The sequence below is a fragment of the Rattus rattus genome, chromosome 1 (assembly GCF_011064425.1).
Source record: "Rattus rattus isolate New Zealand chromosome 1, Rrattus_CSIRO_v1, whole genome shotgun sequence".
In the NCBI taxonomy this organism is placed as follows: domain Eukaryota; kingdom Metazoa; phylum Chordata; class Mammalia; order Rodentia; family Muridae; genus Rattus; species Rattus rattus.
The window spans coordinates 266,178,048-266,249,566 of record NC_046154.1 but is presented as its reverse complement, the minus strand read 5'-3'; the positions used below and the strand labels follow the sequence as shown (position 1 = coordinate 266,249,566).

General features: G+C 43.4%; 2 protein-coding genes across 3 annotated transcripts in view; both read left to right on the top strand.

The window, feature by feature from the left end:
• Positions 1-32,102, top strand: part of Yaf2 (YY1 associated factor 2) — a 54,248-nt gene extending 22,146 nt beyond the window's left edge. The window contains exons 3-4 of the mRNA XM_032885352.1: positions 30,011-30,163; positions 30,776-32,102. Of these exons, the coding sequence (XP_032741243.1) occupies positions 30,011-30,163; positions 30,776-31,013 (391 nt within the window). The 3' untranslated portion in view covers positions 31,014-32,102. The remainder of the gene's footprint in view (positions 1-30,010; positions 30,164-30,775) is intronic.
• Positions 32,103-41,821: 9,719 nt separating this feature from the next.
• On the top strand, positions 41,822-70,127 carry Gxylt1 (glucoside xylosyltransferase 1). Of its 2 annotated transcripts, XM_032885335.1 has the most exons (8): positions 41,822-42,086; positions 50,794-50,886; positions 55,272-55,443; positions 56,968-57,093; positions 61,650-61,901; positions 66,438-66,561; positions 66,877-67,049; positions 69,485-70,127. In XM_032885335.1, the coding sequence occupies exons 1-8, from the start codon at positions 41,881-41,883 to the stop codon at positions 69,644-69,646; spliced, it is 1,308 nt and encodes a 435-aa protein (XP_032741226.1). In that variant the 5' UTR covers positions 41,822-41,880; the 3' UTR covers positions 69,647-70,127. The 2 variants fall into 2 exon arrangements, with proteins under 2 accessions (XP_032741226.1, XP_032741233.1); XM_032885342.1 differs by lacking the exon at positions 50,794-50,886.
• The last annotated feature ends 1,392 nt before the right edge of the window (positions 70,128-71,519 follow it).

Genomic DNA, 71,519 nt, shown 5'->3' with positions numbered 1-71,519 from the left:
CAGAAGACAGAGGGCCTGAAAGAGGGGAAAGGGAAGGGGTTACAGCACACCTTTAACCCCAGCACACAGAGGCAGAGGCAGGTGGATCTCTGAGTTTGAGGCCAGCCTGGTCTACATGACAGTTTCCAGGGCTGTACAGTGAGACACTATCTCAAAACTTTGGAAAAGAGAATTGTAATTTCGAGAGTATTTATTACAATACTTTAACTTTAAGACCATGTGCAGTCTTTATAAATTAAGCTACAAAGGCAGTGTATTTCATTTTTGAGGTTTGTATGTCTTAGAGAATTAGTGCTTGATTGCATAAATGCTTACTCTTAAGAATACCTGTTCAATCTAGATGTAAATAAAATTTAATTTTAAGGACATTTAAAGTTTGAAATGTTCTTTGGCAGATTTGAGTGTCCGTACACGATCATGAGAAAACAAGTTCATATCTAGTCCTTAGGTGAGACAAGACAAGGAACAGTTGGTCAGAAGACTTGATGACGACTACAAGTGAGCTGCAGTGCACCTCTGTAAAGTGTTGGACCTCAGTGTGGCCCAGTGGCAGACAGTGACTGCTGACAGGACCTTCAGTCTCCAAAGACTTACATCTGGAACGTGAAGCGCCTTGCGTTCAGGGGCAGCTTCAGAAATTCTTGGATAGGATGTATGTCTGGGCCAGGGTGGGAAAGAAAGAGCAAAGAGAAAACAGTTCTTAATTTTGAATCCCAGTTTAAAAGGGATTACAGATTGAGCAGGCTTTACCTATTCTAACATGCTGGTGTCATGTTTGCTAAGAATTACATCAAGAAAGGGTCTTATCTGTGAGAGGTGCCACACACCTGTGATCCCATTGGAGGTAGGAGGCCAGCCCTTCCTGCATGAGGAGTTTGAGGCCAGCCTGGATTGACCCTGTCTGAAACAGCAACAAACAAAAAACTGAGTCTTGCTGGGCATCAGCTCACACCTGAAATTCTGAGTGCTTCTGTTGTAGACATGAGCCTCTACACCCAGATGCATGTAAATTTTAATGTGAAGACATGTCTGTGTTGTAGGAAAAACTCTTCAAATTAAATGTTACTTGGAAATAGACATGCAGTCATTGTATGTCAGCCTTTTGAATCATGGACTCAGGCTTGCACCTGGTAATTTCATTATGTTCCCCCTCCATCAAATAATATTATCAGTCCTTTTTTTTTTTTTAAAGATTTATTCATTTATTATATATAAGTACACTGTAGCTGTCTTCAGACACACCAGAAGAAGGCATCGGATCTCTTTACAGATGGTTGTGAGCCACCGTGTGGTTGCTGGGAATTGAACTCAGGACCTCTGGAAGAGTAGTCGGGTGCTCTTAACCGCTGAGCCATCTCTCCAGCCCAATAGTATCAATTCTATGTAGATAGTACCATGTCCTGTTTATTCATCCATTGACGGATATTTGGATTGTTTTCACTTTGTGCTTATTGGAAAAGTCCTGCTAGGAACATTGTATGCCAGGCTTTGTTCAAGGAGGCTGGAGAGAGAGAGAGAGAGAGAGAGAGAGAGAGAGAGAGAGAGAGAGAGAGAGAGAGAGAGGGGGGGGCAGACAGACAGACAGACACAGAGAGAGACAGAGACAGAAGACAGACAGACACGTGTTCTGCAGACTGATTAACTCCTTACCTCTTTACCCCGCTCCTTAGTGCTGAGATTTCGAGCATGTGCTACCACACCTGGCTTTGGGTTTGGGTTTTTATTTTGTTTGTCATCCCGTGGATCAAAACAGTCTGTTAGTAAGTGACATCTTGGACCTTGTATGTTAGTTTTTGAATGTTTATCTGAAACAGGATTGCTAGGCTGTTAACAGCTTCAGCTTTTTACCTTTGTGGAACTGCGAGACCATTTTCCAAAGGAGCAATTCCATTTTGCTTCCTACCACAGATGTGTGGAAACTAGTTGGTATGAAACAATATTGGAACAAATGAGGTTGTTGCTGTTTTCATTACCCAGCAGAGTGGGAATGCATTCGGTATTTTAAACCTATATTTTACACATGGGTTAAGGAATAATGAGGAAGAAAGTAAGACATTGAAAGCATGGCTGTGGCCTCCTGAGAGGGGCTTTACAGTGTTCAGATGATATTTGGTGAGCTTTGAAGCTCTTCTCTTCCAAGGGAACCAAAATGAGGAGCCCTAATAGGATCACTATTGATAAGGTTAAATAGTAGGTCACATGGCACCTATTTACTTTGTTTCCTTTCTCCATCTTCTCTTGGATTCCTCCTGCATCCTGCCAACTCATCTCAAATTCATGACCTCTTATTATCTATCACACACACACACACACACACACACACACACACACACACACCCCTACACCTTACACCTATAACAACACCCTGTTGAGTCTCTTTGTTACTGCTCATATGTGCATGTGTTTAATAGTGACCACTTGGGACAAAATAACCTATCAGGAGACTCTCCATGGAGATCTCTAATTCTTCCTCAGCTGCATTAATTGCTTGTAGCTCTTTATCTGAGGGAGGGTCAGAGGGTCAGGCCTTGTGCGATTTCCCGAGCCACATCAGCATGTCATTTTTCAGGTCTTGTTTAGGTAATCATCTTCCCTGTCCTAGAAGCCACTGTCTTCAGCAGGCATACTGGTACTCTGGCTCCGAGAGCCTCTTTGCTCCACTTCCCACTATACTCATGACCCTTGGGGAACTGCTGGGGAGGAGTGCTCCCCTGTCAGCTGTCCTGTATTTTGATCAGTTGTGGCTTTTTGTATGTCTTCATCTTCAGAAAGAAGCTGCTTTGATGAGGCAGGTGAGGTGAGGGCTGTGCTGATCTGCAGGTTAAGGAGTAAGGACTCAGAGTGCAGTTAGGAATGCCTCACAGGGAGTGGGCTAGTCTTACAGTCCCATGCATGAATAAGTTTGGTTTGTTTTGGTTGTTACTGTTTGTTTTAAGCAATATCTCACCATGTAGTCCTGGCTAGCATGGAACTCAGTATGTTGACCAGACTGGTGTCAAACTCAGAGACCTGCCTGCCTGCCTGCCTCTGCCTCCTGTGTGCTGAGATAAAGGCATGTGCTACCGTGCCTGGCTCTTAAAGACTAGCTCTCATGTTGGTGCTTGCGTTTTATGGAGTTCATCTTCGCAGGTACTTACTTCCACAGGACTGCTAGGTTTTGAAGAGAAGACCCTGGCTTGATCTTTTATATCGTTGGTTCGTTTGCAGTGAGATCTAGGCATGTGGTTGTTGTTAGTTCTGAGTCTGATATGGATGCAGCAGGTTGGGGCAGAAAAGAGAATGCACACACAAACTGGGTCTAGAGGCTGGAGATGGCTTGGGTGGAATGGATCAGGACGGCCGAGAGGACTGGGCTGGTGTACAGGATGTGCATGTTCCTGCTCTGTGCCTGGAGAGTGGGGTAGAAAGGCTGGAGGTGGTGTGGGGGAGTCCTGTGGTTTGGGGGATAGTTAGGGAGATCCTGGCCCAAGCCTAGAATTCCTTTTTGTTATAGTCTAGCCTGATGCACTGGTTGTGGAACCCAGGCTAGATCTCATGGGTTTGGGGAAAGGAGTGGCTGGGAGGGCAGAAGACCTTAACCTGCAGTGGCTGGAAGCTGAGCAGGTAGGACCTGTGGGTTGTTGCTTGACTGTGGTGCAGGTAGGGTGGTCTGACTGGGCACCAGGTCGGTACCCAGGTTAGACCCTAGAGGAAAACATGGGAAGTCTGGGTACTGAGTGAGATCAGTAATCAGTTACTTTAAAAGAGCAAAACTCAATGTTGGACAGATCAATCCAGAAAGAGTTTAAAAGGGGAAAGCAGCCTTTGGTTAATAAACTAAATGTTACCTTGAAACCCAAGCTAAAAGAATACACAAAAGGAAATGAATTATGTCCAAGCTCATTTATGGACACAGAAATGGAAATTCAAATGTAATAAGAATGTAAGGATAGTTTAACATTCGAAATTTACTTATTTAATTTTGCAAGTAAACGTAACAAAAATTCTAAGTTTAGTAAAAGCAAATTATAAAGATTTAATACTCTTTCATACCAAATATTAAACAAATTTAATGAATCTGTATTATATAACACAAAATTAATACAAATACTACCAATTACTTCAAAGAGGACTTGTTGATCAGTGTGACCAGAGGTATTAACACTGTGACTAGACCTCAGTTCCCCACAGGATTCTCTTATTTCATGATACGTTTTTTTCTGAGGAGACATAAAATTGGTAATAAAGGAAAGTAAATAATGTATTTCAAAGTTGAAAAAAAGGGATAACCTTTACAAAGGAGTGAACCTTTTTTGACATGAAACAAGTGCTTTTCCAAGTCTAACATGGATCATGAGTTATAGTGAAACCTTAAATTCACTATATTCAAAAGCATAACAAATATGTCTCTGTAGGTAATATAACAAAAAAGGGGGCAATAAAGTCCAACAGACTTGGAAAGAAGGAGAGGAAGAGAAATGAGATAAACATCTTTCTAGAAAATTTAATTTTCAAAAATATGTCATTAGTGTTAGTTTTGTCAACTAGAGTCATCTGAGAGGAAGGAGCCACAATTGAGAAAACGCTGGCAAGCCTGGGGACACGTTTTAAATTAGTGATGTGCAGGGGAGGGCCCAGCCCATTGTGGGTCCTGGGTTCTATGAGAAAGCAGCTGAGCAAGCCACATGGAGCAAGCCAGTAAGCAGCATCCCTCCATGGCTTCTACATCAGCTTCTGCCTCCAGGTTCCTGCCCTGTGTGAGTTCCTGTCCTGACTTCTTTCAGTGATGAACAGCAATGTGGAAGTGTGAGCTGACTAAACTCTGTTCTCCCCAGACTCCTTCGGTCATGGTGTTTCATTACAGCACAGTGACCCTGACTAAGACATGTGTGTCATGTATGAGTGTACCCTAACGTGCCGGAGTGTGAAGGTCAGAGGACAACTCCTGGGAAATCTTCTCCCTCTTCGTTTTAAATGGCTTGCCAGGCTTTCAAGGCAGTCGCCTTTATCCACTAAGCAGTCTTGCTGGGTCTCTCCAGAACCTGTTATTTGTATTAAAAAGAGAAATCAGTGTTCCTAGAAGGCCCATATTTAAGCTAGCAACATCCATTTAGAAAATGGGAATGTCTTCATTATAGAAACTTTATTAAGTTCCCAAAATTTTATTGAAGAATATAAAATTAGACAGGAATAAAAGAATATTCTACTTCTATGGATAGGAACTTTATTTAAGGTTCATATGAAAACAAATTTTATTGAAGTGACTTCTCTGAATTACATGCATATGTAGCATTAGACAGTAATCATGGGATTTTTTTTTTCTGGACATGTGTGTAGAATGACCTTGGTGTAAAAAATGTAAGGTACAAAAATGGTCATGGTAGTTCTGGAAATGAAGCAGGGCTGGCTTACAGTGCTAGTTTGCGTATGTTGTACCTGGTGCTGCGCTGTAATTCTAGCACCTAAGAGCTGCGGACAGCGGGAGCTTCAAGACTATTCTCAGGCCAACAAGGTAATGTGTCAAAACCAAAACTGTGGCTTTTAGGCTGAACTGCTACATAGCAATAGAAATAAATAATGCAGTGTGATGGATATTTTAGATAGTGTCGAATAAAAGAAGTAAGAATCAGAAGCACAAGTTGAATGGTTTTATTTATAGGAAGTTCATAGATGACACGAATGATACAATTTTCTAACAATACTTTTCTTGAAAACATGGTACTGATGAGGAAGGATCACCAGGGAGCCTTCTTGTATATTAGAAATGTCAATAGCTTGATCTGAAATAAGTCATATAGGTGTGTGTGTGTGTGTGTGTGTGTGTGTGTGTGTGTGTGTGTGTGTGTGTGTGTATACGCACGCGCGGGTCCTTGTGAGCTGACACAAGGAGGTCAGCTGACATCAAGCTCTAGTGTCTCTTTCTCAGGAGCTGACTACTTTTTTCTTCTACTTTGTCTCTCACTGGGACATAGGGATTTGCTGATAAGGCTAGACGAGCTGGCCACTGAGCTACAGGGAGCCACCTGTCTCTTCAGTGCAGGGGCTACAAGTGTGAACCACCATGCTTGGCTTTTATGTAAGTGTCAGGGCTTGAACTCAATGCTTATGCTTGTGTAGCGAATAATTTACTGATTTATTTTCCTACATTGAGCTACTAATGACTCATTCCTTCAAGAACTCAGTCACCCTGAGAGGAATCCCTGTGGAGGCTGATAGTCCCAATGATCTAATTACTTCCTACTAAATGCCCCCTCTTAAGTTCTAACCCTTCCCAAGGTGACCACATTATGGATAAGTTTCTAACACATGAATCTTAGGATGCACTATCTTTTCTTTTAGATGATTTTATGTATTCATACTGATCTTAAACTTTTTTCAATTTATTAATTTTAATTTTTTTGTTTTTGAGATAAGGTCTCATGTGTAGCCAGCCCTGGCTGAGTTCTATATATGGACCAGGCTGGTCTTGAACTCACAGACAACTGCCTACCTCTGCTCCATAAGTGCTGGTATTTTTTGTTTTAAATAAATAAAAGGCTTTAATTATGAAGATCACATGTAATTAAAATTCAATTTAATATGATAAATATACATTGAGTATATGGTAAGAATAAGGTTTCAAATGTATAAAAATTAAAGCATCCTACAAATCTTCAATTTTTATAAAAATTATGTATTTGAAAATTCTAGAAAAATTCTTCTGTATTTGAATGTCAATATAAATTGTAATTTTAACTCATAAAATATTAGAAAATTTAAAATAATTATCATGTTGATACTCAAATTGCTACTTGTTTTATCTAAATTTCAATTAACAGTAAATAATGAAATCTTAAATATCCATATAAAAATCTCAAGAAATCCTTTCTCCCTCCCTGGCCATCTTGGGTTGTTGCACACCTAAGGCAGGAAGATCGTGTCCGCAAAGAAGAGGAGGAAGTCCCTGGAGTCAATCAGCTCCAGGCTCCAGCTTGTTAAGAGAGTATAAAGTTCGTGCTTGGGCACAGACAGACTCTGAAGATGATCAGACAAGGCAAAGCCAAGTTGGTTATCCTTGCCAACAGCTGCCCAGCTTTGAGGACATCTGAAAACTGTTTATCACTATAGCGGCAATAATATTGAATTGGGCACACTGTGTGCAAAATACTAGAGTGTGCACACTGGCTATCATTGACCCAGATATTATCAGAAACATGCCAAACAAGCTGGTAAGAATTAACCCTTCTCAGAGCTCCTTTTGAAAAAAAATCTCAGAAAATTTTATTAAAATTCTGTATCAAACAAAAAATAGAATATCTGATTTCTAAGGTCATTTCTAAACACTAAAATTCTATGATTTCCACAAATCATATGTGTAGAATAAACTTGGGTTTTTATCGTGAGTCAGAAGATGTCTCGGGCACATGGTGCACACCAGCAGTTCTATTGCTGACTCGGTTTAGGCCGTTTGTACAGCACAGACACTTCATACTTCACCTTGCACTTGTTATCCTCAGTTGGGATTCAAGCATCACTTCTCTCTGGTCGTCCTGGGAGAAGATAATCCCTACTGCGGTCAACGGGTAAACAACTGTACAGTAAACTTCCCAGACATATGGCTTCACGCTTTCCACGTGGTAAAGCTGTTCTCTTTCCAAGGGTGTATTTTGGGCATAATGTGAGAATTTTCCAGTGCATACTATTGATGTTAATGTGAAATATTTTCAGCTATATCAATGAGGTCCTGTCCTGTATGGTTCAGACCCGCAGGTGTGAGAAGAATGCTGGTTTTAAAGGTGTGTGTCACCATGCAGAGCTTGGCCTCATTCTATGTCATTGAAGATGACTGAATTTTTGATCTTCTAGCCTTTACTTCTCAAATGCTAGCCTTACCTTCAGTTTCTGCTGACATTCTTCAGCCATATGAGCTACAACACTCAGAATCTAGCATTGTAAGAACAAAGTCGGAATACACCATCCGTACAGTTAGTCAGCAGCAGAGGTGAGACTCAGAACTGAGACTGAATGTCATTCTTCTGGCTCCAGGTTCACTCTGCATTACTGCCTTTCAGTGCTTACGATATGGAGAAGACTCTGAATGCAAAGAAAAGGGAAGCAGGCGATAATGTTGACTGTGATCTCATTCATGGTCTTTTGGTTCCAAACACCAAAGAATAAAGTCTTGTGCTTTCAGGATTCTTAGGTATCCAAGTGAATACTTCACTCTAAAGTTAACTAACATCACTGGCCAAAGTTCTTTTTAAATTCTTTGGATCATTTTCTGTTGCTTACCTTTCTTCTTTTGGTGGCCTAGACTAAGGTAGTTTTACTCAGAGTTCTATGTAAATCCCTAGCTTGTTTTGAGCCAAAACACTGACATGTAGTATTTTAGTCTGTAAGAATTTCTAGTTCTCAAAAATTCATTTAAATTTTGCCTTTCTGAGTTTGATCTGTTTTTATTTGTTTTTTTTTTTTTTTTTTTTTTTTTTTTTTTTTTTTTACATATTTCTGTGTAACAGCTCTTGCACTCACAGAAATACTCCTTCCTGCCTCTGCCTCCTGAGCACTGGGACTAAAGGTGTGCGCCACCATGCCTGGCCTCATTTTTGAGACAAGGTCTCTGTACATAGTTCTTGCTATCTTAGAATTCACTGTGTAGGACTGGAGAGATGGCTCAGGGGTTAAGAGCACTGGCTGCTCTTCTGGAGGTCCTGAGTTCAATTCCCAGCAACCACACGGTGGCTCACAACCATCTGTAATGGGATCTGATGCCCTCCTCTGGTGTGTCTGTGTCTGAAGACAGCTACAGTGTACTCATATAAATAAAATAAATAATTAAAAAAAAAAAAAGAATTCACTGTGTATACTAGGCTGACCTCAGATTTAGAAAAATCTTTCTGCCTCTTCTTCCCAGAGGCTGATCTTAATGCACCACCATGTTCAGCTGGATTTATTCTTTTAAAGTTAGTAGACTTATAATTTTGGGACAGTGGAATTGTTTTTCTCCTTGCTATGTGTCTACTGCCTTTGAATCAGCGTTACCTTCTAAAACTGCCTGTGCTGCTTTGCTAGTGAGATCATTCCTACAGACCACCTTCTTTTTAAGTTGTCAACAGACTAAGAACTATGCTCAGGTGATAGTAAGATTAATAATAGAAATTAAATGCCTTTCACATCTGTCATGGTGCGTTATAAAAATAATGCTGTTATTTCCTTTCTTCATAGGTAGGGGAGTGTATTTTTATGGGTGGTAAAGAAGAGCTAGAAGATGTAAAATCCTGAAAAGAGAAAAATTTTAAAGTTAAAAGCTAAGGAGGGATAAATTGAATAAATCCTAGTGGTGGTGCCCATCTCATTTTGTGAAGATTAGCCCTTAAGTTTCAATTGAGAAGCTCCCAACTAAAGCATAATGTGATGCTGGGCAGATGCATTTCAACTTGGCAGCCTGTTCCGTGTGTATAGTGCGTCTCTATTACTGTTGTTACCGCTGCTTACGTGCGTGCAGGAAGCAGCAGTTCACTTTGAATGCCTTCCTCTGTCAGTCCCCACTTCGGGTTTTAAGGATCTAACTGAATCAGCTGACTGACCTAGTTGGCCAGTGAGATGCAGAGGTCCTCCTGGCTGCCTTCCAGTGCTGCTTATGTGCACTTCACACGAGCTTTTCACACGGGTTCTAGGGATCAAATTCAGTTTTTCGTCTTATTCACTGAGCCATCTCCCGTCTGTTATTGTTGGTATGTTATTAGGGTTTTTATAAAGAATTATAAAATTTAATTACAGTTATCTTCATGAATAATTGAATATTCATGGAAGAACTTGATCTCACTACAAGCATTAATGAATAGGGCTATACCCCAGGTTTTTTCATTTTAAAAGATTCTACTGAAAATGGTAATAAGGGCCACAAGCATTAATTTTACTCTTGAGAGGTAGTGAAATCCTCGCATCGCCAGAGCATAGGGATTTATAGCTTCATTCTTCCATTGGACATGAGAGAAGAAGACTTTAATGAACCAGCCATGGTAAACCATCTTAACGCTCTTAAGTGGTTTTCCACATATTCAGGTTCAGGTGACAGTGTCCCATACCTATATCCCTTTGTCCTTCTTAATCACAAATTAATTGGAAAGTTCTTAGAATGTAACATAATTCTGGAATGAGGCCAGTGCATTCATTGTACAGAGTTTATTCCTTGAGAATTTTATATGTGGGTGCTAGGAACGAAACTCAGGTCCTCAAGAAGAAGGTTATATGCTCTTCACCACTGAGTCATCTTTCCAGCCCTAAGAGCCTATATTTTAATTGCTTGTGTATTTTTTCTCCTTTTCACAATAAATCTGCAGAGGCCCAAACCGTGTGTTGTGTTAAAAACCCCTGTTTGTGTACTGTTGCGCTAAGATCATTGTTAGAGGATCTTAGAGTCAGCACACACATGTAAAGGGCGACTGTAAGCACTCAGCGTTTTTGCTGGGCCATTCTTGAGACATTCTGCATGTAGCTGTCTTAAACTTAACATGTTCACAGGTCAACATGGATTCCTGACTACTTTCTGGATAGTCTCTCTTATCCTATATTTTCTATTCATCTGAAAATTGTATTTGCCATACCAGTATCTAAAGTGTTGTTGAAATCCCTCCACCTTAGTGCACACCACTGCTAACATCCTAGGATGACTGGTGATCATTTCTGCTGGCTTTGTGCCGTAAATGCTCTGCTAGTTTCTCTGATTTTATTCTGTTCCTCTCCCCATCTGTCTCCAGTTTAGAGCCAGGTAATTTTTTATTTTAATATCATGTTATTTTCCTGATTAGATCCCTTCCAATCCTCCTATTTTCTCATCCTAATTTGAATAAAATTGTAATTTTTTTCTGTCTGATTGAAAGACAATGTGTAATCTGACTCATTGCTGTCTCCTCAAATGACTTCCACCATTTTCTTTCACTCATTGCTCTTGAATTTACTTTAATGCTTCTTGAATACACCAGCTGTTTGCTGTAACTGCACGCAAATTTGTAACACGGACACACACACATACACGCACGCATGCACGCACGCTCCAGGGTGCAGATATGGTTTAATCTCTCCTTCCTCTGAAACTTAGGTTGTCAGGCTTGGTGGCAGACGGCCTGACACCTGAGCCATGTCTAGGCCTGCCAGGACTTTTGCCCTTGGCTTTTCCCTGCATGAGCGTCTAACATCCGTCCCTGTGTGGCTCCCCCTTCCTTCTCTGAAGAGGGTACTGAGCCTTGCTGAGAGGCTTTGGTTTCTCCTGATAGAAAACAGCATTTCCGAGAGGCGCTCTAGGCCCATCTCATCATATTCTGTTGTTTCTTCTGCTACAATTATATGCAATCTGTATGATATCTGTGCCTACAATTGTTTCCCTATGTTTACCAGAGTAAACACTCTAGGAGGAAACTGTGTGTACCTGTTCCAAGGGACTGGAAACACATAAGAGTTTAGTGAATGGATTTGAAGGACTGAGCGGACGCTAACATGAAAAGGTGTCGGTTTAACTCATTTAACTTTAAACTGCTTTAAAGTACTGTTGTGGACATAGATACATAGAAAGTTTAATTACACTTTGCATCATAATGGCCAGCTTTGTGAGACTAGAGGTGCTTTCCTGCCCGTGCTCACGCCTGTGCCCTCTGATGCTGTCCTGCTCTGTTGTTTATTTGCTTTTGGTACTGGGGTTTAATCGGGCTTCACATATGCAGGCTGTCATTTTCCACTGAGCAGTGTATCAATAAACAGTTACTGAAAGAATGAAGTTATAAATTAATAGAGAGGTATTTATTATAAAACTATGCACATGAGATGATGTTTTTTATAACTGAGATTGCTCCAGCATGCACGGGATACAGAGACAGACATGCAAAATAAAAGTCCATGTTGTGCTCTCTGTGAAAGTAAATTTGCATAGGACTAGCAGTACACACATAGCTCCCAAGATTTGGCTGGCAAGTGACTGTAGTTAAGCTGGTGGCATGGATTTCCATCTGGCCAGCATCACTGTTTGCCAGCGTACCTGTCACTGTCATCTCTTGCTTGGATTATCTTAGCAGTGTACCCTTTGACCTGCTCAGTTCTAGTATGTCATTCTCCACACAACACTTGGTGTGATGGACGTCATTTTCTTTCTCGGATGCACTTCAGTACTTGAGTCTTTAACGTGGCCCCACCTCATCTGCCATGCCTCTTCTCAGGCATCCTCTCTACGGTTCCTCCTCCCTCCATGCTCGCTGATTTCCTTCAGTTCTGTCACACACGTCTGTCTTTTGTACATATGGTACTTAGTTTCTGTTTGAAGTACTCTTTTTCCCATTCTTTCTTTGGGACAATTGTTTTTTGGTCATCGTTTTTTTGTTTTTGTTTTTTTTAAGACCGCATCTTTCTATAAAGCCTTTGCAGGCCGAGAACTGCTATATAGACCATGCTGACCTCAGACTCACAGAGATCTGCCTGCCTCCAAGATTCTGGGACTAAATGTGTGTATCACTCCATCTGGCATATTTGAATTTCAGTATGTCATATTTTGGACAAAATATGTGTCACCCTCATACCACTTCTGAAAAACCTCTTCTGCTGTTGAGTGGGACGGGGGACGAGCAGCACCATTCATGTTATGTTGCTGATGCCATGGGTACCATTCCATTCCTTCAAGCATGGTGTCTATCAAGTAATAAGTACTCCATATGTGTTTGCTTAATCTGTGCATTACTTGTATCATAGAAGAAGGAAAACAGAAGGAAAACGTGTGTAAGGAAAAATTAAAGAAAACATAAAAACCAGACCATATGTACTTGTTAAAACTAGCAATGCCCGCTATCAAGCTTAGCTATTAACCAAGATTTACCTGCCTCTGACCCCCCAGTTCTGAGGTTACTGTGCACCACTGGGCCTGGCACTTTCATATGGGTTCTGGGGGTGGAACAGGTCCTTCTGCTACTCGTTGACCTGCCTTCCCCGCCTGAGAAACAGTTTTTAAGCAATTGTACTCTGCAATAAGGTTTTAAGTCAGTAACAGTGCAACTCCTAGCAAGCAAACCACAATTCTTTTCTAAACTTAAAAACAATCTCAATTTCTGAAATTAGGATGACTCAGTGGGTGAAGGTGCTTGTTGCATAGACCTGACCACTGAGTTTGATCCCTGGACGATCCCACTGTGGAAAGAAAGAACCTACTACGGGAGTTATTCTCCAACCTCCATCCAGAAGCCATGGCACGTGTGCACCTGCACTTAGTGTGCACATGATATGCAGATGTTCCTCCCTCCAAGAAGAAATCCAAAACCGTTTTCCTAGGCCAGGAAGTACTTGATCTGATAGAGTGCTTGGCTAGGTTGAAAAGCTGGTCTCAGACTGCCATTCACAGGCAGACCACCTGAAATGAGTGAGTCAAGATGATCTGTGTTGGGAGTCAAACACAATTAAGGGAGACACAGTAAATATTCCTGAGACACCATCTCGAGCCAACGTGATTGGCTCAAGTAATGAACTAATGACATGTCTAGGTTAAAATTTCCCAAGCAGGCAGCTCAGTGTACTGTATGAACAGTGGAGTGTAGCTCCAGGTTATTTCTCCAGCATTGTGTAAGTGAGGTTACAAGGGTTGTCCCAAGACACAGAAGGATCCTGGGTCTTTTTCTGCTACCTAGCAAGCTAGGCCATACGAAGTCCATAAAACTTTGTTTCAGAGAAACAAACAAACCTAAAAAAAAAAAAATTCTTAGTTCAATGTTTTATTGCAAACTGGCAATTGTGGTTTGTCTAGGAAATCCAATAAAATTAAATACGCAAATACCACATAGGATATAGAATGACAAGATAAACCTAAGATGGGATAGAAAAAAACAATTAGTAAAGTTAACAGACAAATTAGAAAACAAAGTGTAGTTCAGTAAAACTAAAGCATTATTTTCATTACAAGAAATTAAGTGGGGCTGGTAATGGCTCCATCAGTAAAGTGTTTGCCACAAAAATATGAGGACCTGAGGTCAACTCTTAGTCCTCACACAAAAGCCCGGCGTGCGGCATTCTCGTGCATCCCTGTAATCCCCGGATGGAGAGACTCTAACCAACTGGTGAGTTCTCTCTCGGGTTTCTAAGAGACACTGTCTGAAGAAATGGAGGTTGACAGCGCCTGAGGCAGTAGCTGAGTTGACCTCCATCTTCCACACGCACACACATGCACATGCACACAATGCATATGTGCACAGCCTCACATGTTTCCTTAGCTAGAACTTGAAGGTACTCTAAGCAGAGTTAGGACTACAAAGGAGGAAGTGACATCAACACGAATGGTGCTGATGTTCCTCAGGCTCAGTCGGCATAGCTAGTAAATCAGAACTGGCAGCTCAGTGTGCTAGGCCTCACCTAGATGCCACGCCTCAGAAGGCTGGCTTAGGAACGCTGGTGAGTTCAGGGGCAGCCTGAGTCAGAAGACTGACTACCCTGTCGCCCAAAAGGAAGGGAGGCAGAGAATGGACTTTTGGTAGGAAAATATGTATTAATAAAAATGACCCTACAAGAGACTGAAACTTTCAACTTGCCAGGCCTAGGTGGTTTTGTGAGAGACTTTTTAAAGATTTTCACAGAATGATTTGGTAAATAATTAAGCTAAGAATAAAGACGAGGTTGAAATTTCCTACTCTTTTCTTAAAGCATTAAATTTCTGTAAGTCAGAGTTGTGGTGGAGACTAAACAAGTTGATAGAAACCTAGTACTCACAGGAAGAACTCAGGATTAGTGCCACAGGAATAATAGCAGCAGAGCGGGCCAGCAAAACATCTGACAGGGACGATGCACAGAGAACAGTGTGTTTAAGCTGTGCTCTGTCTAAGACTATTTGGGGACTGCCAACATACAGTAAAATGTTTTAAATATATTTTGTATATTAGTATGGGAAAAATTTTAGGTTTTGAAATGATTTAGTTAAGTTAAAAATTCATTCCAAAAAACAAAAGAAAGCAGTGTGTTAGCAAAATTAAATATGTACTTTCAAACCACAGTCAAGAGTGTGCTCATGGGTATATAGAGAGTAAATGAAAGAAAGGCTCTTACTCGATGATTTTAATGATGATGAATGTACTCAGCGTCACAGAAACCAGAGAAGTGTGACAGAGAAGAAAGCCTGATGCTGTGGTAAAACATCCAGGATGCTGGGGTGACATTGAGTAACTCATGTTCTAGAGTAACCTGCCTTGTTGAAGTTGTCCTCATTTTTGTAACTCCCATTTGGTGGGGTCGTGCAGCAGCCTCTTCAGTTTGTCAAATAGTGAAGCCAACACACGGCCACTGTGGTTGTGAGGGGTTAGGGAACTTTTTAAACGTTGCCTTACTTCCCCCTGCTTGCCAGGTACCCAGAATGCTCCAGGCTGCTTTAAAGGCTGCTGTGCTTGGTCTCTAGTTGTCCCTGTCAGTTTGTAGTTATGGTATACAAGAAATGCTTCATAAAACAACAAGCACTGCTAGGATGAGATGTTATTTTTGACAACTTTTATATTTTTACACATATACATGGAATACTTGTGTGTATGTATGTGTATTTGCATGTTGAAGGTGTACATGTCTGTGTGTGTGTAGAAGTTTGTACAAATACATATGGAGGCCTGAAGCTGGTGTCGAGTGTCTTCCTCAATTTCTCTCTGCTCTCTGAAGAGTGGGGCGGTGTGGTGGGGCGGTGCGGTGGGGCAGGATCCCTCATTGAACCAAGGACTCTGGCTTTCCTAGTCTAGCCAGCCAGCTTGTTGTGGGCATCCCTGCTCTCTGCCTCTGAAATGCTAGTTACAGGCCTTTGGCACGACTACATGGCTTTTGTGCGGGTTTCTGGGAATCTAAATTTTGTTGTTTATATTTTTATAGCAAGCACCTCACCTACGGAGCTCTGTCTCCCTCTATTAATTCTCTCAGATTGTGATAGACATTAAGTGTAAGCAGCTGAAGGGCTGAAGACACAGATACACTGAGAAGTGGTAACTGACAGCAAGACAGGAGACAGGAGAATTACCAGCTAGAATGACGCAGCCGTCTGGAAGTACTGTTTCAATGTGGGCAGATGGCCCAGAGCATCTTAATGAGTCCAGGGAGCCTTGCTGTGTGAGGTTCCAGACTGGTGCTTGGGAGTCATCAGAAGCACACAGTGCTGTGCGTGCGGAAGGATGGATGTTAGGACCCGGCAGACCTGGAGTTGATTGAGACTTGGGAAGTGACCATGACAGGTTCCTTCACTCAAAACAGAATTTAATATGAAGTGGATACAGGTGGAAAGTGTCATATAAGCTGTCGTATATGTCACTTAAGGAATCTTTAAGATTAATAACTTATGTGTAATTAAGAAAGTAACACATATAAGATTTAGTCACCTAGAGAATCAGTTTTATCTAAATTCTTCATTTATCTATTAACTAAAATCTCACTACATTAAATAAAAATAATCTATAGTGTTCTACATGGTCACTTCTGTGCAAGGATAGGATTTATTAGGAGTCCTTTCCCTGCATATTTTGCCCCCCATCTCCCACCCCAGCATTCGTTTCCTTTGTTTACCTGTGCATTTATGGTTTTAGTTATATTAAAATTCTAATTGTTAGTAAAAGCACACTATATAGAGTTAGATGATGTACTATTAAATGTATAGTTCTTACATGCAAAAATACCCTCACATAGTCCCCCTGCTCTGTACATAATGATGGTTGCTCTGTGGAATACAGTGAAATTTGTCTCAAATGTACTTTTCATATCCTGGCTGCCTAATTGTAATCTTTAGTCAAAGGGCTCAAGTTATCTAATGCCTGGTAGCTGGTTGGTTCATTGCTATTTCATGTTTAGACATTTGGTAGTTTAAACAAAGCATTTATAATTTAGCTCTCTGTGTTAAAATAATTTTGTTTAGCAGAATATAGATAGGAAGCAAGAAAGTCACTTAAAACCACAACTTCCTTTTTGTCATCTGATCTGAAAGTAGCTTAGCTTTATAAATGTCTTGGTGGTTTTTCACTGGCTTTACAAAGAGAAACCAGAGCTTGCTTGAACTGGGCACACACAGACATACAAACACACATTTATAAATAAAAATAGCTTTTACATCTGATATAAAAATGTTATATAGTCTATATAAATTTTATTATGTAATAATTTATAAGGGATCATGTTTAAATTATATGTAGATGCAGATAAACAGACTTTACTTCCTGATGCTTGACTTAACAATTTATTGACATGTCGTGGTTCATCTTCTGTGTAATCTGTGAGCACCTCTGTACACACATGGACATATGTGTCCAGCACCACACAGCCGTGATGGGACAGTTCTACTGTAGGGCAGCTGGTGTCAGGCACTTAAGAGTGCCTCACTTCTCACTTACCTCCAGTGTCCTTGCTTTGACAGGAGGGAGGAGTGGAACATTTATAAAACATTTAAAATGATATGTAAAATCTATTAATTAAAAATGTTAATACAGATGAAGTTTGTGAAAAATAACTCCAGAGTCCTTCAGAATCCAATCCTGGCTGCAGATCCTCACTCTGTCACATAAGCCTCCCACAGCCTGACCCCCCTAGCCTCTACAGCAGCCCTCTTGAAAAAGGTTGTCTGTTTCCCTCACCTCGCTGCTCACAGACTTTCCTGAAAGAGCTTTGGAGATTCGTCTGTCTTTGGACATGGCAGCTTTGCTCTCCATGCTCCCTCTGCTTTCACTGCCCTTCATTTCAGCTATGCCTGTTGGAACTGCCCCGGGACCAGCTTGGGAAGTCCTCTTCAAGAACAGTTCTCTTTGACTTTGCCGTGTCGAGGTGTTATTTATGTTTCTTGCCTTTCAGATTTACTCAGCAGCTACTTGGACATACACTATGTTAGATGTCTTTACTGGGTTCCTCCTGTTTCTTTCTACTAAATTGGATCTCATCAATGCTGGAGACCACACTACCTTCATTAGGCCGGCTGTCTTTAGTTCAGCATCATACTTTGTATGTAGAAGTCTTAAATCAACTCTGATCTCCACAGGTGAACCTCATTGTTTTCAGTAGATGATTGCATAATAAAATTAGACATGTGCCATGCTCTTAGTATCTACAAGTAAAATGTATTAAACACTCATAAACTAGGTGCAGTGGACAGCTCAGCAGGTGAGGGTGCTGGTCTCTGAGCTCTGCTAATGTGAGGTGGATCCCAGGATCTACATGGTGAAAGAGGAGAAGACTCTCCTACAGTTCTGACTTCCACAGGCTCCATGGCAAACACACACACACACACACACACACACACACACACACACACACACACACACACACACAAATAAATGTAGTAAAATGTTTATAAAATACTAAAGACAATTTCGAGAATTCAGAGATCTTAGAGCAGTGGTTCTCAGCCTTAATGCTGAGATCCTTTAATACAGTTCCTCATGTTGTGGTGACCCTCAATTATAAAATTATTTTCATTGCTACTTCATAACTAATTTTGCTACACAATTTTGTTATGAATCATAATGTAAATATCTGATATGAGACCCCATGGAAAGGTCGGTCCACAGCCAAGGGGGTCGGGAAGCCCAGGTTGAGAACTGCTGTCTTAGGGCCACAGAAACAGTTGCACATTGATAATCTTGAGCGCACTGGTTTCTTTTGCCCTTTCCGCACAGCTGCTGCCTCCCAGAGGGAGTGGCCTGTGCATTGACAAGCTGTTCTCCTGTTGCTTAGCTTTCCCGTCCTGCTGTGTCCCCTCTCCCACGCAGAAGTGACTGCATCTTTGTTCACATGCTTTTAGTAAACAGGTTCATAATCATATTTTTGCAACAAGTTGCCTTAGAACATTTATTTTATCTATTTTGGTAAGTCGTAAGTTTGCTTCAGGTTTTAGCGGATATTTCAGACTCTAGATTACTCTCAGGCTATAGTTAATATTTGCTGAGGCCTGCCATGGTGGTCCATGCCTATAGCCCAATTCCTCAGGAGCCCAAGACAGGAAGATTGCTAGTTCCAGGTGAGCCAGTTTAGTCAGACTCGGGGAGGAAGGATGGGCTAGGGAAGAAGATGCTAAGTGAGGCTGCACTTGTCTGAAGGCTTGACCTCTGGGTACCTCCTTCCAAAGATGGCTCAGACACACTGAGTGCTGTTGACAGGGTTGCCAAATCCCTTGCCATGTGCATCTCCATAGGGCTGCTGAAGTCCCTTAGAGCAGCCGGCTCCCCAGAGCAAGTGCTCCAAGTGGTAAGACAGAAGTTACAGAAGTCCCGCTTTGTCATTTCCTTAGTAGTTTGATCACTTGAGCTGTTTAACAGTTGGGGTGCTATACAATGGCGGATGCCATCAGGTGTGAAGCTCACTGGGTGCTGTCTTGGAGGGACAGAGAGAAGCGAGAAATAAAAGCAGCAGTGGAGGAAGCCAGGGTCCCATAAGGTGGAGAGAACAAACAGTTCTGTGGCTTTGTTGAGTTAGGACCTCAGAGTACAACACTACCACAATGTTCAAAGATGATAAAGTCTCAGGTAGTCATGCCTGACTCAGTTTTGGGCACTGCCTGTGTTTGCTCTCAAGCTTTTTATGGACTTAATTGTCTGGAAACCTAGGGTAGCATTCAAGAGCAAGTTCTTTAAAAGTTTATTAATGTGTATTCTAAGACAGTATGTTAAGTATTTTCTCATACTGTAATAATTTATTTAAAATTGTCATACAATATATTTTGGTCATGTCCCCTTCCCTAACTCTTAGATCCTTCCCACCTTTTTCTTTTTTTCGGAGCTGGGGACCGAACCCAGGGCCTTGCGCTTGCTAGGCAAGCGCTCTACCACTGAGCTAAATCCCCAACCCCCCTTCCCACCTTTTTATCTACTATCTTTTCTCTCTCTTGTTTAATACACACACACACACACACACACACCAAAACAAACAAGCAAACAAACAAAAAACAGAAAAAAAACCCCACCAAAATGAAAGAAAAAGGTGTTGTTTCCCTCAGCTCCCCTGGCCAGCTACTCCTGAACATAGGGTCTGATCTGGTGTGGTTGATGTACCCAGTGACACCCCATTGAGAAGAACTGGTTTCCTTTTTGCCAGCAGTAACAGTTATAAATAGCTTGGTTAGAAGTGGGATACTATGCCAGGTTTCCTCTTCTCAGTGTTGGAACCCGTCTGGCTTGAATCTCTGGGGGTCTGTTTAGGCCATACATCACAGTCTCTGTGATCTCACATTGTACATCAGTCCTGTTGTGTCTGCAAGACAGTGTTTCTTTGGTGCCATCCATTCCCTCTGACTCTAAAATCTTTCAGCTTCCAGTTCCCCACAGATCCCTGAGCCTTTGAGAGGAGGGGCTTGGTAAAGACACTTCTTTTAGGACTGGGTGCTACACAGTCTCTCACTCTGCACACTGCCCAGTTGTGGGACTGCATTTCCACCTACCGCCTGAAGACACTTCTCTGCTATGCGTTGGATGAGGCCTAATCTCGGGTATAACAGTATGTCATTAGGAGCCCTCTATTGCTACATTTCTTTAGTAGCATAATAGTAGTTTTCTGCTGTGTAAACTAGATTGGGGGCCGATTCACCATGTAGCTCACTCAGTCCAGCGCATTCTGTGCTAGGGTGATAAGCATGTGCTACCATACTTGTTTTGATTGTTTACTTTCTTATGTTTTTATTAGCTGGAATGATAACACATTGAACACATTAATTTTGTCTGTGATATTTCATTTTATAACAAGTACACTAATTTATTAATTACTTGTCTTGTAACAAATAGTTGAGAAAGGAAGTTTATTTCGTAATGACGTTCTTTCACTTTCTGAGCTAACTGTTTCCACCATTAAAAGACACTACTCTCAGTGGAGGTGAGGGAAGTTTGTGCTGCTGAACTTTAGGGGTAGGTTTCTGGGGCCTACTGGGAACAGGACTTCTAAAACAAGCAAGCATGTCTGGAAGGCTGTGGTGCAAGGCCATTTTTGCTGGCTACAAGCGAGGTCCCCAGAACTAAAGAGAGCACACGGCTCTTCTTAAAATTGAAGGCGTTTATGCTCGAGATAACTGAGTTCTACTTAGGCCAAAGGTGTGCTTATGTGTACAAAGCAAAAAACAATACAGTGACTCCTGGAGGCAAACCAAACAAAACCAGAGTGATCTGGGGAAAAGTAACTCAGGCCCACAGAAACATGGTTCGAGCCCAATTCCAAAGCAACCTTCCTGCAAAGGCCATTGGACACAGAATCTGTGTGATGTTGTATCCCTTCTGGATTTAAATGGAGAGTAAATAAATAAAAGTGGATTTGTGCTCTTGGGGGAAAAAGAATCTTCTCTCTCATTCAGCAGATGGCTCTTGTCAAAGGGAAGAGGGGACCCCCGTGCGCAGACAGTACGTGCATGGTGGAGCTGTACCTCTCTAGTCTATAAAGGATGGTGGTAAACTGTGTCCCCACAGCTGTTATTGAAGGAGTGTTAAAGCCCGTTCAGCCTCCAATGAGTAGTAGGGAATTTTGTTTCAGTTAATAAATGTATTCCTCTACACTTTTCTTTTCATTCAAAATTGAATAAGATTAAGTCATCTTAGAACTGTAGGGTAGAGTTACAGTCTTGAAATGAAGGGTAATCCTTGTCTTTAGAACAAGAATGAAACAGTGGAGTATTAGATAACACAGAAAAGCCTATGATAAAAGAAGACAGTTTTACATGCATTAATGCATTCTGATTTCTCTTGCCTCCGACCCTCTCTTACGTCCCTCTTACCATGTTTCACCCTTTCTTCTTGCTGCAAACTCCTTTTTCATGTTCCATTGCTTTGCTTTGCTTTGTTTTGTAACACAGTGGGTTTAACCAGGCTGTACTGTCTTTTGGAGCCTGGTAGGCTCTCTGATGGTAAGCAGCTGAAAGCAATGAGTCCCTCCCACAGTAGCCATTGACAACCAGTAGCTCAGCAGTGCCCCGGGCCCCAGGACCCTTCCCCTTCTATGACTGACTGTCAAGACGCCATTTTCATACAGGTCTAGTGTATGCAACCGCAGGTGTGGGATCCTGATCGCAGTGGTCATATCATGCCTAGAAAGTAGTATTTCTCGGTCCTTCTCCCTGTCTTGTGGCTTTTACAGTCTTTTACTCCCTCTTCTGTGTTTCCTGAGTCTTAAGCAGGTTGATATCGATGTCCTGATTAAGCCAAGCAGTCAACTGTCACTCTTTCTCAGCACCTTGAACAGCCGTAAGTCTCTTTAAGGAATACCATTTAAAGGCAAGGAATACAATAAAGGATTCAGGGTACAGAGGAGATAGTAAGGACTGCTTACTAGAATGCCAGGTCTACAGTTCTGCTTGCCCCATGGCCTGCTTCACTCACAAACCTACATATTTAGTCTTTGTGTTTGCTTATTTTGCCACTGATAAAACAGCTGACAGAGCAGCTTAGTGGCAGAGAGGCCCATGGCTTCATAGTACAGTCTGTCATCCTGAGGAAAGCACCCCACTTGGTCTGCTGTGCTGAGAGCATTCCCTTAGTCTGTTTAGTCTGTTCTTCTCATCTGATAGGACAAGGAGCAGAATTCCTGTCAGAACCAGAAATGAATGTCACATGGAAGGCATTCCTCACTGGCCCAGTCCACTTCTTTTAAAGGTGCTCCCAAAACAACACTCCTAGGTGGAGAACAACTGTTCAAATACATGAAGAGCCAGTGGGGGACAGTTTACATTGCAGCCATAGTGTTTAGCATGTCCCATGTCAAGTCTATGGCTCTCTTACTTAGAGAAGGCTTCTGTTGTCCTGCCACGGCTCCTTTTCCTGCATGATTGGAGGCTCTTATCCCTGAGTATCCAGGTGTACATTAGAGTTCATTGTTTCACTTGCACTCCATCCTGCTGCACCCTAGGTTAGATCTAACATCACTTGGTTATAGCCTGACATACTCTTTTTCTCCTCTGACAGGTTCAACTAGTTCTGTTGGCTTTGCCTTGTGGACTAATTATAATATTCTCAACTATCTCATTTCTACCATTGAGAGTATAGTTCTTAAGGAATATTCTGAATTGATAACTCATTTAAAATAAAGGATTTGATTCAGCTTTATGGATTTATGGTGTAAATTATACCTTACTAATAGATGTTTACTTTTACAGTGGTTAGACTGCCTGTCATCCCCTGCCTCCACAAGAAGTAATTGTTCTAGGGAGAGAATATCTGTTAAGAATGAATAAGACTCAAAGAATAAAAAAGAGTAGCAACTTTTATAAGATTTGTGAGTTGGAAAGTTAGGAATGGTTTCTTGCATGAAAGTGGGAGTGTGGTACAGCGAGGCAGCGCCGGGTAGATGATGGAGCTCGCCTGGTGACGGCCGTGCATGGGGCAAGGCGTATGTCACAGACGTGCTCAGCCCCTCAGTGCAGCATGGTGGCTGATTATCGCTGGTGTGTACTGTGACCCAGAGAAACGTAGCAAAGCTAAGGAGCTGGTCCTTCAGGTACCATTCCCTAAGGTAGCACATACAGTGATTATCATTGTAATGACAAGAATAAGGCACTTCAGTCTGCTAATGGCTGGAAACTCCAGGATTCCCACTTGTTAAAGAATTGTTTTTATTGTGTGTATTTGTTTTTCCTGTGAGCATGCACACATTCTGTGTGTGTGTGTGTGTGTGTGTGTGTGTGTGTGTTACAGTACCTGAGGAGGCTAGAACCTGGAATTACAGTTGTGAGCTGCCATGTGTGTGATGGGAACTGAACCCAGGTCCTCTGAAGAGCAGTAACTGCTCTCAATTTGCTGAACCATCTCCCTAGCTCTGGGATTTCCACTTTAAATTTTTATAATTTTGTTAGTAATATTTTTATATATTCATTTGTATTAAATTTTGAGGTAAAAGGAATGACAATACAAAGCACAGTATATGAATGTGACAAAGCTATAATTTAATGAAGAGACCCTGAGATTTAAAATCTCTTGCAATGACAATTTCTTAGCTACATTTCTATTTTAGAGGACTTACCTAGTTTTAAATTAGTCTTTACTAGCATTAGCCTGATCAAATATATTCCCAACCATGCTGAATCTTTCAGTTTTCTCTTTCCATGTTTTGGTATAGCTTAGAAAAGAAAAGAAACACCTGTTACTGTGACCCCCACACTGCTGTGACCCCACACTGTGTCTCTGTCCACGTGTAGCAAGTACCTCATCCTGGCCGGGAGCTCAGAGGCAAGACCGTGTCTTAAGGCTGTCTGTCAGAGGACGATAGGCATCACAGCCGGCTACCTGCATTGTTACACTGCGCCACGTGCACATGTCGGACGTCAGTAAGGAAGTAGGCTAAGGGTTACTCACTGCTCCGCACCCATTACTGGTCCAGGGTACACTCTGACTGTGCAGCAGCACTTGCTGTAGTGGCTACAGAGTGCCGGCTGACACCCGGGCTGCCTTAGCATAGGCACGGAGACAGAACATTAATAGTACATTCTTCTCTGACACCCAGTGTGGTTCCTAAATTTGTGAATTACCAGTGCTTAACAGTCTGGGCTTATTTACTTATTTACTTATTTGTATTGTTTTGTCTTTGATTTTACTGTTTAGTCTATTTTTGCTACTATAACAAAATACCATGGGGTGGGTACTTAGGAATAACAAATTTCTTTTTTTATTTTATGTATGTGAGCACACTGTTGCTGTCACTGTCCTCAGACACACCAGGAGAGGACATGGGATCCCTTTACAGATGGTTGTGAGCCATGCTGGGAATTGAACTCAGGACCTCTAGAAAAGCAGTCAGTGTTCTTAACCACTGAGCCATCTCTCCAGCCCCTACAAATTTCTTTCTCTCACCTTTTAAAGTTTGGGAATCACATGTTAAGGTAATGCCTGTGAGGGGTGTCTGATGAGGGGTTGTGACTTCATGTGGTTGTGGAAGGGACACAATGGCTCTCTGAAGCCTTTGTCAGGGCACTCATCTCAGGGGTTCTGCTTTTAGGATCTAATCACCATACTTCCTTATTCTAATCGTATTTGGGATTATGTCTGAGTGTAGAAATCTGAAGGGACACGGACATTCAGATTCTAATATTCACACAGAGAATGTCAGCTACATGCAAGTCAAGGCTTTTTGCTTCTTGCTTTAGAAGTGTCTCTTGGTTAGAGGTGATAAGGGCATAGCTAATCAGTTAACACTCACCCTTGATTTTACTCTCCAGACAGTTGAAAGTTCATTGCTGCTTCTTTATTTTGGGCATTTTTGATTATTTATTTTCTCTATTTTTTTTATTTTTGTATAAAGAATACCCCCCCAGTCTATTCAGAAAGCTTCCAAACAACTTTATTGTCCTATAGAATCTGTTTCTGACTGATCTCCATACTCTTAAATTTTCTTGAGTTTCTTCAGTGACTGTTAGTCTCAGGTAAATATTCCTTAAGGTGTACCCTCTGCACTGTCTTGAGCTTCCTACTGCAGCGATCACAGTATTTGCTAAAAGTCTTAACGTTTCTTGAAGCTGCTTTTCAGAAGATGTTTTGCTGTGTAACAGTTTCCTCTGAGATTGAAACATTTATCCTTCAGGGAAGCTCCTTACAGAAGGTAAACAACTCAAGTGAGGGTCAGGAAATCCTGAAATGGCTGGGCCTCTCCTCCTGACAGGGTAAGCAAAAGCTCAGTCTAGAGATTGATGGAGCAGTGTGTGAAGACGACCCTGAGGCCAGACGAGCGACCTGGAAAGAAACCAGTGGAGCTGGATGGAAGAGGTTTAGAGCAATGAGGCACCTTGAATGGACACTCTCCAGCCTGTTGAACTGCCTGCAGGCTGTGCAGTGTGTTCTAAGTGTTTCTGCTTGGATGGAAGGGCATCCTGGGAGTCAGACGTCCCGGAACCACACAGCTGAGGGCAAGGGAAGGGCATCCTGAGGTATGAGAGCTCAGGAAGCACAGAGCTGAGGTGAGACAATGTCCTAAGGGAAGGGCATCCTGAGGCCCAGAGCTCAGCAATCACACATCTCTGAGAGGAAGCCTCCTCAGCAGAGGCTTTACAGCTCCCAGGACAGGGTAGCCTCCGCCCCGTTCTACTTCTTTGCTTCTTCCCTTCTTCCCTTCATTGCTTCTTGCCTTACTCCACTGAGAGTCACACCAGGCAGCAAATCCCATAAAAGAGATTTATTGGAGGGTCCAGGGAATTGAACACAGGTCAGGGCTTATATAGAATTTCCTAGGGCGGGAGAGCTTTTCAGGGCTGAGATTTCCGGATTGAGGATTGGTGAGATTTCAAGTCCTGATCTTGGGGAGCTTGGTGCTTTTCCTGCTCAGGGATTGGTGGCTTTTCCCTACCTCCTCTTCCATTGGTTTGGATGAGAAGTCCTTCCTGGCCAGGGGTGGCTTTGGCTGAGGCACTCTTGTGCTGCTTGGGGAGGTGAAGAGAGGTATCGCCACAGTCCAGCTCATGTAGGCTGAGGCAGGAAAGGAGATGAACCACTGTGGACATCTCCTGCAACAGCTACAAGGCAAGGAGATGCCACCATTTTGACAGTTCGTGTGGAGGCATCTTAGAGTGGCTGTAGGCTGAGGCGGGAGGCAGGGAGGGGTGGTCTCCTCTGCTCAGGGACGACCCCAGGTTCCTAGCTTTGTGAGCGGGCACTCGTGCTGGGGTGTGCTTTTGTGATCCAGTTGTTTTTGAGTCATTTCTGCTTCTATAAGTAGCCCTAATAAAACTTATTGGTTCACTAAATTGGACTTTGGTGGTATCCATACTTTGTTCTGTTGAGAGTTCCCTATAAAGTCAGTAGATTGTGTGTTGTGTCTTCTCAGGAAGAAGTTTTCTCACATAACCTCCCTGAGTCAGACAAATTAGCAGTACTTGAAAACTAGCTAGAAATACAGAATCTTGGTCTCCATTCAGAAGTCACTAAATCAGTAACTGTGGAGGTAGGGGTTGACAAGACAAAAAACTTCCTGGGAGATTCTGACACCGCTTGATTACATTATCTATTGCCTTAACCTTTGTTGTGTTCATTTCCTTAACAGAACTAACCATAAAATATAATACCTTCAGATCACTTTCATATGTGTAGCTGTTTTGGTTTTTTTGGGTTTTTTTTTTTTTTGTTTTTAAGGAAAACACTTTGCAGTCTGGGTCCTTTATTTCCCTTCTGTCCATTAGGCCATGAATCCGTATGGAATGGGCTCCAGAAGCCCAGGCTCCTTCCCGTTAGTCCTCACAAAGTGGGCTTCTCTGGGTGGCACAGGCTGGCGCTTCAGCTGAACCCAGGCGCCCTTCCCTTTGACTTCCTTTTTCTTCTGATCGTTCTCCTTCACCTGCTTCAGGAAGCTGTCTCTGCTCTTCGAGTGCTTGATGTGCTCAATCCGCACATTGATCCTCTTGGCCAGAATCTTGCCTTTAACTTGCTTGTTAACAATGATGCCCACAGCATGCTGGGTGACATTGTAGACTCTTTCGGTTTTGCCGTGGTAACACTTATGGGGCATTCCTTTTTGAACAGTGCCCATTCCCTTGATGTCTACTGTATCACCCTTCTTGTAGATTCATATGTATGTGGCCAAAGGAATGACTCTATGTTTCCTGAAAGGCCTAGAGAGCATAGACTGAGTACCTCTCCTCTTTCCTTTTGTGTTCCTCATTTTGGCGAGTTACTGGAAGATGCCTGCCCCCGTGTAGCTGGTTTTGCACGTGTTGTGTATGCATGTGTATGGTGTGTGTGTGTGTGTGTGTGTGTGTATGTGTGTGTGTGTGTGTGTGAAAGCACACACAGACTTGTGCATGGAGGTCACAGAAGGATGGCTGGTGTCCTCTAGTGTTCCCCTCCCCTTACCTCCAGGCTTACTCCCTTTGAATTAGGATCTATCACTGAACCTGAAACTTGCTGTGCTGGTGTTAAACAAGCCGTGGCCGCCATCCTTTCCCTCCTTGTTACCAATACTGGGTTTGCTGCAGGTGTGTCAGGAGACTAGCTTCTTACCTGAGGACTGGCGCTCCAAACTCAGGTGCGCAGCAAGCACTACCTCACAGCCATCTTCTCAAGCACTGTTAGTATAACTGTTAACCTGGACACTGAACCCGGATTTCTGTCCGTTCTGTTTTTAAAATGAGTGGACTCTGCTTCCTTATAGCCTGCTAGCCTTCAAACTTTTTGTTTGATTATGCAATATTATGCAATATTTTCTCATTTCCTGGTTGTGTCCTGCTGTTTCCTGTTTCTTTTCTAAGAAAATATAAGACTTTTAAAAATGCTCTATCCAAAATATAATTTTAAAATTAAATTTAATTAAAAAATTAAATTTTAATAAAAAACCCTTAAACATTAATACCAGCTCTTGGGAGACGGAAGCAGTCAAATCTCTGAGTTTGAGGCTAGTCTGGTCTAAATAATGAGTTATAGGACAGCCCAGTCTACATAGTAAAATTCTATCTCAGAAAACAAAAGGAAAAAATGTTGGCTGTGAACATCACATTTACCACCTGCATGCTGGATTCTATGTGGTAATAATAATTATTCTGAAAGCATAAAGACTCAGATTTTATACTTTATTATCAAATATAAACACTTGATTATATGCACTTTAAAAAAAGATAAGGGGCTGGAGAGATGGCTCAGTGGTTAAGAGCACTGACTGCTCTTCCAGAGGTCCTGAGTTCAGTTCCCAGCAACCACAAGGTGTCTCACAACCATCTGTAATGGGATCTGATGCCCTCTGCTGGTGTGTCTGAGGACAGCTACAGTGTATTCATATACATAAAATAAATAAATCTTTAAAAAAAAGATAAAAGACAACAACCATGGCAGGGTTGAAACACGGAGAACAGTTGGCTTCATTTATATCGTTTTTCATGACTCAAAGGCTCTTTACCTGTGCTCAGTCCTTCTCATCACCCAGTATGTGCTCCCTCTCTTGTCCTCTGTTCTACATGCTATACTGTGCCCACATGCATGTACACACTGTGGCTATGTGCCCACATGCATGTACACACTGTGGCTACTGTGCCCACATGCATGTACACACTGTGGCTATGTGCCCACATGCATGTACACACTGTGGCTACTGTGCCCACATGCATGTACACACTGTGGCTACTGTGCCCACATGCATGTATACACTGTGGGCTACTGTGCCCACATGCATGTACACACTGTGGGCTACTGTGCCCACATGCATGTACATACTGCAGGCTAGGATCTCCAGATAGAGGAGACATGTATGTTAGGTTTTGTTCTGGTGTTGTGTGACTGCGCTTACTACTGTGCGTTCTAAGATTTTTCTTTGGGATTTTTCCGGATAGGAGTTTCTAAGCAACAACGCTAATTATTTATAAAACATGGGATGGATATATCCCTATGTCTGTCTGTCTGTCTCTCTCTCATACTTTTCTTCACTCCTTTGTCCTCCTACTTCCTCACTTTCTTTGGGACGTACAGGCTGTTTCTCTGAATCCTGCCCCAGCTGCTCATGCTAGCATCCAAAGGCAAAGCTGAGAAGGCACCCTGCACTGTAGAAATGGAGACGTCACACAATGGAGGATGCTCTTGCATCAGAAATGCATCTTAAGATTGTGGCGGGAGACAGAAAGATTTCAACGATGCATTTTGGCATAAACAGATAATCAGTGAATGAATTAAAGATTTTAGAGGGAACTGAGTGGACGATACTAGAGATATTTAGCTCTTTCTCTCAGAAGGAAGGGCAGGTCAAAGTGACTTCTTGGGGCCTGCCATGTGCCTTAGCTTTTGCTTTGCTTGTGTGAGGCCCCGTACTTTAGCCACAGCACTGGTACACTGAAACTAGTTAAGTATAAACGTTTGTTAAATTTTTAAAATTTATGTTTGTTATATGTGCCTTATTTTCTTGGATATAAATTGTAAATAATATTACATGTTCCTTTATGTACACTTGCACTCTAATGACCTGAGCATATATCTTAGACTTAGATTTTAACTGTTATCATAGTTTGTTCTATTTTATTGAACAGAAATAACAATTTATATATGAGAAATTTAAACTTTAAAATATTATAAAATATATTTTCACAACCTGCTTTTGTTTCATACAAACATGCATCTGTAAGTTATAATAAAATCTGTTCTCTTTCCTATGCACACAGGAAACCTCGCCCTGTCTCCCAGCTGGTCGCACAGCAGGTCACTCAGCAGTTTGTGCCCCCCACCCAGTCGAAGAAAGAGAAGAAAGACAAAGTAGAGAAGGACAAAAGTGAGAAGGAAGCAGCTAGCAAAAAGAACTGTCACAAGAGAACCAGGTAGGATGGGCTCCGTGGGGTTTTCAAAACAATAGAACAACCATTTAATATTCCTTTTTTAACTTTGATCATACTCCTGTACACAGCGCCCAGGTAAGCTATTTTATCTCAATATAAAATATCACAAGTTTTCTGGCTTTGAAAGTTACGTTAGAAATCAGATAAGATCAGAATACAAGCTTAAATTCGAAGAGGCTTTGGTTTTATGTATGCCAAGTGTCATGTCTGCATGTGTGTATGTATACTATGTCATGTCTACATGTATGTATGTGCACTATGTGCATGCCTGGTGCCTACAAAGCTCAGGGTGTCGTCACATCTGCTGGCACTGGAGTCAGGGATGTTGTAAGCCTCCATGTGGATGGTGGGAATCAAACCTGGGTCCTCTGGAAAAACAGCTAGTGCTCTTAACCATTGAGCTACCTCTCCAGTCCGCCAGCCTTAGCTTTCATCAGCTGCCTTTGTGGTACAGTGGTGTCTTTGTGTCCTAAAACATCTATTGGAATAACATTATTAAGCTGCTTGCAACCTTCACTGTTACTTTATTTAGCATTTAATCAGAAATTTGATAGAAAAACGAGTTTAAAACCTACATTGTATTTTTGTGTTTAGACCAAGATTAAAAAATGTGGATCGGAGTAGCGCGCAGCACTTGGAAGTCACTGTTGGAGACCTGACAGTCATTATCACAGACTTTAAGGAGAAAGCGAAGTCAGCGCCTGCATCCGGAGCCGCGGCCGCCGATCAGCACAGCCAGAGCAGCTGCAGCTCGGACACCACCGAGCGGGGCCTGTCCAGGTCCTCCTCGCCCCGCGGAGAAGCCTCGTCCCTGAACGGAGAGTCGCACTAAACACTCGCGCTCCACTTACTCATGCCTGTCCTCCATGGAAACACAGATTATGCCAACAACTACCACATTTTCATGACAGACACTCATGCATAACCTATAATTTGAGTTTTACATGAAACATGAATTTGCCAGGATTCATTAGATTTATTGCAGTGTAAGCTACCGAACATTTCCAGACGTAACATTTCGGTCTCTGCTGTGAAAGGCCATGAAAATGTGGTTGAATTATTCATTATGCAGTGTTATTGGTAAGTCTATTTTCACTTATAGTTTAGTGAATTCTAACACATAATTATTGAATTCTCTACTATTGGCATGTAATGAGTTTAAATTTTTTATTACATAGTGCAAGCTGCCTAAATATGTATTATTTGAGAATTGTGAAACAAATAGTTATATGTATGCAAGTCAGAGATTGGCTGAATTACTCTTGCTGCGACAGGACTTTCTTAATGCCTATTCTCCTAATGCACCTGCTGGTACTTGGTGTGATTAAATAGGAAAGTTGTTATTAAATAAAGAATTTGTATGAACCTTTGCCAATGTTTTTTGACATGTTTTTACTAAATTATTGTTTCTGAGTTATGTTTTATCCATTTTTGCAGTTTATGTTTGTTAGTTTGCTTGTTTTTCAAAGCCTCGGTTTGTTGTACTGTTTACTAGCTGAATAGTAAACAATAAAACACAGACTGTGTAGCTTTCTGATTGAACACTGGTATTTCCTGTATTCTCTAAGACGTTAAAGTTGAAGGAGTATACGCATCTGGCAGGAACAGGAAAGAACTGCCATCCTTGCAAAAGCTTTAACTTAATGATAGTTTATCACTGTTTCCTTGTTCCAAACCTGTCCCGGGTCATAGACATGTGAATCTAATTAATATAACGTGTAACTATTGCACAGTACTGGGGTGCACTCCTAGGGTGATTTAATTGGCCTTTTCCTAAATATAACAATTGGTCTGGAAACCATAGTACTCTGGTTCCAGATACAGTCTCCAGTTTATGCACTTATCAATATCCTGAAATAGAAGGTATTTACAGCCCACTCACTTATGTATAATTACCAATAAAATATTTTTTATGACTTAAGATTTTGCATTTTGTTTACAACTAAATGGAGTGTGTTATGTTGTATTTGAAAATCCATCTTAGAAACTATATGCTATATCTTAAATTCTCAGGTTCTCTTGTTTTCTCTAGCCATTTGCTTAATATATATCTGCCCATGGGGGAGCCTCTGAAATGTAAATTAAACTAAAGACAAGAACCTTACTTGAATATCACCTGTCACGTAAAAGACATCATGGTAACATTTGAAGGTGAAGCTGTGGCCCCTAACGGTTGTGATACTAGTTTCCATGGTAATGTAACTGTTGAAATACAGTACGTTCATTGGCACAGTGGCACTCTTGTGACGTGCTAGTTGTGAATCCAGTTTCTTGGTTACAGTAAAAGTCTGTGATGAAAACATTCAGACACCTCATTCTTTAGTGTTGTTAAATGGAGATTTAAAACTTGTTTTATTCTAAGATACTGCCAATGGAATACCAACTAACTGGCCATGTTCTTTTCAAATGTTATTTTTACATCGATGATTTTCATGTATAAATGTTTAGTGTATCCAATTTTAAATACTTATAATATAATGCGGGAAATACTTTAGTTCCTAATACAAAATGAGTATAGGTAGTATATCTTTCAGTGATCATATATTTTCATAATATATTTGAAATTTCTCTGCAGGAAAGAAAAGCATTAGAAAAGGTGCGATTTTACCAGAGTAGATCACACTCATCCTTGCGTGCTGGTGGACAGCACCGTGGCGTGAGGATGCAGAGTGACATGCCTGGTGCGCAGGTCTCTGCTGCAGAAGGCAAGCCTGAGTAAATCTCGGGCTTACTTCCTGTCCATAAAGCGGGGGCAGTGATGGGATGGCCATCTCTGATGTACATGGTTCTTGCGGGTATTAAATGTTAACCCATGTAAGATCCTTAACATCTGGTCACTCAGTAGATGTGAGCCTTTACTTTTATTATTATAGGTAAAACATCTTTAAAAATACACTTTTGTAACCAGATTATTTTAATGCTTCTTATGTAACCTAAGAAGACGGTGTTGTCATAGTTTGCTTTGGTCCCAGAAGGGACCACCTTTCTACATTGAGACTGCAGAGAAGAACGACGCCACCTAGTGTAGGATTTTGTTTTTTCCTTCATCTTCCGTTATTCACTCTACCTCAAATAGACTTCCTATCAGGAAGGCATGCACGTTCCATTACTACATGCACTGATGTTAAAATATGCAAGACTGTTCAGAGCCAGGGCTTCGGGTATATCTGTAGCTGTTTTGTAAATTCGTAGTAGAGTTTTAGTGGTGGGCTCTTTTTTACTTTTTTATGTGTATGAGTATTTTGCTTGCATGAATGTGTGTGCACTGTGTGCAAGCCGGGTACCTGCAGAGGTCAGAAGAGGGTTTGGATTCCCTGCAACTGGAGTTACAGACAGTTGTGTGCTCCTGTGTGGGTGCTGCTAATCAATTCTGGCACTCGGCAAGAGCAGCAGATGCTCCTAACCGCTGAGCCATCTCTCCAGCCCTGTCAGCAGATAGTTCCTTTAACCGAACTCCATACTCAAAGTCTTTGGCTGTTGTTTTTCAGAATAAAAGTAAAGAGATGTAAAATGAAGATGTACTTTGAAGCACATAAGAATATTCACTCTTAAAACCTTTTGTATTACACAGCAGGGATGGATGACTTAATGGCTTAAAGGTTTTAGTTAAAGGTTTCATTGAATGCTGTCCTAAAATTATACTGATAATAGACAAGATGAAGTACATCAGTAGAAAAAAATCAACTAAGTTGACGGCATGTCAACTTTCGTTTAGTTACAAATCCTCAGCGCCTAAAAATGTAATTTTGGCTTACTGTGTACATTAATGGTTATTGGCTTGAAATTCTTCTTAGCAATTTACTTCTTCGGAAATCTTTGTAAAGATTTGATGTAGGAACTAGTCATGCTGTGTGGTTTGAGAATTAAGTGGTGGGGGGGAGTGAGTGCATGCGTGTGTGCCTGTGCGTATGTGTGTGTGTACGATAGCAGGAAAATAATGTGTTGCAGGGCAGTGGTGGCACAAACCTTTCGTCTTAGCACTAGGGAGGCAAAGGCAGGTGGATCTCTTCAAGTTCAAGACCAGCCTGGTCTGCAGAGGCAGTTCTAGGACAGCCAGGGCTACAGAGAAACTCTCAAAACAAAAATAACAAAAACCACCACCACCAACACCCCCGAAACAAACAATAAATAAAAGGTTGACTTCATTACTATTGTTTTCGCCACTGCAGGCATGTTCAGAAGCCCAGAAAAAAGAACGTAGAGGAGTTGCAGTACAGAAAAATCAGTGACAAGAGCCCAAGGGTAGCAGAGAAGGGAACAGAAAACAAGGATGTTTGGTGCTCTTCAAAAGCAGAAAGTGAGGAAGGCTTTTGCTCACCATTAAGAGTGATGGGAAACGGGGTTGGGGATTTAGCTCAGTGATAGAGCGCTTGCCTAGCAAGCGCAAGGCCCTGGGTTCGGTCCCCAGCTCCGAAAAATAGAAAAGAAAAAAAAAAAGTGATGGGAAACAATTCCCAGTGCTAGCGAGGTAAGGGAGAGTAGGCATCGGAGAGAATGGGGAAGGAAGGAAGGAAGGACAGACGGACAGACAGAAAGTGTCAGGGTGGCTAGGCTTCCGACATAAGACCTCCAGGGAGGGAACTGCAGCTTACAGTCTTACTAGTCTCTGGGGACATGGCAGTGATGTACAGGGAGAAATCATCTTTGTAATTAGTCCTAAGCTGTCCCCTTAGCACATGCTGTTAAGCAGGGCAGCAACATATGTAATAGTTTAGTTTTCATCAAGCCGGGTCACTGTAAGCTACCACAGACAAGCTTTCTTTCTATAAATAACTGCTATATAACACATACATGCCTGCTATCCCAGATCATTTAAATGTTATGACTTAGGCTTTTCTTAGTCCGTATAGACCATCCTGTCTATGCAACAGGCCAGTTCTCTACCACTTGAAATACTGTGGAAAGACCAGATACGTCAGTGACAAGTCAAGTAGAGTCCTGGCAGGTTTCAGTGTTGGGGACATATTTCCTATTCTCCATGTTTATGTGTGTGTAAGGTGTGTTTATATGAATACTGCCTGTGTCATTCCTCGGGTGTCGCTCACTGTGTTTCATGTTTCATTTTTTTAAATTCTAATAAAACATGTTTGGTTTTGAGACAGGGTCTCTATGTCTCCTGGCTGACCTGGAACTCACTGTGTGTATCAGGTGGTCCTTGAACTCACAGAGCACAGAAACCAGCCTGCTTCTGTCTCCTAAGTGCTGGGATTACAGATGTGTGCCTGTGTTTGTTCGGTTTTATTTTATGAGTGTTTGCCTGCATGTGTGCTTATGCACCGCAGTGTCAGATCCTCTCAGACTAGAGTTAGGACAGTATCAGCCATTTATGTCCTGAAAGTCAAACCTGGGTCCTCTGCAGAAGCGCAAGATCAGCTCTTCTAACTTTCGGCCTTGTTTTTCAATTGACGATTTTTCACAGCTTATCAGGTAGGCAAGGGTGACTGGCCAGCTAGTGAGCCCAAGGGACCTGCTTATCTGCACTGCCCGAGCCCGGTGTTCCAAGTATGGATCACTGGGTCTCTGCTTGCTTGCTTGTTTTATGTTTAACTGTAGGTCCTGGAGAATCAAACAGTTCCCATTCATGCTTTCAGCACAAGCAACTCACCCCTGCCTCACATTCTGCATCTTTTCACAGATCATCCTAAACTCAGTATTTTCCTGCTATAATTTTTTTGTCTAGTTCAGCATCTTTATTAAGCATACTTTGGCTCTTAGCTATTGTTTCAAGAGTTGGTTACAAAGATACTAAAGATGCGGAGTACATATATCAGAGATATATAAATACAGGGACATCCCTACAGCAGTAAAAATATGTGTAAGACACAGAAGTATTAAAGGAGGGGATGCCTGGGAGCTGTCCCTTAGAAAATTCACCTAGGCCTTAAACATCCACTGGAAGTTTGTGTTAGAATATTGAGGCCTCATTTGGGCATTTGCAGCTAATTGAATGACTGACCAGTCGTTTGTGCTAGTTGTTTGTGATCACTCCAGCTTATATTGTTAAAACTTTACCTTTTAAGCATACTAATTTGAGATGTCATTTTCTTGTCATTTATTTAATATATTTGTTTTTATGTGTACGAGTATTTTGCCTGTATGTGTAAGTATATATATACCACATGTGTGCGGTGCCCGAGGAAGCAAGAAAAGCGTTTTGGCTGCCTTGGAACTGGAGTTATCGATGGTTGTGCTGAAAACCAAACCTAGGTCTTCTGCAAGAGCAGCAGGTGTTCTCAACCACCAAGAACCCCTCCCCCCACCAGCTTTGAAAACTCAAACCAGTTCTTCTTCATGAGGTGCTGAAGGGAAGGTTCTGCATTATCGCCCAAATTAGAAACTTTACTCAGACTGGTTTCTGCAAAAGTTTACTTCATCTAAGAAGTTAGCCATTCTCTTAAGACAATTTAGATTGATTATTCTCAGTTTTGCTGCAGATGTAAAAAGTTTCAGTTAAAATTGGCTTTTCTTAAAAATAAATGTTTACTTTATGTATTTGAGTACACTGTCACTGTCTTCAGACACACCAAAAGAGGGCATTGGATCCCATTACAGATGGTTGTGAGCCACCATGTGGTTGCTGGGAATTGAACTCAGGATCTCTGGAAGAACAGTCGGTGCTCTTAACCACTGAGCCACCTCTCCAGCCCCTAAATTGGCTACTTTTAATAATTTAATGTAGAACTCAATGGCTGTCCTTATTCTAACTTCTTTAAATTTCATATATATAACAATTTTGACTTTGTTTTCTTGTTTTTATAAACTGCCTCAATTCCCTTGGATGAAAAAGACTTAAAATTATTAAATACATGTTCATTTTATGTGTTGTGTTTGTATGAGTATCTGGAAACCATGTGTGTGCCTGGTGCGTGTGGAGGTCAGAACTGAACTGCATTTACAGAGGGTTGTGAACCATCCCTTGAGTGCTAGGAACTGAACCCAGACGGGTGTCTGCGAGAAAGCAACGATCTCTCCCAATCACTGAGTTTTCTACCCCTTAACACTAATAGTTTTTGTAAAAATGGCTTTATTTCTAAGTGTGAGGATAAGCCAAAGATAAATTTAGGGTAGGAATGCGATACCACTGCCACCTTCCCTGAGTTCTGAGGTCTGGGTCCTGAGGTTGAATCCTAGTTTTCATCTGATGACTCAGAAGAAAGCCGATGTCTGCTCACCACTTCTCTCTAGAGGTTCATAGGGAAATCCAGGACTAAACTGAAGACCAAGGTTTACTAATTTAGGCTTCCCGTGTGTGCTGCTTTCATGATCCCCTTTTGACTTACAGTTATGGCAACAGTGAAACAGACCTGTGCCTACTTGTAGGTCGGGGAGGGAAGCAAAAGTCGGAAGAACCGGACACCAAGAAACTAGCTTGGGAGGAGAAAAGCCTAGGCAGAACAAATGGAAGCAAGTCTTCACATAAAGCAGCTTGAGTTTCCAGTCAAAGCCCAGGGACAGTGTCAGGCCCAAGAGCGGCCGAGACACAAAATGGAGAGGACTGTGTCCGGCACAGAACAAGATAGTTGGAGGACATTCCACCCTTGCTTTTTTGAGGTAGGATCTTTCTATGTAGCTCTCCTTGCTGTAGACAAGGCTGGCATTGCTTTCATAGATAGCCACCTGCCTCTGCCTTCCAATGGCTGGGATTAGGGTCATGCTCCACCACATTCAGCCAAACTTTTCAGTTTTTGTTTTGGATTTTCTTTGGAGACGGGGTCTTGTTATATCACCCAGGCTGGCCCAGACCTTGCAATCCTCCCGTTTCAGCTTCTCCAGTGCTAATAGAGGTGTGCATGCCCACAGCTACCTAAAAATCAGTTTCTCTTTATGAAAATACTGGCATGTCTAAATAGAAATACGGGGGAGACAGGAGATGATGTACACCTGTAATTCCAGCTCCTGAGACACCCAGGCAAGATCACTTGTCCAAAGGATTACTTCTTTTTTAAATAAACTCAGATGCAGAAACTGGAAGGAAATACTGGACAGGACTCTACATATTCGAGTGGCCTAACAGAGGGATGGATGGAGATAAGAGAGCACCATTTAACGTGTGTGTGTGTGTGTGTGTGTGTGTGCGTGTGTGTCTGTGCATGTGAAGCCCAGAGAACATGAGATCCCCTGGAGTGGAAGTTACAGGCGGTTGTGAGCTGCCCAAGATGGATATTGGGAACATAACTCTGGTCCTCTTCAAGAGCAGTAAGCACTCAAAACTCTCCTAGCCCTGTACCTTCTAAAATAGAGATTTTTTTTAAAGGTTTATTTATTTTATTTATATGAGTACACTGTAGCTGTCCTCAGATGCACCAGAAGCGGTCATCAGATCCCATTACAGATGGTTGTGAGCCACCATGTGGTTGCTGGGATTTGAACTCAGGACCTCTGGAAGAACAGTCAGTGCTCTTAACCACTGAGCAATCTCTCCAGCCCTAAAATAGAGATTCTTAATATTTCATTTAAATCCTGAGTCTGCTTTCTATCTCCTAGAGATCTTTTGTCTAATTCTAGAGAAATCTTCCATACTGATTTCAAACTTCACTCCCTGTCCTTGTCTACAGTATCACCACCTCGAATATGCCTGATGCTTAAATTTCAGTTCTCTCGTTCACGTTCATTGTTTTGAGTTGAGAATTTGAATTTACTTAGCCTGTCACTGGCGAATTAAAGATTGTGGCTCTAGATATCGACTTGTAGTACATACGTGAGATGCATGAAAAGGATAGCCACTTGATGCTGAAATGGGTAACGTTGTTTTCAGGTAAGAAAAGTCCATTTAGGAAGAGAAGAATGAAGAGTGTGAATCCTGGCTAAAGAGAGCAGTGTGTCCTCAGCTTTCCAGGGGCTTGGTGTGCAGGCAGCGGGGACATTTTCATTTTTAGAGTGCCTTTTATTGCCACAACAACTTCTGCAATTACAGGATTAAAAGGGTTATAAAAGATGAACATGATTATTCTTTACACACATTTACATGCATTGTCGGCTGGCTTCCCTTAATATTGTAATGTGCTTTTATGATCTGTGAGTCAAGAGATTATTCTTCATTCTTCCTCCATGTAGTTTCTTGGGAAAACAATTATTAGCAATCCTCCCACCCCCCGTTTTTAAAATGGGGCCACAGTATGTTACTTAGTTGGATGTGGAACTCACTATGTTGACTAGGCTGGCCCCTGAGCCTGTGGTGGTCACCCTTCCTTGGCCTCCAGAGTTCAGGAATTGTGTGTGTTGGCCATCAAGCCAGATTTCCTCAGCATCTTTTAAATGGGCCGTTTTGCCTGGGTCCTTGCTCTTTACCCTAGCTGGTACCACACCCTCCAGCTCTCCCTTCTGTTAGTGCTCTTGTAATTCGGTACCCTTTTATCTTTATTTCTCTAAGAATTGTATGGTGTTTTTACTGGCCTGTCTCCCTCTTGAGGGCAGGTCGCTCCTTTATCCCTGAATGCTGTGCACCTGAGCCTCCTGTCTGGCATGTAGGAAATATTCAATAAATATTTACTGAATGAGCAAATGTATGTTCTTTTCTCTATATACATCTTCCTTGTTCATTGGATTTTTTTCCCCTGTAAGGCACGAAATTTAATCCTTATGGGATGGAAATAACCCATAATTAATCAGGTGACTTTGCCAAAGTCGTAGAGCCAAGGATTGAGAGCTTCTAAGCCTGGACTCTCCTTCACATTGTCCTTTGTGGGCAAACTTCTCAGTGACCCAGATGCAACTTGAACGATTCAATAGCGTGGTTTTTCACTTTTAAGTGTGCTTTTTAAGTATGCATGTAGTTTTAAGTATGCTTTTCAGTGTGGTTTTGCCTGTACATTTTTAAATATGTGCATTTTACTTGTATTTTGAAATGTTTTTGTTTCAAGTGTGCATTTATAAATGTGTTTTAAGCATGCATTTAAACCACGTATGTGTTTCAGCTCTGGACTCACTCAAATTTCTCATCTCCATCCCAGCCTTCACTCAAGCCAGACTCACTAAAACGCAAATGTGATCACCTTCCTTCCTTCCTTCCTTCCTTCCTTCCTCCCTTCCTTCCTTCCTTCCTTCCTTCAAAACCTTGAAGCAGATCAAGTTCAAACCTCCAAGAGTTTCCAAGAGTAACTGCTGTCCCTCTCTGCAGTCTCATTGCTCTGTCAGAGCCTGTCAGCTCGTGCATTCACTCATCCTGGCGTTGCGCACTTCTCAGTCTCCTGAATACAAGAGCTGCTTTCATTGCTCGCTCCGTCTAGAATTCCTTCCCTTAGAGGGCCACCCCTAGCTCAGGAATCTGCTATACTGGGGGGGTACAAGCAACTGCACTTTGGGGCTCGTCCACACCCTCACAGATGGCTATCCTGTGTACCTCAGCTCTCTTCGAAAGTGAGTAAGAGATTTTGAAGCAAATATGAGTGACCTGTGCGTGGCCTGGGAACATAGATTCGGGTTGGGTGGGATAACATGTTCCAACACAGGATAAAAGAAGTTAAGGCATTTTCCAGACACCGGTTGGATCATCAGATTGATTACAGCAAACAGGAAAAACGGACAGGTTTCAAATATTTTCTAGTGACATTCTTAGCTTTCATATTGGTGAAAACCATTGGTTCGCTGAGATTGCTTCAAAGGTTTAGAGTTGAAAGTATTTTAGATCTGACACGGGTGGTCAACGAAGGCCTATTCAGGGACTAATGGTATCTAAAAATAATCATGAAGTTTAAGCTATAGTCATTCTGCTTTGTCAAATCATCAACACAGGTCTCCAGCACCAGCCAAAGTCCCCAGCTGCACATTCCCAATATCTACGCCCCTCCCCTTCCCCAGGTCCTCACGAGGCTTCTGCGTGAACCAAGCTCATGGCTTGGCCAGTGGCGGGTAAATGCGCGGCGGGAAGGATGGGAGGCTGGGTTTGGAGGGTATCAGTTTTGCTTTGGGTATGCAAATGAGTTGTCAGCAACCTCTAACAAGGCTGCTTTCCCAGCCTTGTGTGGATGGGCAAGCACTGCACCATTGCATTGCCACCTTCTTAAGACACCCCACGAAGGGCAGACGTTTTAGACCGGACGCTGAAGTCCGTGAGGAGCAGGATTAGTCAAGGAAGAGTTAGCAGGTGCGGTAACCACGGGTTCTTTTTGGTCAACGCAGCGATGTCTCAGAATTCAAGTTGCCCGGCGCCACAAACTGCGCAATGGAAAAATCCTAGATTTAGGGCAACAGCCTACAGCCCCGCTTCTTTCGCTATACCTGTCCACAGCTCAGAGCCGGGAAATCTCTAACAAGGAACAGCGTCCATCTCATGGTCCTGCGCGGAGGCTAGGAGTGCCCTAGGGCTCAGCTCCGCTTCCGGGAGCGCTGAGGAGGCGGAGCCTTGGCCGGGCGTTAGGCGTGGCACGGAGGCGGGACAATACGAGGTCTGGGACGTAGTTTGAAACAGAGGAGGGGCTGGCGCCGGATGTGGGCGGGGCTGGCGCGGGGCGGGGCTGCGCGGAGGGCGTGGGGCGGGGCATGGTAGGGCTAGGGGCGTGGTGTGAGGGGTGCTGGGCTTGGGCGGGACGGGACAGAGAGGGACCTGGAGAGGAATCGGGCGGAGGGGCGGGGCGGGGAGGGGCGGGAACCGGGCTGGTCACGCTGCGGCTGCGCGTTGCTGCTTTTCGTAGTTCGCCCGGGCGGGCGAGGCAGCGGCGGCGGTGAGGGCGGCAGCGGCGGTGGCGGTAGCGCGGGCCGGGATGCGGCGCTACCTGCGGGTCGTAGGGCTGTGCCTGGCCTGCGGCTTCTGCTCGCTGCTGTACGCCTTCAGCCAGCTCGCAGTGTCCTTGGAGGAAGGAGCGGCCGTAGGCCGCAGGCCGCAGGCCGCGGTGGCTTCCTGGCTGGCGGACGGCGGACGCGGCACCGGGAGAGGCGCGGGCAGCGCGGGCCCGGGCCGGACCGGCAGGTACGGGCCGCATTGCCGGGCTCGAGGGTCCGGGAGGGCCGGATGCACCGCTCCCACTACCAAGCACTGTCTGTTTGGCTTCAGACCCAGTGTTAGACCAGTTAGAAATTGAATAACTTTGCGACTTTCAGAGAGGCTCGTTGGGAGTAAGTGGTGTCCCACAAAATCCTAATTACACCGCGGCTAGTGGAATTCCCTCCTGTTTCCATGGTGTCGAAGCTGAACTATTTGAGAGTCAGGCTGGCGCCCTTGTTGAACCCTCCCCCCCACCCCCAGGTGTCGAAATTTTCCTCCTAAATCTTAGCATTTTATCAGTAGCCGTGGCCAAAGAAATCTGGACGTGGCATAAAGCGAGCTTTGAATTTTTGTTTTGAAAATACTTTTTTTTTTCCGGAAACGTAAAGGAAGTTCAGAAACGTGAGCGATACTTAGTATGCTTATATTTTATGGGAGGAGTGGGGGAATGAGATATCATTTTTTAATTGGATATTTATAACACAGCATAATGATTTGGTGGATTTGCATAAATCACTGCCACGGTGAGAATTATGAAATTTAAATGGAAAATTGTTTTGGCAGTTTACTTAACAGTCTGAGCGTTTCGCACGGCCTGGGTGGACACCTGTGTTTGGGCAATTCTGAGACCAAGTAATTGGAGAGTGGAAGACAGAGGAATTGTAGAGAGAGTACCATCCACTTTGAGCTATTATGTATGTATCTGAGAATTGATGGTCTCTTCCAGAGGGAGGTGGGTGTAAAGAGAAGCATGCGTGGAGATAGTGAGTTACTGGTTTATGGTTTGATTGTCAGCAGAGAAATGTGGGGTCTAGGCGTGTTCTCAGGTTCCATCGCCTACATCCTACGCCCCCAGTAGGATTTGCTGAGGAGTGCGGAAGCAGGAGGATCATGAGTTCGAGGCTAGCCTGAGCTACACATTTAAAAGACTGGCAGTAGTCAGCGCTCCGGAAGCAGAGGTCGGCAGAGTTCGAGGCCAGCTCGGTCCACAGAACAATGTCCAGAATAGCCGGGGCTATACAGAAGAACTCTGTCTCAAAAAACAAAAACAAAAAAAAATTATTAATTGCCCAGAATTATATAACAAGAAGTACTTGGGAAAAAAGAACCCCAACTCTATAAAGGAGAACATTTTTTAAATGGTAAGGACAGTGAGTGTTTGAAGAGAAATCTCTTTTCACCTAGTGTATCCTATTTGAAATGATTATTTCAAACTAGGTTTGGTGGCCTATACTTGTATTCTTAGCATTCAAGAGGTATAAGGCAGGGGGAGGGAAAATTCAGTACCTGTCTGGTTTTTATTGGGAGTTCCAGGCCAGTCTGGGCTACAGAAGGAGACCCAGGTTCAACAGACCACGGGCCGAGTTTGTATCCCAGTGGTAAAGGACTTGCCTTGTCACATGTTGAGCTCGACCCCTCCAGGGAGTTGGAGAGAGTAGTAGAGTTCCAACAACCTGCCCCAGTCCACTCACTTTTGCAGGATTCCTTGGTCACACGGTTACTTCTCTGTACTTGTTTCTTTGTTACTGTAGGTGTAGAGAGTGAATCTTTAGCTACACGAGAATGTAATTGACAAGAGTTACATATATTTAATACTAACCACTTGATATCTTGATGCACATTCTGAAATGACTGTCACTTCCCTTTCTCCCTTTCAGACTGGCTAGACCTAAAGTTCATGTTTGCCGAGCCCTGTCAACATTGGTAGGATGAACTGAGAATTTAAAGAGGAAAGACTGAAGGCTTTTGAGTCAGCACCTTAACCTTTGCTATGTACTGGGTGTGTTGACTTCCTCATTAGATGTGGAACATTTGTGAGGACCGAAGTGACATAGTTGCATAGATTGCTTAGAACTTTACCTGGCACGGTAAAACTAGCTGATAGGGTGATTTTTTTTTTTTTTTTTTTTTTTTAAGGAAACACTTTGCAGTCTGGGTCCTTTATTTCCTTTTTGTCCATTAGGCCATGAATCCGTATAGAATGGCCTCCAGCAGCCCAGGCTCCTTCCCGTTAGTCCTCACAAAGTGGGCTTCTCTGGGTGGCGCAGGCTGGCGCTTCAGCTGAACCCAGGTGCCCTTCTCTTTGGCTTCCTTTTTCTTCTGATCGTTCTCCTTCACCCGCTTCAGGAAGCTGTCTCTGCTCTTCGAGTGCTTGATGTGCTCAATCCACACATTGATCCTCTTGGCAGAATCTTGCCCTTAACTTGCTTGTTTACAATGATGCCCATGGCATGCTGGGTGACATTGTGGACTCTTCCGGTTTTGCCGTGGTAACACTTATGGGGCATTCCTTTTTTTTTTTTTTCTTTTCTTTTTTTAAAGGAATTATTTATTTATTTATTATATGTAAGTACACTGTCGCTGTCTTCAGACACACCAGAAGAGGGCATCAGATCTCATTACAGATGGTTGTGAGCCACCATGTGGTTGCTGGGAATTGAACTCAGGACCTCTGGAAGAGCAGTCGGGTGCTCTTAACCACTGAGCCATCTCTCCAGCCCTGGGGCATTCCTTTTTGAACAGTGACCATTCCCTTGATGTCTACTGTATCACCCTTCTTGTAGATTCATATGTATGTGGCCAAAGGAACAACTCCATGTTTCCTGAAAGGCCTAGAGAGCATAGACCGAGTGCCTCTCCTCTTTCCTTTTGTATTTGCCATTTTTGCGAGTTACTGGAAGATGGCTGCCGTGGCCGAAAAAGCAGGGTGATTGTTTTAATTTTCACGTAAGCATCCATTCTCTCTCTCTCTCTCTCTCTCTCTCTCAACACACACACACACGCACACACGCACACTCTTTGGGGAGAAGTATCTGTTCTTGGACCTGGTAGAGAAACCTGTTAACATAGAGTACCAGTAACCTGTGTTTTAACCACGAGCTATTACTAAGGTGCAAATAAACTCTGAGAACCACTGACAGTTGAGAGAGAGATTTGACCACCATTCCTTTGCACTGCTGTTTGCCCTTCCTTGCATCTGTTTTTGAAGGAGAGGGGAGTTGGGGCAGTGAACGCTAGAGAAAGTAGAGATACTCAGGGCAGGCCCTTACTCGGGCTCATATGAGTGTCAAACAGTGGCCTCCGGCTTGTTGGGCAGTAGAGTGGCTTCTGCTCACACCTCTGCTGAGTGTTCTTTGGCTGCTGTAGCAAAACTTGTGACTGCGCAGACTGGGAACAGCAGCTGCCATCCTTCGTACACCTTCTCGTGTGCCCACATAGCCAGGCAGGTCGTGTGCCCACATAGCCAGGCAGGTCGTGTGCCCACATAGCCAGGCAGGTCGTGTGCCCACATAGCCAGGCAGGTCTAGAGCCGAGCCGCTTCTAGGAATCTCCTTCTCGGGGCACTGACTCCTGTAGGCTCATCACACACCGAAGGCTCCCTCCGTCCCTGACGTCAGTCATCACTCGGAAAATAAAAATTGTCTGGTGAGGGAGGCATACAAAACAGTCCAAATACTTAGCATAACTCTGATCCATAATATTTAATAAAAGCTGGTCATTAATATTAAGAGCTTTTTGAGATACGCATTTCACTAAACAGTGTACTTTTGGCCTAGAGATCTTACTTTAAAGTATAAATATTCATCTCTATTTGAATTCCCCTCCCTGTACAGTTTTTGTTGGGAAAGTGTATCTTGCAGTGGGTGTTAAAATTTTGTTTTCAGATTGGCTATTTTTTCTTTATTGTTCTTAATCTTTATTAACTTTCTTCCAGAGTTCCTTTCTTAAAAAATTTTGTATCTGTAATCCAGATTTACTTTTTGTCAAGGGAAGGTGCGCTTTGTGGTCAGTTCATGAAATGGTGAGACCGTTTCAGCGCCATCTGTTTATGTAACTGCCTTCCCTCATTCTGAGTGTTCACGACATTGGAGAATGGGGACGGTCAGGTTTAGAGCTAGTCACGAAGTGGTCTAGACATGAGCAGTTTCAGGTGAGTTGTAGGTGGTAGTGTAGCAGCGTGCTGCGAATAGCCTTTAAAGCGCTGTGTGAGTTGTGGTCTCCTGCGTGGTCGCGGGTGCCCTGCATGGTGGCGGGTGCCCAGGCTTGAGATTCTATAGTGTTGCCCTGTAGCCCTGAGCTCAGTCCGCCATGTCCTTACAGAGGATTTGCCTGGAATTTTCCTCCACACTTAAGAGTCAAGAAATCTTCTGTTGTTTACAGGTTTTAAAGAAATCTTGTGGTTGCTGTTGACATTTTGAAACAAAGAACAAATACCTTTTTTAGTTTAATTAAATAAAGAAGACTGCCGTGTTCTACATGACTTGGTCCTGGAAATCTGACTGGAGCAGTGAGGGAATGAAGGAAGGACACTCACGTACAGAGAAGCTGGGGTGAGGGTGGGGGGCACCTACCCTCTGGCGTGGAACCACAGCACAGAGCAGAGAGCTGTCGGGGTAGTGTGTGTAGTGGGGACTCGGGGAGGAAAGTGGGGTTGGGAGTTTTAGCACACACTAGTCAGTCCTTCTCAGCTACACTGTTAGTAATTGTTCTTGTCTACTCTCTCACTAGTCACACTGGCCAGAGGAGGGCGTGGTCACCCTCTGAGCCTCATGAGGGAGGGTGGGGTTTGAGGGGGAGAGGCTTTCCTGTTCTGGGTCGAGGTTAGGTCCTTGACTATCAGCGGTCACATCTACTCAGGACACTCTGCTCTTTACACATGTGCTCATGGCCTCCCCAGATCCCCACAGAAGACGTCTGTCCGTGGAGTTAAGTCTGCGTCAAGCTTGAGCGCGGTTACTGAGGAGAGCAGTACTGTTAAGTGTTTGTTTTTGGCCGGGTCTCACTATTACTCACAGCACTCTTCATCTCCTGGACTCAGATTCTCTTGTTTCAGCCTCCGAGTAGCTGGTGCCAGATGTTTGTGTTTGTTTTTTTTTTTTTTTTTTTTTGTTCTTTTTTTTTTTTTTCGGAGCTGGGGACCGAACCCAGGGCCTTGCGCTTCCCAGGCAAGCGCCCTGCCACTGAGCCAGATCCCCAACCCCGTTTGTGTTTGTTTTTAACCCTGGCTGTCCTGGAACTCAGGCTCACCTGCCTCTGACTTTCCATCCAAGACAGCTGACCCTGAAGAGCCCTGCGTCCACGTCACTGTGTGTGTGTGTGTGCGTGCGTGCGTGTAGCAGAGGTTGACATTTGGCATCTTTCCTCAATCACCCTTTTTCTGAGACAGGTTTCTCACTGACCATGGAACTAGCATGGCTGGACAGCAAGCCCAGGGACCTTCCTGTTTCCACCTGCAATGCTAGGGTCCCAGGGGTGCTGTCAGGTTTGGTCTTCGCTTGTGCGCTGAGGATCCCAACTGGTCTCAGGCTTGCTTCTCACTTTACTGACTGAAGTCTCCTCAACCTCCAGTAGTAAATTTTAAATCTTGTCTATGTACTGTGTGTTTTTCAACATGGTGTTAAACCAAGAAACACCCTAAAACTTGATATGCCTGCATTAGCTCTCAAGAGAGTTCACTGACTGCCCACAAAGGACCCCGTATCTGTTACTTCCCATGCTTTTCTTAGCTCTACAGCCTTCAACTACCGCAAGTCTGTTGTGGTTGTAGATTTGCGTATCCTGAACATTTCCCGTAATGAATCAGTTCAAGAGTGGATTTTGAGTTTGCCCTCTTTCATTTAGTTTGCCTTTCAGAGTTCATCCATAGCATGGGTTACTACACTTGGTACTGTTTCATTAAAACGGATCTAACACGTTCTGTTCACTAGCCGACAGGCATTTGGGTGGTTTTCCACTGTTTGACTGTTAGGAATGATGGTGCTATGAACTCCCGTTCATCTTTACTTTTGTTGTTGTTTGGGGACAGGGTCTCCTGTAGCTAAGGCTAGCCTCACTCACACTCACTCTCTGGCCTGAAGTGATCTCCTCCTCCCTCTGTCCCTCAACTCTACCTGGCCGTAGATATTTTTCCTATAAACATAGCTGATCTTAGTGTTCTTGAGTGCTAAGGGCATTAGGACAGTTTACTAGGTAGATGCTTTTTACGGAGGAAGTAGAGCTGGCTGATACAAGGTGGTCTTCAAGGCCCCTGAGGAAAGCCTAACAGTCTAGTGCAGGTGGATGCTGCGGTGCTGCGTCCTCAAAGGCCCAGCTACAGGCAACTCTGAGTTAGTCCACATACTCTCCTGACTGCCTTGTCCTCATCTGAGCCTGGAGTAAGAGCCTGGACTTAATGAGATCCCTCTAGAAAGGTGTCATCACAGGACAGAGGAGGAGTCGAGGACGTAGGAAAGGAGGTAAGCCCTGCACTAAGGACGGAGGGAGATGAGTCTCTGAGGGAGCCTGTGTGACCTAAGTGATTACCTGACAGGAGGGGAGAACGGACTACAGTGTAGGCGGTCAGTTTCAGAAGATGAGCAGGTCCAGCCAGGAGTCCCCACTTTAGGTCAGTGGAGTAGGGTGAAGCTAGTGCTGTTGGAGGATCGTGGAGCCCAACTGCTGGGTAGGTATCCCCTAGTGCAATATCAAAGATATTTTCTCACCCCACTGGACACTGTGATCTAGGCCTCTTGCTCACTTCAGGTTTTCTAGTGTTTGGCGGTGTATCTGATCATTCACTTGATAATGTAGTAATAAACAGGAAGAGAAAGCAGAACTTGGTGTTGACAGGAGGAAGTTGGCTCAAAAGCTGACTGGGAGAGTACCCAGTTGTAGGCCAGCTTGCCACAGAACTGGCACTTAGTGCTGGCTTCTTGGATTGCTGCCTTGTACCAGCTCGTGTTATTTCTCCAGACTCCTTAGGTGTCTTACCTGTGTATCCTTGGGTTCAAAGGTCCAAGAAGCAGGGCTTCAAGGTTGCCATGCTGTAAAAATAAGGGCAGTGTATTCATTAAAGCAGTAAGATGACGTAAGGAAAAGTCCGCAGATGCTTGATTAACCAGGCAGAGGATAGGTCACTAATGAGTGACCTTAGGACCAGACAGATTTAGAAAACAATGCACAAATGGCTTGTGTAAAATACAGTGAGAGCTGCAACATAAAATGGTATTGTTACACCCAATTTTACAACATAATTTTTATTGAAAATGAGATTTCTATTTTCATTTCCTCTGTTGTGCAGTTTGACAGGAGAAATGGAATAATCTGGTTAGTTTCTGACCACCACGCCCACTCCTCCCACCTCTAACCCCACTCCTGGCCAAGAACAAAGATACATGCTAGGTATTGACTGTAAATAAGCTGTTAAAATAACACTGATAATGTCTCTATCTGAAAAGTTTGTGAGGCTTATTAAATGGATTTTCAGGTACCTGAATTTGACACAATTTGAAATTTTTGTTATTAGGGGGCCACTGAGTTTGACTGCCTAAAGAAATGCAGTTAGGTACACATTTACTTTCCTGACTAAACTTCTTTTTAAAAGTAAGATATATACCTTTGTGGGCTTTGATGTGTCTGTCAGGTAAACTGCGTGTAACAGTATAACTTTTCCTAGTGATCTTAAACCTCCAGTGCTGTAGCTGCTTATGCAATAGCATGCAGAGTTTTGTAGGCAGCATTTAAAGATCACCAGCCAGACCTTAGTCCCAGAGTCTTTTTTGTCATTAGTCTGGTGTGCATCTTTCCTAGAGATGGTAATAAGACTTTAGGCTGAGGACTCCTTTCTTAGATCATAGATCGTAGAGGTTTGTGGGACATCAGACCAAAGGGTTTTGCAAGTCTGACATTTTATAGATCTTGATATTAGAATAGCAACTTTCAGTTGAATCCACGGAGAAAAAGAAACTCCGTGCTCTAAGATGACAGGTCCTAGGTGAGTGACTTGCCTGACTCCGTCCCTAAGGGTAGTCAGTGTCAGATGCTACCTTGGAAGGAAGTGACAGGGAAGACCATTTTGGTAACATGATCCACTTTTTACTCCAGCCTTAAGAAGAAAGCTGCAGGTATATTTTTGGAGTATAACAAAGCAGGGATGTAGGGATGAAGGGCTGTCAGCACAGTGTCTTGTTTCCATTTTGAAACACAATATTGAGTAGTTTCAGTCATTTAATTTGAATCTGTTTAATGATTCTTTTTTTTTTTTGTACTTTTTTTTTAAAAAGATCTTTATTATATACACTGCATCTGTCTTCAGACACACCAGAAGAGGGCATCGTATCTCATTACAGATGGTTGTGAGCCACCATGTGGTTGCTGGGATTTGAACTCAGAACCTCTGGAAGAGCAGTCCGTGCTCTTAACTGCTGAGCCATGTCTCCAGCCCTTAACGATTCTTTTTCTCTCATTATACCTGCATTTGTGACCAGATGGATGTTGGCCAGATGAATTTTCTAAGATAGTATGTATAGTCTGTGAAGAAAACGATAAAATGTCTTCATCAGAGGGAAGGAGATCTTAATGTTTCCAGTGAGTTCATGACCAGGAAACATTTCCAGTCATTAGATGTTTTCACCAAGGGATTGGGGATTTAGCTCAGTGGTAGAGCGCTTGCCTAGCAAGCGCAAGGTCCTGGGTTCGGTCCTCAGCTCCAAGAAAAAAAAAAAAAGTATTTTCACCTAGCGGTTTTATTTAAAATAATGTTCCCTAAGTGAAGAAGACATTGGTTCTCTAAAGATGCTTCAATTTTCTATAGCAGTTGGACTTTGAGTTCTATGCCGTAAGCTGAAGGGACAGTTACTGTGTTACTCAGTGGGTTCCTTGGTCGTTCTTCGTCTAAATGCTCACCCGGTCTGTTGTTTCTTCCCACTGTCAGGTGTAAGGAGGTCTCTCTGTCTTACTGGAATCCCTATTGGATGCTGCCCTCTGATGTTTGTGGAGTGAACTGCTTTTGGGAAGCGGCTTTTAGGTAGGCCCTTACTATTTCATTAGTAGATCAGAGTAGGTGAGATTAGGTAGTAGATCAAACCTTTCACTGTATAAACAGTCTTTCTCTTCTTGTATTCCAGTATCACATAACTACATTGATCTTCTGGTTAGCTTTTCTCTTCCTTATCTCACCTTTTAGTTATTACTGATTTTAATATTATGTGTAAATGCTCTAATTTTTTCCAAATGTTTTTAAGATAAACTGTAAATCTTAGAGGAATTTATGGTTGAGCTTTACTGTTAAATCGATGTGTAGTTGTGCTCTAGTTTGATAAAATATTCTGACTAAATGCAGCTTGGGAGGAAAGGGTTTATTTGTTTATTCTTCCAGGACACACAGTCCATCCTGGGGGAAGTCGGGAGAACCTGAAGGCAGGAACCATGGAGGAGTGCTGCCTGCTTGCTGGCTTTCTTCATGCTTAGCTCAGCTTCCCCTATAGAGCCAAAGCCCATCCATCTACCTTCAGATGGTACCTCCTGCAACTGCTTAGGGGCCACTTGAGGGATCAGTTGGAAGGCCAGTTAGAGGGATCGTTGCTAGGGAAGACTCGGGTCTTCCCCTTCCAACAGTTGTGAAATACAAGCTGCAGTTGTAGTGTGTGTAATGGGGCTCATAAAGTCTCAAATCCTCACCTACGCATCCTGTGGGCAAATGGGAAGGGTTAGTTGATATTACATCTCTGTGTGTGTGTGTGTGTGTGTGTGTGTGTGTGTGTGTGTGTGTGTGTGTGTATAAGAGAGAGGGGAGAGACAGACACACAGACAGATTCCTCTGTCTTGTCCCAGGCTGATATTTGACTTGTAAATGCAAGTAATCTTCATGTTTCAGTCTTTCGGGTAGCTGAAGTAGGGTACCACTGCATTAGGCTCTTTTTGTTTGTTTGTTTGTATGAGGCAGGGTTTTTTTCTGTGTAGCCTTGCATGTCCTGGAACTCACTCTGTGGACCAGATCAGTCTGGACTTGACCAGATCTGCCTGCCTCTGCCTCCTGGGATTAAAGGCGTGCACCACCACCCCATCAGCCTCATAAACTAGAGATTTTACTTCATTTTCCTCTTTTACACTTTGTGCTTGTGGTATTGTATCTTTTTACCATGTGCATACAAAGTGTAAACCAGTTTGCAATATGTGTCATCGTTCTGAAAAACACCTTAAAGGTAGTTTCTTTTTTCTTGTGCACGTATGTGCGTTTGTGTACAAGTTTGAATGGTGCTCACAGAGTCTAGAAGAGGGTGTCGGATTCCTTAGAACTGAAGTTATGGGTGGTTTTGAGTGATATGGGTGATAAGAGCAGAATTCTGGTCATCTAGAAGAGTGAGTATGAGCTCGTAAGTGCTGAGCCATCTCTTAACTCAATTCCTTGAGTAGAACTAAACCTCCCTCACATTCGGTGACTGTAGCAGATAGACAGGGCCTTCCTCATCTGTGAGGCGATACTCTGTTTTGCAGAATTCCCCTTGGTCTGGGTTTGTCTGAGTCCTCAGGAAGAGATGGTGTTACACGCTTCTGCCCACACTGTCACTAGTCAGTCTCGTAAGCTTAACATTGTTGGTTAAGTTTTATCACGCACACAGTTACGGACGCTATGTCTGCTCTGTAAGTGTCTCTGTGTCCACCTTGAAATATGTGGGAAATACGATCTTTCCCTTTATTTTATTTTTTGACAAAGTATTGATTGTGATGATTCTCTCACAATTGTGCTGTGCTGTATTTGTTGGTTGTAGAGTTTGAAGAGGTCTCCTTTACTTAAAGGTGCTCATGTTTTTAACTCTGTTATGCTATTCGCTAGTGCCATAGCTTTTGGGTTTTTGGTGGTGGTGTTGGAGACTGAGCCCAGAGCAAGCTGGGCCTGAGCTTTATGACTGAGGTGCATCCCAGCTCTCCCTTTTCTATGTGAGCCTCGAGTTCCTCGGATACTGGAGGTCATTGGAAATGAGAGAATTTACATGTGCCGCCAGACACTGCTCTGGTAAGAAAAGGCACGGCTGCTTATACTGCTTAGGCCCTTAGAGGGGCTTCTGCACTGAGTTAGGGGTGGGAAGGAACTGCCTGTGTGAGGTTCTTTCCTCACACTTTCAGAGGCTCCCCCTTCCCCCTGTCTTAGTGTCATTTCCTGTTGCTATGATAAAATACCCCTACACAAACAATGGAAAGGAGGCTTCCAAATTTCAGGTTACAATCCATCCTTGTGGGAAGTCAGGATGACCTAAACCTGTTACTCCCACACCCAAGAACAGAGGGCAATGAATTAATTCGTATGAACTAGTGCTGGGCTTGTTTTCATCTTGTTACTGAGCCCAGGACTCTGAATTGCTGAGTCTTCTCAGATCAGTAAACCCAGTTAAGAGAGTGTCTCACAGGGTGTGCCCACAGGCCAGCCTGACCTACACAGTTTTTCCTCTGAGACCTCCTTCCCAGCTCACTGTATATTATGTCAGTTTGACAATCAGAACAACCATTACTACTTCCAGTCAGTCGCTCAGGACACTAAGTTTAGCTGTCAGTTGGAGTGCCTCTTCGCAGTACTGGAAGGGTGGCTGGGAGGATCTGATGGAAATAAAGCTGGGTAGGAAGCCTGCCTGCCAAGGATTCCTGTTGCCTGCAGCAAAATCTAACGCCTTTGTACTCCCGGCTCCTTTCTGGCTGACCGGGCTGCTGTCTCTTTTCCAGTGGTCTGCTGGATCCTGCTGGGCCTCAAGAACTGTGTACCTAGCTCCCACTTCCCGCCATGCTGTGAGGAGTCCTCATACCACAGGCAGCCAGTGCTGCCCCTCCCACTTACGTTATGCTTAACTGAATTGCGAGAGCCTGCTGGTGTTCTTTGAATTATCTAGAGATTTCTTCTTGTTATATGGAAAGTAGATTTTATTTGAAAGTTCTTTTTGGGTAGCATCTATGTCTGCAGGGATTTGGCTTTAAGAGCATGATAAAGACCCTGCCATTGTTCTGGGCCCGAATTACCAGGGAGGTGGCTTCCCTGTGAGAGCTCAGAAAACTCCAGCTCCGTTCCTGCAGTGGAGAAGATTACGGCAGGTTTCTAGTTCTGCCGCAGTTGTTTCTGTTCTTGGTACTGAGGGTAGAGATCTCAGTGCGTGTTTCTTCTTGTCAGCTTGCTGCTGGGGTCCGCACGATGCTGCATGTGCATTGCAGATGTGCGGTCTGGTGCCTGCAGTGTCAGAACAGGGTGTCAGACCTGTGCATTGGAGTTGCACATGGTTGTGAGCCACCTTGTGGACAGTGACAGTGGAGACCATTTAGGAAAGCAGAAACCTTGGATAGCCTGTTAAACAATACTAAAATAAGCAAAATCTTATGTTGAGTGGTGACATAAGCTTCTCCTCGTAAGTACTTCAGAGGGCAAGGGAGGGAGACTGCCAGCTCCAGCATCCAGCCGTCCTCTGCAAGAGCGGTAGGTGTGCTCAGCCACAGAGCCATCTTCCCGTCCTCAGGCTGATATTTAAGTGAAGACTTTAAAAAACTACTGTGAGAAGTAGTTAGCAGGTAGATGACGTAGAATTCTGTAGAATTACGTGCCTTGTGTCTTTTCTGTGTCTGTGACTTCTGTTGTTCTTGGATGAACTAAATATGTCTCTTTGTCACACAAGCATAAGGTGGTGCCCTGTGGCTTCCGTCTTAGGAAACGAAGGAGGTAGCTGATATGAGGAAGGGATTAAAGGAGCAATAGGGAGAAGGTACCACTTCTGTCCAGTGCCTTTGGTAGAACAGTGTGGGGAGGAAGGGAAGGGCCCCCAGCCTGAATCCACTGCTCTGTTACAGGAAAGTTCCTGCCTAGGCAGGGAGGGGGTTTGAGGAGACCCTTCCTTCTTAAAAGATACCCTGATGTGTAAGGTCCTTTCAGAAATGTTTGCATATCTCGGTGAGTGCAGCTGGATGCACGTCAGTGAACAGTTACATGAACAGATTTCTTGTAAGGGGCTTGGCTTAAGATAAGATGAAATACTGAAATATTTATGGATGAAATTGTAGGTTACTTGCATTATAGTGGTCCGATTTTGGGTTGAAGAAGGCATGTGGAGGGGTTTTAAATAGAATTAGAAGTTTTAATTAAAAAAAATGCAGATTTTAGGTATCTGAATGGCAGGAGTTCAGATCACATAGGCTTCCAGTCTTGACACAGTGCGAGTGCTGAGTATCTATGCCCTGGGAGGTTTGCCTCTTGGGATGCTGGCCGTGGGAAACCAGAGAAAGGGCAGACATGCACGATTGGTGATTTAATAATGTGTAGCTTGGTATTTCTTTTGCATTTTAAAGAGCGGTTGTAAACTTCTGGTTTTGAGCACAGTAAAGTACCGTTTAGTAGTGAGTGCATACTGAGCTGTTGGAAATGCTTCTCTCTGTTGCTAGGTATGGTCTGAAAACAAGGCCCACTGAGAAAATGCACCTTGCTGTTGTCGCCTGCGGTGACAGACTGGAAGAAACTGTGACCATGCTGAAGTCAGCTCTGATTTTCAGCATCAAGCCACTGCACGTCCACATTTTTGCTGAAGACCAACTGCACGACAGCTTTAAAGACAGAGTAAGTACTTGGCGCTCACTGAACACTGCAGAGCTGACTGGACGTGAGTCGGCTCTGCTAGAACCGCTCTTCGGCAGCCTTCTCTCTGGTGCTCTCTAGGTATTAACTAGAGTCTAGGTAACTAACCCTAACCCCCCTGCCCCGGTTCCTGAGTGCTGGGATTACACAGGTCTGAGTCCCAGGCCCAGCTCGCTATTGTATTGTTAAGTGAAATGTTTGGCTTTGATTTTGATGTAAGAATATCAGATATTTGATGGACCAAATTGCAAAATACTCCAGTATTAAATGAAAAATATCAAAGATTTCATTTTGAAGTTATATTACAAAGATCTTTAAGTGATTTGTAAATTGAAAGGGAAAATGAAATTGCTATTCTTTTAAGATGATTAATAGGGACATCAAGCAGGGTGTCACAACAAAAGCATTCTTAAACTGTGGGAAGATGCTCATGCTTTGAAGAGTACCTGACCACAATTGTTACTGAAGACACACTATCCCCACCTCCTCCCGGTCACTTCCGTTTGCTCTTTGGGTTGGAACCAGAAGTTCTAAAGCATGTGCTCCTCACCCCATGTCATCACAGTGATGATGCTTGCCTCCTGAGGGTCCATTTCTCAGTTTACACAGCTGTAGTAGCATAAGCCCTTTGGGAAACAACAGTCAGAGATTATGTTTGAGAATGGACCAAGGCAGTGTTTAGAAGTGAGTTTGGAAAACTAAAGAGTAGAATTCATTGTGGATTTTCTTTTAAATGTATTTTGGGTCCTTAATGATTTTTAAAAGTAGAATAGGATATGTAGAATAATGTATTAGGATTATTAGCATAGTGTATTAGGAAAACCAATATACATTTAAACTTTACATAAGTGGACTCAACTGGTGCTATTTTAGTCTGACACTCAATATAAACATTTTATCATATGTACTATGGTAATAAGTTAATTTTTCTGATTTTAGTTTGCTTAGAATTGAGAAAATTCACATGGGTGACATAAGGGAGATGGAATTGGGCTGTTGGGCTAAGCAGGAGTCCCCGTTGTGTGGTCAGCCTTTCTGTTTGCTTTTGGAGATAAGATTTCTGGGTTAGCCCGGAAGTCACTGTTGTCAGACTGAGCCAGCACAGTTGTTTGCCTGTCTCCTCCCAGCACTGCGCTGGGGATCTGAACTCGGATTCTCATTCTTGGCTCTCTGGACTGATCAGTCTTAGTGGCCTGAGCATTGACTTACAAAAATCCACGGGGCCTTAGATCTCGATGGGAAAGTGTTTGTAGTGTACCATTATGATTCTTAGATTTGAAATAAAAATGAAGGAAGTAATTGTAACTTTATAACATAGATGTAATTTTAACTGTAAATTAAAATAAAAGTAACTGTAAAAAAGTAATTTTATCTGTATAATATAAATGTGGCTTTTAGCAGTTTTGTTTTGTAGCTGTTGGTTTGTGATGTTACAGAGAGGGTTGAAAGTGAAACAAATCTAAATTGGCTTCTGTTTTTAGCGTTGATTCCTTTTTGTGTTTTTAGCTGGACAGCTGGTCATTTCTACAGAGGTTCAACTATAGCCTGTACCCCATCACCTTCCCAAGCGACAGTGCCGTGGAGTGGAAGAAGCTCTTCAAGCCCTGTGCTTCCCAGAGGCTCTTCTTGCCAGTGAGTTGTTCTTCCCAGAGTTTCCTTTCTTTTTCTTTTTTAAATTTGAAAGTTAACACAGAACATGTGTTAGTAGGGTTTCTGTTGCTGTAAAGAGACACCATTAGTAGAGAAATTCTTACAGTGGTAAACATCTGATTGGGGCTGGGTTATAGGTTTGGAGGCTTAGTGCGTGGCCATCATGGTGGGAAGCATGGTGGCATTCCGGTAGACACTGTGCTGGAGAGGTAGATGAGAATTCTGTATCTAGATCCACAGGCAACAGAAGGAAAAGCCACTGGACTTGCCTTGAGCATCGGAAACCTTAAAGCAATCCCCATCGACACACTTACTCCAACAAGGCCACACTTCCTGATAGTGTCACTCCATGGTGACCAAGCATTCAAGTCCTTAAGCCTATGGGAGCTATTTAAACCACCACAGAAGAGTTTCCGAATAATTACATATAAGCCTCATTAAGTAAGCGGAGACACATGTCAGACACGAGAAAAGAGTTTCCATAGAACAAGTCGGAGTGATCATAAGGACAGGGAAAACGGAAGAGTCTGGGACTTTGGATTAGCACAGTGGTGGAGCTGATCTTCAGCCCTGAGAAACGTGAACGGCGTTAACCGAGGGAAAGAGTCGTGCAAGGGTCTCAGTGCCCAGGGTCTGCAGGCACAGCAGGAAGTCAGGCCGCTGCACCCCTGACGGCACTGCTGTGGAAGTCACCTTCCTGAGTGACACCTGCATCAGCTGTACAGCTGTAGGGCAGGAGAGAGCAGAGGGGAGCCGTTTGGTCACTAGAGCTCTTTGGTGATGGTTTTGGGTAACAAACCCCAATCTGAAGATACCACAAGTTTGAGTTGATTTAAAATTTAAAACCCATGGTTATTTTTCTCAGTCACAGGATTTAAAATTCTTGTGGTATATTCGGTTTAAAAATGTACTTATGGCAGTGCAAGTGCTCAAGGTACAGGTGTGAGTTCTGCTAGGTGTGGTGCACACCTTTACTCCCAGCACAGAGAGAGGCAGACAGGATCTTTGGGAGTTTAAGGCCAGCCTGGTCTACATAGAGAGAGACAGAAAAGCCAGAATTACATAACAGAGAGACCTTGCTTCAAAAACACCAAACAAAACACAGGCGTAAGTTCCTGGAAAATATGAGTTATAGGGAAGAATCTTCATTGCTGCTTAAGTGGGTCAAGCACCTGAGTAAATTAAGGTGTAGCTCACCATACCCAAGTCCATCAATTATCTGTAAGTTTAGGTTGCCCTTATTTTGGTTGTTTGAGTATTTCTGTGACATTTATTGTTTTAATTACGTGTACACACGTGTGTGACTGCATGTGCATGTGGAGGCTTTGGAGCCCAGAGAAGACCGTGGGGTCCCTGGGGCTGGAGTTAGGGGTGGTGTGGGTGCCGGGAGAGCAGGGAGCACTGCCAGCCGCTGAGCCGTGCCTGCAGCCCTGTCGTTGGAGTCTCCTGTTTGTTGTCAGACAGGTAGGGAGCCTCTAGCTTAGGCCGGCCTACAAGCTGTCTTCACAGTGATCTTGGAGGCTGTGCCTAAAGGTTTTGGATCCTAGGATCTTTTTAAAATTTCCTTTCTGCTGTTAAAACACACATGAGAATTTGTAAGCTTTTAATATGAACCTTATTATGTTTTAGGCAGGGTCTCACTTCGTCTTCCTAGTCGATCTGGAGCGCAGTTTGTTGAGCTGCCTAGTCTTGAACTTAGAGGTCCACTTGACCCTGCCTCCTAAGTTCTGGGATTGACGGCACAGCCATGACGCCAGGCGTCACCTGAGTCTTACACTGAATTACCGCCGTGTTACAGCTGCTTCTGTGTGGTGTGGGTCTCTCCTCAGGCAGCAGGAGTGCGGGGTGCATAGCAGTGAGTGTTTCACAGGGCTTCTTGTCCGGTGGAGGGATGGCCATGGAAGAGGTCATTACCCAGATGCCTTACCAACAACAATACGTGATGAGAGGAGAGCATGGCCTTGTGGATTTCTCTGCTGCTTGTACTTAATAGGTTTAATTGCTGATGTTTTGAACTGAATTTACTGGATCATTTGCATGCTTCTGGGCTAAAGTCCTAGATGGGATTTTAAGCACTAACATCCTCAAAACCTTTAGTTGTCCGAGTGCCTTACTGTTACCTTATCTTTTAACAAAATTTAAGTAGATCGATACTTTTCTCCCCTAATGATAATTCTCGCTGAGCTTCCCTTCCTTTGCTGTAAAAGAAAGCACTCGTGTGCCTTGTACCTGTCCCTTCTATTCCCAGGGAACACTGGGAAGACAATCTATGCGATTGTGTATGTTGGTGTTGAACTTGGAACATAAAATAGATACATGAATAAAATGAAAACATGATTGTTTTATTTAGTAGTGTGGGGGACAACCCATCTACCACTGAGCTGTACTTGCAGCCTTCTAGTCACTCCTCAGAGAGTTTGCCCACAGTGCCCTGGCTGGCCTTGAATTTAACATCCTTCACATCAGCCTTCTGAACGATGGGCATTAGAGAGTCCATAACACTCGGCCTGGTTTTAAGTGTGAAGCCATAAACAGTGTCTTCCCAGTCTTCCAATGATGTTACTCTATGTGGTATGGCATAGCGGCAGAACATTGATAGAAAGACAAGTCTTGGGCTAGGTGTAATTTAGTGCTCAGTTTGTGATCAGATCCTCCTTGGGAGGCCGAGGGAGGAAGAACCCAGGAAGTTCAAGTCCAGCCTGGGCTATGTACTGAAACCCCAGGTGCATTAGTCTGAATTCTCTAGAGGAACATAACTGATGAAATGAGTCTGTATATTGGAAGAGTATTTATTAGAATGGCATACAGCCTATGATCTGGCTAGTCCAACAATGGCTGTCTCCTGACAGAAAGGCCAAGAATCCAGTAGCTGTTCAGTTAAGAAGGCTGGTGTCTCCCCCAGACTTCAGTCTGCATTGGAATCCCAGAGAAAGAGTTTCTATTCCAGGGAAGTAGTGCCCCAGCAGCTGTGTAGACAAGTGTGTCAGCAGGAGGAAACCAGCAGGCCAACCAAAAGCTTCATCTTATATCCCTTACGCAGGCTCCCATCAGCAGGTGCAGCTTAGATTTAAGGTGAGTCAGCCTCAGGTGATCCAGTGAAGGAGCCCCCACCCCCAACACACGCACAAAGGTGCCCAACTCCTTGTACTTTAGTTGATTCCAGATGCAGTCAGGTTGACAACTGAGATCAGCCGTCATACAGGACTCTTCACAAGACTTAAAAAACCGAACGAGAAACCCAGTAACACCTAAAAACAACTTCACCCCTTTTCCTGTTGGCGGGGAGGCACAGCCTAGCTTCCCTTTTTTAAACTCTGGGCCTTCAACATTCAGGCTCAGCCATCACCATCAGATATTTCTGTGTCTGCTCCCAACCTAGCCTGTAGCAGCCTGAGAGGAACTGGGTTTCAGTGTAGCTGCTCGTGAGGTAGTGGCTGAGCATTGCTGCGGGGATGGGGAAATGGACAGAGTAGCAGAAAGGATCAAGTCCTGCTCTCCTTGTGCTTAACTGAGATGTTTCAGGCACATTCAACCTGCAGTGCACAGGGGACAGCTGTGAATGCAGCCTCTACAAAATTGTAAACCTGCATAGAATATTGTGGGACTAATTCCGTTACAGAGTTATAAACCTGCATAGAACATTGTGGGACTGATTCCGTTACAGAGTTATAAACCTGCATAGAACATTGTGGGACTAATTCCGTTACAGAGTTATAAACCTGCATAGAACATTGTGGGACTAATTCCGTTACAGAGTTATAAACTTACATAGAATATTGTGGGATTAATTCTTTTACTTTTGGTAACTTGATTGCATGGTCCTCGGGTGTGTGAACTTTGTGGGTGATGTCATGTTTCAGATATCAAAAGGTTGTACACTCCTGCTACTTTAAACCTAACCATTGAGCTTTATGGATCTACCGGGACAAACAACAAATTTAAATCTGAGGTGTATTACTTTAAAGGTTTGTAAGGAGATCCGGCTCTCTGAAGGTTTAGAAGGTACAGCAGAGTCAGTCTTAGTTTTAAAAAGCCTGGCTCTTCCTGAGTTGTGCAGGTTTGCTTTGTTGATGGTGTGCAGTCTGGATAGCCTGGGCTCCGTCTGGATAGCCTGGGCTCTGTCTGGATAGCCTGGGCTCCATCTGCTGGCACTTGGTAGTGGGCCCTGAAGCAGTGTGGCGCAGGGATGGGTCTGAGAGACCTTCATTTCCGTGTCCCTGTACTTTCCTCAGTGCTAAGGCTCCACGTGTGAACGCACAGAAGTAGTGTAGTGTGCAGCAAGAAGACAGGCTCCTCCCAACCCAACCCGTGAGGATGTATCTCACTGGGAGGAGTGAGGGTTTTATTCGGGCTTGCTTTTCTAGCCTTTCTAAAACTTGATGAAAAATATAGCAGAGTACCTACGGATTTTTCAAAAATGACAAATTTCAGAAAAGATACTTTAAAAGATTTTAAGTTGACTTATCACTTAGGTGTAATTTCTGATACTCTTCTTTTATTAAATATGTTTGTAACTAATTATTCAAACCTCCTCATAGTTGATACTGAAAGGGGTTGACTCACTGTTGTACGTCGACACGGACGTCCTCTTCCTGCGACCTGTTGACGACATCTGGTCGCTGCTGGAGAGATTCAACTCCACACAAATCGCCGCCATGGCGCCGGAGCACGAGGAGCCCAGGGTCGGATGGTACAACCGCTTCGCCCGGCACCCATACTATGGGCGCACAGGCGTGAACTCGGGAGTGATGCTCATGAACATGACCCGGATGAGGAGAAAGTACTTCAAGGTAGGCAGCGCACAGGCGGGCGCTCCACGGCCTCACCCTTCTCCTGGGCGGGGTTTCATCTTCTTAGAACCTTGATTAGCCCAGGGCCGAGACCGGTCAGTGCTTAAGGCCTTTACACTGCACAGTGTTGAGACTTTAGCATGGACATCAGGCAGCCACTACTGCCTGTTCTTCCACTCCAGGGCATCTGACGGCCTCTTCTGGCTTCTGCAGGCACAGACACATACAATACAAATGAAACAGGTCTTAAAACGCATAGATATGTAGCATAGATAGATGACTTAGTGGCTAAGTATACCCACGGCTCTCACAGAGGACCCCAGCTCAGTCTCCAGCATCTACGGGAGGCAGCCGATAACTAACTCTAATTCCAGGGGAATCTTGTGCCTTTTCTAGTCTCTAAGAGCACCAGGGACTCATATGGTAAATACGCTTACTTGTGAGCAAAACAAAAGAAAAATAAGTATGTCCTGTGTGTGTACACGTGTGTATCTCAAGATGTGGTGGTGCACATCTTTAATCCCAGTACTCAGGAAGCAGGGGCAAGAAAGATCTCTTTGCCAGCTAGAGAAAGCTACATAGGTGAGATGTTATCTCACTGCCCATCCCCGTGTGTGTGTGTGTGTGTGTGTGTGTGTGTGTGTGTTTCTAATGTTTCTATTTAGGATAATTGGAGAAAAGTGTTGATAGTGTTGTGCAGTGGTAAATTCAAGTTGGTCATATCATGGTCTTTCTCACGGAAAGTAAAAGAGCAGGGCACGAGTAGCCACCGCCTTCTCTAGACGGTCAGTGCTGGGCTGTCAGCATTGTACAGCACAGAGAACGTGACTCTAAAGTGACATTTGGGGCAGTGTTTGGTTATCAATATAGATTCTGCAGCCTGTCAGTCTGGCTCTGATTTCGTCTCAGTTCAGAGTTCAGTGAGTGGGGTGAGTCTTGACTATCTCAGGGTTTTCTTTATCTGTACATGGGAGGGTGATGTAATATGCCTGTGCTTTAGGCCTTTCTATGAGGGCTTAGTGGTTCAGTGCTGATGACCTCTTGCAGAAGACCTGAGTTTGGTTCCCAGCACTCGCATTTGGAGGCTCACAAGTGCCTGGTAACTCCAGTTCCAGGGCCTTCTCTGCCCCGCCTTGGCCTCCACAGGTAAACTGCATGAACACAGCACATACAACATTGCACACATACATAATACACAAAAGCACACAACCCTACAAAGCTAGTTTACAGCGTGACACTTAGTAGTCAAAGTTTTAAATAAATATTAGGTAAAGTTGGATAAAAACATGGACTCCTGGGAAAACACACAGGCTTTCCCTCCCTCCATAGCTTATTTCTTTATCTCTAGCTTGGGATAATTAGACACAGGGGAATTAAGCGTCTATCTGTATTTTGTAGTTGCACTTGTTTTTCAGTGAGTTCTGGCAGATCAGAATTTACGCTGTTATTGTCCCTTCTGCATATCTGTGTCAATCTTCAGATCTTCCTGTCATGTCGGACTTTTTCTTTTTTTTCCCCTGTGGTTTGTTGTTGTTGTTGTTTTGAGCTCCTGGCTGTTCTGAACTTCTGTTTACAACAGGCAGAGAGCTGCCTGCCTCTGCCTGCCAAGTGCTGGGGTGAAAGCTGTGCACCCCTGTGTCCGTGCTGGTGTTGGTCTTCACTATGGGCAGAGTGTCGCTTGCTGATGTCACCACTGTATGTCAGCCTTTCCACCATGAATGCTGTGACAGGGTTCTCTAGAGGAACACATGGATAGAATGAATTTTTTCATTAACTATATATAATACATGTGGAACTTATTTTATATATGTAAACATAACATATATACATACAGGAGTTATTAGAGTGACTTATAGGATATGCTGCTGATAGTCCAACAATGACTGTCTACCAACAGAATAAGAGTCCAGTAGTTGTTTAGTCAGCTGGTCTTCAGGTTGGAATCCTCCTCGGGAGGTAGGCTGCAGTGCCTGTGAGGGACAGACTTGCCATCAAGAATGAGGGCAACAAAGCTGGAGAGATGGCTCAGTGGTTAAGGGAACTGACTGCTCTTCCAGAGGTCATGAGTTCAATTCCCAGCAACCACATGGTGGCTCACAACCGTCTGTAATGGGATCTGAGGCCCTCTTCTGGTGTGTCTGAGGACAGCTACAGTGTACTCGTATACATAAAAAAAAAAAAACAAAAAACCAAAAACCCTTAATTTGGGGTTGGGGATTTAGCTCAGTGGTAGAGCACTAAGCGCAAGGCCCTGGGTTCTGTCCCCAGCTCCAAAAAAAGAAAAGAAAAAAAAAAAAAAAGAATGAGGGCAACAGGTAAAGGACAAAGAGCTTCCTTCTTCCCTGTCCTCTATATAGGCTGCCAGCAGAAGGTGTGACCGCATATTAAGTGTATAGGTCTCCCCACCTCAAATGGTTTAGTTAAGAAAACCCCTCACGGTGTCATTTGCTTGGGTGTCAGTCAGTTTCAGGTGAAGTCAAGTTGACACCAGGAGGAGCTACCACACTTGGCGTCAGCCCCTGCCGAGCAATGGACACTTTGTTTCATTTGCTCACGGTCTGGGCGGTTACATTTCCTGGCCGTAAGGCTTTCTTCTGTGCCTGCTCTTCCGCTTGCTAGACTGTGATTGCCGATGTCATGCCAGAAGATGGTGCTGTAGGATTGTCTGTCTGCTGAGAATTGTTTGACTTCTCACTAGCTGCATTTTGATCTTCGTAGAATTATGAATTTGGTATTGCAAAAGAAAGTGGAAATAATTTAACACTTTGATTTTAAAACTAAACAATATAGCTGAAATTCATTACTGTTCTTAAAGTTCCCTCCCTGCTTCCTGAGAAGTTCCTGCCTCACGCTGTTTCTTTGTTCTTTCTGGTTTAAGGCAGATAGAGATGTGGCTCTGTGAGGATGTCAGTTTCCAGATTAATCTACAGGAGCTTGCCGAGATGGCTCTGTAACATTTACCGATTCTTAAAGTACATTTCCTCATGTATATTTTCTTCATCGTTTTCCTGTCTCTGTGGCAAGCATTGCCTTGGTTTTCCCTGTTCAATAACTTTGGACATACATTATAAATTTTAGATCTTTAGCCTTTTGACTCACAGTCGTTTTCCAGATTGTTCCTTACAGTTCCATAAATGTGACCTCATGGTTATTATCACAAGAAAACTTAAAGAGAACCTTTTTATAACAAAAGGCCTTGTCTAGTCCCTGATTTTTGTGGCTGATACCCTGTGCAGTTCCAATCTGCTACATTATATTAGCATTAAAAATTTAAAAGTAAAAGTTTCGTTTAGTTCTTTGTATCTCTTACTGCTTGATAAGCAGGACACTCTGTTGTTTAAACGATTAATATACACTTGTACTTTCTGTCCTGGTGTTGTTTACAATGGTGAATCTGAAAACGTTCATTTGTAGTCATTTTTGTTTCCCTTTGTAAATATCTGCTTTAATTGTGTGTGTGTGTGTGTGTGTGTGTGTGTGTACATATCTATATATGGACATACATATATGTGCACTCATGCACATGTATACACACACATAGATACGTACATTTTATGATGAAGACTGCCCTTAAAATGGACTCATGTTTAATATCTGTGTGTTTGTGTTAGAGTTGGGTTGAACTGGCAAGAAGTGCTCTGAACAACGCCTGCATGTGATTGTTTTCCCCTGTCGAGGCCATTGTTCTTTTGGATGTTTAAAGAAAATTATTGGGAATTAATAAATAAAATACATACAATTAAAGTTTTAATAAACAGTATGCTTCAGTAGCATGGGAGGCAGAGAGAAGCAAGAGTGCTTAGGCCATGAGTTCGAAGCCAGTCTGGGTTACATAAAACTGTGTATAAAAAAGAAAAAAGAGAAGCAAGAAGCGTGACAAAAATAAGTTTGTAGATGATAGGAAATAAGGATAAAACTAATTGATGAGTTTTATGCACTGGTGGTGCTTTATCCCCTCGGGCTGAGAGCAGTACATTACAGGAGTCCCAGTGAGTACCTCAGCGAAAGGTCGGTTGCTCAGTGATCTTTCCTGGGTGCTGTGGACAAATCTGTGCTTACCCAGTAGGGCACCAGGGACATCTGCAGTGACATCCACAGTAACCCAGCCTTACCAAGCCTCGAACTTTCAAAGATGGCTGCAGCAGAGCACTTTGTAACCTTGGCTTTCCAGAGTCAGACACGGGACGGACATGAGTTTGAGGATAGCCCTAGACTACCGGCAAAATCTTGTCTCAAGTAACAAAACCAGAAACCACTTTTCATAGTTCCTACCTTGGCAGGATGACGTAGTGAGCCACCTTGCCGCTCTGGGTGGGTCTTTTGCCTGTTTCATTAGCTTCATCTCTGCCTTACCATCAGGGCAGCTTTCCCTCAGACCAGCCGCCTCCTCACATGCAGTTTACACACAATATGTGGTTTTGTAACTAGGGGCTTTCCGTTCTCTTTGGGCTTTGTATGGTTCTAAGGAGAGAAGGGGGAGCTGCCATGTTTCCCCTGGAACGTGAATGCTAAGACTTCTCAATGCTTTATCAACAGAACGATATGACCACTGCACGGCTACAATGGGGAGACATACTTATGCCACTGCTTAAAAAGTACAAACTAAACATCACATGGGGTGATCAAGATCTGTTAAATATCATGTTTTATCATAATCCAGGTAACCATCTAAATTCCTTTAATTCTTTGCATTTGTAAACCAATCGCAGATTAAAAATCAGGAGGCAGGAAGCAGTGGGCTGGGGCTAGCGCAGTGGACACAGTGCTTGCTTACGGACACGGTGTCCTCAGGTCAGTCCTTCCCACCTCAGGAGATGCACTGGCTCAGTTTTCTCTTTATTAATGGTTGTTAGGATTTTCAGTAAGACTTGAATATTGATTGGGTTGGGAGAAATCTAAATACCATATATAGATTTTTAATAGAATCCTTGTGTGCTTTATCGCTTCCCTGTTGTTGGGCTTTTCTTCATTGTAGAAAGCCTTTTTGTCTTCCCGTGTCAATGGAATTACCGGCCAGATCACTGTATATATGGAAGCAATTGCCGAGAAGCAGAAGAGGAAGGAGTCTTCATTCTTCATGGAAACAGAGGGGTTTACCATGACGACAAGCAGCCAGCTTTCAGAGCTATGTATGAAGCACTAAGAAATGTAAGGTTTGCTCCGCCAAAGTTTTCACTTAAAATTTGCAGTATCCTGAGGAGTTTGTAAATATAGTGTAAAGAATTTCCTATCCTTTATTGTAAAGTCACCAGTTCCCAAGATCCGGCTTCATGGTTTGTCACAGGTTCTCTCTGTGCATTTCTGAACGTGCATTATATCTTTTTGATACCTAAGAACTGCAATTATTTTTTTATTAAGACTAGTGGCATTTATTAACCATCGTACCAGCATTACGCTCAGTGTGTCTGCCCTGTGTTTCCTAAGCTCCTTTGGTTAGTAAATGTCAACACTCCCTGATAGCTTACAGTTGTGTAGTTTTCTCCTACAGTCGTAATGCTGTGCTCACGGTTGACATCTGGGACCCACACATAACCACTGTAGACTTTGGGGTACCCACCCTCCTCGATTAGTATTTCCTTCAGTCCTGTTGGTGCTGCAGGTGCTTCTGATTTGGCAGGAGCACAGGAACACCCACCTCCCTTCAGACTCACTACCAGCGTCTTAGGCAGACCTTTGATTTCCTTTCCTCCTGTGCACATACGTGACTTACAGAAGGAGGGGTCTTCGTCATGCTTGTCACTGTTAGCTCCCCTCCTCTACATAGTTAGTACTTCGTTAGCACATATAGAACACGTGTCATATATGGCATATATGGTGTGATGTATATTATATGCACTTTTCTGTATTCATCTCTCATCACCTCTCATGTCGTCCTTCTGATCCCTTCCTTTACCCAGAGAGTCCCTCTACTTCCCTCTCCTTTCCCTCCCTCCCTCCCTCTCTCCTTCCTTCCGCTTCCCCAGTGGGCGCACTACTGAGGCCAGTGTAGAGCTGTAGAAGAGAGCTTCCATGTTTAGGAACCATTACTTGCCCCTTAGCTCCTTAAGGAAGGGCGCCACCTCTTAAAGCCATCCCCTCCATGACACTAGTGCTCTGCGCAGTCGTGCCTGCTCTCACGGAGATAATCAGAGCCACTGAGACTGTGGGGCAGCCATGTCATGGCTTGGAGGGCAGTGTTCCCAGCGATCCAGATCTTGGCATCCCCACACCCTCCTTTTGTGAGATGGCTCATTTAGTGGTGAGCATTCACCGCACTTACTCTCAGCATTTTAACCCTCTATGAGTCTGATGACTGCTGCCCACTGTTTCTTCCCATCAGTCTGCAAAGCACCTTCCAGCCATACTGAAGCAAGCCAGCAGGGAAGTAGCTTCTAGTTCAGTTCCAACCTGATTGGAGCTTTGTTTTCTTCCCCTTGGTGGACCGTGAGCCTCAGGGCTAATCTCACTTCATTTTAGCTTGGATTTTTATATGTTTTACATTATAGATAAAGGTGGCCAAAAGTATACTTTGAAATTATTAGGCTCATCAGCATTTAACTGATGTTGCTTTCTAGACAGCCCTGAAGAGTCTGAGGTCCTTAGCAGTTCGCATATGTGCTTGGACCCTTTGTGCAGTGTGGCAGTAAACTTCCCATTACGTTAGGAAATGCTTGAGTTTGCCAGTTTATGTGTAGGGAGATTTGTTCTTTTGCTCAGTTTCAGAAATTTCAGTCCATAGTCACCTGGTCCCATTGCCTGTGGTAGAACATTGCATCATGGTGAGAGCCGATGGCAGGAGAAGCAAGAGGAGGAACAGGAGTCGTTACCGTCTGTGTCCTGTCTAAGGAACGTTACCAGTGATCTATAGATCCCCTCCCAAATACACCGTCACTGAGTGATCTAGGGTCCAGTCTAGCACGGATCTTCTGGAGACACATAACCAAACTGTGATAGGTCTGAGTTTCTCTGGGAAGTGACTCGTTCACTCTTCCTGCTCTGGCTGTTGTGTTCACGTCTAAGTCAGCATCAGCAGTCTCACTGCGTGGGGTCAGGGGACGGAGTGCAGTGGAGAGCACAGGAAGACTTCCTGCTCCCTCTTCTGGGGGTCTAGCTGTTACTAGTTTCTCCCAGATGCCTTTAACAAGATTTAGCCACTTTATGCCAGTTTCTCTGCATCCTTTTGTTTGTTTGTTTGCTTGTTTGAGACAGGGCTTCTCTGTGTAGCCCTGGCTGTCCTGGGACTCCCTATGTAGAGCAGGCTAGCCTCAGAATCACAGAGACCCTCCTGCCTCTGCCTCTTGAATGTTGGGATTAAAGGCGAGCACCACCTCCCTTCCGCATTTTTCTGCCTCTTCTGCTCTTGAATGTGTTCTTCCCCGGCTGGGAGGCCTTTCCACTGCTTCTTTCTGAAGTCTCCCTGTCTGCAGAAATTTACTGTCAACCCCTTCTCTAGTAGTCACGCTTAATTCACTGATACACTGGGTAAGTGTGTACTTCACGTGAAATAGCAGATGGAAGTTGTTAATGTTTAACTGACTGAAGAACTTATTTGGAAAATGATTAAACTCTTGTGTGTATTGTTGCCTGTTATATTTCTTCTCTAGTGTTCTCTTGAGGATGATTCCGTCCGTTCCTTACTCAAACCTTTAGAACTGGAACTACAGAAGACAGTTCACACGTATTGTGGAAAAACTTACAAGATATTTATCAAGCAGTTGGCGAAAAGCATAAGAAACCGTTACGACACACCACCAAAGGAAAGGTGATTCTTCATGACGAAGTACACTGAAGAAACAGTAATGCCTCAGGAGATGTGAAGGAATGGTATTGGAAAAGGATTTAGGGGGCGTTTCTGTCTCCAGAATAATCCTCTTTGGAAGAATTAAACGAGCAGTATATTCATGCCATGAAGAATAAGTTAAACTCTGGTGCTGCAGTAAGAAGACGGTTTGTAACGTTACTTGGTGTCTTTCCAGCATCAGTGAATGCATTGGACAGTGTGGGCTGTGGGGCTGGGTTGGCTCATGATCAAGTAAGTAAGGACTGGGAGGATGGGGAGAAAGTGTACCTCGGACATAGTGGAGACATTCAAGCTGTGAGTGTAGCAATAATTTATGTCAGCACTAACCTCACTTTAAGTGTGAGAAAAGTTTACAGGAGCAGAAAGGTTCTGTTTCTTAAGAAATGTGATGTAACCAATGTAACTGTTGACAATCTATGTACCACATACATTTCATCTCTGCTCTACGACATTTGGTGACAATCATGTTTGAGATTATTTGTAGATTTTACGTAAGCTGCACATTTAAAAATTAGCTGTATGAGGAAGGAGAAAATAGTAAACTTAAAAGGAGGCAGTGTGGGTGTGCCAGTGTGTGAGTGTGAGTGAGAGAGTGTGTGAGTCTGTGTATGTATGTGAGTATGTGTGTGTGTGAGTGTGGTAGGTGTGTATGTATGTGTGTATGAGTGTGGTGTGTGTGTATGTATGTGTGTGTGTGAGTGTGGTGTGTGTGTATGTATGTGTGTGTATATGAGTGTGGTGTGTGTATATGTATGTGTGTGTGAGTGTGGTGGGTGTGTATGTATGTGTATGAGTGTGGTGTTAGTGTGGTGTGTGTGAGAGTGTGGTGGGTGTGTATGTATGTGTGTGTGTATGAGTGTGGCGTGTGTATATGTATGTGTGTGTATGTGAGTGTGGTGGGTGTGTATGTATGTGTGTGTGTGAGTGTGGTGGTGGGTGTGTATGTATGTGTGTGTGTGAGTGTGGTGGGTGTGTATGTATGTGTGTGTGTGAGTGTGGTGTGTGTATATGTGTGTGTGAGAGTGTGGTGTGTGTGCGTGTGTGCGTCTGTGTTGACAAATGAAGTGTGTTCATTTTGTATGTATTAAAGTGTCTTGCCAAACCTAAGCTCTAAGATATTTGGGGACATTTTAAAAATCACTTTAAGTGAAAAATTTCAGCTTTACTGGGCATTCTGGAAGCAAAATATATTATGCTGAGAATAAAGTAAGAACCTAATCGCAACACTACCAGGATGGTGGAAAATGCAGCGGACCACATGCATTAGCCGTGAGATTAGCTGTGGTCCTTTCAGCTTTCCTTCTACCTCAAAGTGCATTTCCAGGATCCGTCTGAAGAGGGAGGCAGATGCAGACAGAGCCTTACTTAGAGTAGATTAGACAGCTGTGGTGGATGGTTTGGAGGAAGAAGATTTTTACATCTAGCTGTAGAAAAGGGCGTTTTGGTTTGGGTAAATATGCATATTTTTTACTTTGAACACCATTGAAGACAGTTCCTTTTTAATATCTGGACTTTCACTCCTTGTCCATCTTGCCTTGACACTTACTGTATTCTGAGTGGGTAGCGTGTGCCATTCTGGGGCAGTTTCTTCCTACCAGGTGCTCCTGAGGCCCGGGCTATCTTCTTTTTCTCTTGGACTTTAACGCTCACCCGGAGAAAGGGGAGTTAATGAAGGAACAGTATCAGCTGTGACGGCCCCGGATCCTCTGTAGGAAGCGATCAGTGCAGTTGCTCCAACTTCAGTAGTTCAGCCAGAGACAGACCAAGAGAAGGTTTAAAATGCCATCAAAGTATCTGTGCCCAGGAGAGGAATCGTTATTAGCTCAGTACGCAGATAG

Coding starts and splice junctions, on each gene's coding strand:
- Gxylt1 (XM_032885335.1), top strand. CDS start 41,881: ATGCGGCGCTACCTGCGGGTCGTAGGGCTGTGCCTGGCCTGCGGCTTC. Junction 55,444..56,967: donor ACGACAGCTTTAAAGACAGA/GTAAGTACTTGG, acceptor TTGTGTTTTTAG/CTGGACAGCTGGTCATTTCT. Junction 57,094..61,649: donor CCCAGAGGCTCTTCTTGCCA/GTGAGTTGTTCT, acceptor ACCTCCTCATAG/TTGATACTGAAAGGGGTTGA.